Source organism: Phalaenopsis equestris, unplaced genomic scaffold, assembly GCF_001263595.1.
Source record: "Phalaenopsis equestris unplaced genomic scaffold, ASM126359v1 Scaffold000086, whole genome shotgun sequence".
Classification (NCBI taxonomy): Eukaryota; Viridiplantae; Streptophyta; class Magnoliopsida; order Asparagales; family Orchidaceae; genus Phalaenopsis; species Phalaenopsis equestris.
In genome coordinates, this window is record NW_018164528.1 from 196864 (window position 1) to 252629 (window position 55766).

The 55766-nt window shown below is 34.0% G+C and overlaps 1 protein-coding gene across 3 annotated transcripts; it reads right to left on the reverse strand.

Moving 5' to 3' along the window:
- Nucleotides 1–19630: 19630 nt before the first annotated feature.
- Nucleotides 19631–50388, reverse strand: LOC110019901. 3 transcript variants are annotated; one of them, XM_020717769.1, is made up of 10 exons: nt 50182–50388; nt 49907–50098; nt 49088–49358; nt 47547–47697; nt 44868–45090; nt 38867–38958; nt 38642–38777; nt 24464–24795; nt 23666–23917; nt 19631–19827 (listed from the first exon to the last, which is right to left on the reverse strand). In XM_020717769.1, exons 1-9 carry the CDS (start codon nt 50229–50231, stop codon nt 23667–23669), a joined length of 1698 nt encoding a protein of 565 aa, XP_020573428.1. In that variant the 5' UTR covers nt 50232–50388; the 3' UTR covers nt 19631–19827; nt 23666. The 3 variants fall into 3 exon arrangements, with proteins under 3 accessions (XP_020573428.1, XP_020573427.1, XP_020573426.1); XM_020717768.1 differs by lacking the exon at nt 19631–19827 and adding an exon at nt 23213–23566; XM_020717767.1 differs by lacking the exon at nt 19631–19827 and adding an exon at nt 23213–23575.
- Nucleotides 50389–55766: the final 5378 nt, after the last annotated feature.

The window sequence follows — 55766 nt, forward strand, 5'->3', positions numbered from 1 at the left end:
TATATATATATATCCTTATTTAGTTTGGACCCGTAAGCCAAACGGAAGTTCTCCCATTAGAGAAGAATCCACCAAATCACGAACCAGTGGTGTGCAAGGGTTCGCAGAATTAGGGTTCGCCATGCCGAAGAACAAGGGAAAGGGAGGTAAAAATCGGAAGTCCTCATCGGCCTCTGCGATCACCAGGATGATAAGGCTGATGTCATCCTCAAGTACATGTCTGATGAGGCTCGACTCCTTATAGCCTATTGTAAACTACCAGAGAGCACACGTCTTAACGAGGGCATCGCCTGCGGCCTCGATGAGGAGGAAGATGGTGCCAGGGATGACTACATCGAGTTCGAGGACGAGGACATCGATAAAATCTAGGCATCTGGAACTCGCTGTTTGAAAATTTCTTCTGCCTTTCGTTTAACGTTTTCTGTCCTGCTCTTGCTTTTTATTTGAGTGTCTTTTACCATTGTTACTATTATCTTATGAGCTGAAGATGAGATATTGTTATTATAGTTATTCCAAATGATGGACCGGTATGTCTGTAGAAGCTTGATGGAATAATGTGATTTGGATGCGGGATATATCTGCTACTTGTGCTGGATTGAATTGGTGATTATGCATCTTGTCTTGATGCTTTTATGTCTGCAAGTTGATGGAATTATGCAATTTGGATATATATTGTGTGGGTGTTTATGCAGCCTCTGTTAAGGATGTTTTTCTTAGTGATTAGAATATGTTTATGAACCTTGCCCTTAACTGCGTTAACACACTGGCTGTTTTTGTGTCCTTTTTTTAGTTAGCAGGATATACAAGCATGCCACTACTTAAAATAATTAACAGCAAATACATACTATTTACCCTCATATAACTATAAACTTTATAAAATCTCAAACTTATCAGTTGATTTAACTGCCACTCTATCTTCCGTTTTATTTTCATGGTTTCCAAGCTAAATGCTTAATTAAATTAAGTAACTTGTTGATTTTTTATGATTAATTTGCTCTTTTGTTCTGGTGAGAAAGTGCTTGCTTTTCTTATAATCCCGTTAATATCATGAACTTTGTACTTTGTTTATGGTTTACTTTCTTTAATCATTTATACTAAAGCTTTCCCATCATTGATTAAATTCATGCAAAGTTTCAAAATTCATTTGAGCTGCTGAATATGATTGCATGGACCTACCTCTTTTTTTATCCAACATTGGACCTCTTTTTTTATCCAACATTGCCTTTGCACATCAGTTTCCATTAACTTGTATCATTTCTGCTTGCTGCTTCCCCCCATTTTTCATGAATAATGGATGGAAGAAGGAAGAGAGAGAGATAGAGAGAAAGAGTGGCTTTGGCTGCAGTGGAGCTCTCGCATTCACCTTTAATCTTGGTTTAGTAGAAGCGGTCTGGCTCCTTCATTCAGTTTTTAACTTATATTCTCTTTTAAGTTTTTACTTCCCTTAACGAAACATAAGATACAGAGGAGATATCTGAGAGAACAAGGATGGCATGACTGATAATTTTGATGTATTAAGAGGTTTTAGATGGTATAGTTGTAAACAGTTTATTTTAGCATTAGATATATAAATTAAGATGAATGTTGTGTTATGTAGATGAGAAGCTTTATAGTTCTTCCTAATGATTCCAACAACCCCACTGTTAGCATTTTTTTTTTGTTGTAGTCTTCAATGCTTTATTAATCCCTGCTTGATGTTCATTTTACAATTTTTTATTATTTTGTGTGCATTCTCTACTTAAAAGGTCTAACTAGCCCCTGCAATTTGTTTCTTGTATATCATGAACTAGACCTTTACCTCTAATTTATTTGTTGTTTTGACAAATCCTGGAGTTAGTCTACAAAGTGTTGGAGAGGAAGGGCTATAGGATTCAAGGGTATATATATGTTGTATGCTGGTTAAGAGGTTGACTATTAATATTAATACATCTAGAGTTTAAAGTTAAAGTTTCATTTTGTTGCTTGAAATTAGAAATTATGTTTTCTGAATATAATGAAATTTGCTAAATTTGTTATTTGATTGAATTGAATGTAGTTAGAAAATAACCTTGATTCTTCAACTTTCATAAAACCTTTGCAATCTCGTCAAACATAACGATTTCAATCTTAGGCAATAAGAATGATCGACGCGAAATTGTTCTTTCAAAATATATTTTCTATCTATTAGAAATGAAATAAGAACTTCAAGTACATATGGTTATATTTTGATAATTACTCTACAGGTCTTAAAAATATTGATTGCTCTTTAATTGATGAGCTTTTGTCATACACTTGGATAGGTTTCGCTGAATAAAAGCCACTGTTTTACTATCAGAATCCAGAACCAGGTTAGAAGTCCATAACTTTGCAGTATGGTTATGGTGTGTAGTTTGGTCATTAATGTGAATGCTAATCCTGTGTTAAGCTTGTTATATATCCGTGCAACTCATTTGATGCAGTAGTCGAGAGCTTTGTGTCTAACTATAATATCTTAACTTCAAGGCGTTGCATGAGCTAAAGAAAAAAGTGTTTTATATTTGTGCTTTCTTCTTGCTTTCAAATCAGTTATAAGTTCATTCGAAGTAACTGTTCGTCGATCATACTGCAGGAGATCATTATGCTCGGTCACTTACATACCGTCTTTTTATAGTTTCTATTGACCATAATTTTTAATGTTGTTGATTCGCATATAGACATGTCTCTGCTTTTTGTATATGATTGTGTTAGTCCATGTATTTTGTTTTATGGACTGGTTGTTTCCTACTGAACAACTCTGGTTGCTTGAATGAGTAGCACAGTGGTTTAAAATAAAATGAATAATCAGAAGGTGCTTGGCAAAATATTCATTCTGCTCGTACAAAAAAAAAAAAAAAAAAAATAAAAATTTTAAAAATCTCTGGTCATCATCGACTTCATCTTTGTTAGGGTGGCCCCTAATATTTTGAGTAATATGGCTTTATGGATCTGAATTTTTACATAGCATTGCATCTGATCATCCACTTTCCACTAATTATTTTGGAGAATTCTTGCAATGTTAGACTGTCATATGATCTGCTTTTATTTATTCTTTTGTATGCTTTAATGAACTTAAAATATATTTTTAATTTTTTTCTATTAATAGTTATGCTCTCATATTCTCTGATTTTATCAATCTCTATCTATCATTTCGCTTAACTTGGCTACATAAATTTTATATTATTTATGTTGTCTAGTATCCATGTGAGGTTTTTTGTATGCTGTAAATCGTGATTTCATGTGTTGTGTTTTCATTCATATTCTTATTTTGTTATCTTTCAATTTCTCTTACCTACCTTTGATGTAATTCTATTATTTTAGCAGCTTTTCAATTACCCACTTCAATTTGATTATCTTTCAGTTTCTCTAACCTGGACATCAATTCTGACACAAATCTTTTTCTCATAATGCATCACGATTGTTATGTTTTTTAGATTGTTTTCAACAAATTCATGAATGCTGAACATTTCCTTAATCCCTCTAATTTTTTTTGGATGATTCTCTTTGGAAAAAAATTGCCTTGGCAGATTATCTACAAGTAAATCATTATAGTTATGTAAAATTTTAAGCTTATAATCTTATAATTTTATTATTTGCTTATGTTTTGTCTATGATGCATGTGAAAGTTTTGATATTTTTTTTTATATTATTAAATTATTAGTACAATTTTTATAGTTATCATGTGACATTTTGGAACAGTTGAGAATTCATTGCCAAATTCTATTAATCAAACTATTCAACATATCTTTCAATTCTCCAACTCATAATGTTGGTTAGATCTGAAGTTTTGCACTTGTAATCCTTGCTCATAGTTTATTGTATCTCATTTTAAGTGAAAATGATTATTGCAGTTTATCTTTATAAATTTTCTAATACTTTACTTGTACTATCTAATTACTTATATTATATTATGACTTTGATATTATGTATTAGATATTATGTCATAATGTAAGTATTAGATAATATAATTGAATTTATCATTGTAGTTCTATTGTTTCTTTTAATATATTGTTGCATGTTAAGAAAACTCGTGGTGGTAGAGCAATAGATTAACATCTCAACATTGTGCAATATCTCGAACACAATAAAAGAGGAATAATATGAGAAGAAATCATGATTTTTTTCGTGAAAAAATTATAGAAAGAGAAAAAATTACGGGACCTAGTCCAATCAAAGTAATTTATTATAAATTTGTGAGTCCAATTATAAACCCTTATACCATAACCAAGAAAGAGTTACAAGATTTCTTCAAGTATAATGTTTGTTCGTAGAACGACCGAGAGCAGTTACTATTGACAGTTATCAGCGGAGATGCAAGGTACGTCGTTGGAGGGATATTTAGAACACTGCGTTACTCCGTAGGGTGATTCGTTACTCTGCAATGTTCTTTGTTATTCCACACAGTATTTCATTACTCAGCAATGCACTTTGTTACTCTGCAAATTGCTTTGTTACTCCCTAACATATGTCGTTATCCTGCACGGTGCTTTATTATTCCGCAATGTGCTTCGTTGTAATGCACATCTGTACTCTGCAAGCTCCACAAAATGCGACAAGTAAAGGATAGCTAACAATGATTAATGGTAGCCAGTGAGCAGTGGTCAGCAACTTTGTCGTGTTTTCAGTCCAGAACAACTCTAGAAATTAGCTCCCTCTCCAACTTCAAGTTCAAGTGTAGGTCAAGCTTCCGCTTCATGAACGGTGTAGGGCTTTGTAAATAATGCATGAATTCTGACCATTCCATCGGATGACTCAAGTGATTCCATTAATCAATGTTTGTGTGCTTTAATAACATCATAAATGAGTGATTTTGAGCTAATTAGTTTCTTCTCATCGAGACGGTCTATTTGATTATAAGTTTGTTTAATTTGAAGTACGTTTGGTCTTCCAATTAAATGATTTAACGACTTGCTCTGGGCTTGAATTAACACGGATTTGATCACTTTTAGTGTAATATGTATTCAACTCGTTTGTTCCCTAAATTTCACACTTTTGAGGAAGTCAATGGGAATTAAGAAAGAAGATTTATCTATGGCTCGACTCTTCTGCAATCTGGTATACTATTTTTGGTGAGCTAGGGGCAACAAGAAGCATTGAAGACCGTATGACACGCCTACTATCGTGAAATTGAATGTGCTTGAGACTTTTACTGACTCTTCCTTTTACACTGTTTCAAAGCATTGGGGTGTTAACCAGTCTTTTGGGTTTTCGCATTCTTCGTGGTTGAAAATGAACGTAGATGGTGCCTTAAACCATTCAGATCAGGATGGTATTGGTATTGTTTTGTAAGATGAGTTGGGAGAGCTCATTACTGCTATGATGAAAGCTCTTCACCATTCGAACAGCACTGAAGTGGAGATGATGGTTGTGTTAGCTCTTTCTAAACTAATTGAAGATTGGATGATCGAATGTCTGGGGATTATTATAGAAAGTGATAATTCAAATTTCATGGATTTTCTCAAAAAAGAGCATGGAAAAATGGTGTTAGGAATGTGAGATTCTTAACAATCCAAACATTAGTTTTTTGTCCAGATTTAAGCAAGTTATTTTCCAACATACCTTCAGAAGTAATAATAAAATTGCTTATACTAGCGCCAGAATGGTCATGTATAGGGATTTTGTTTTGAAAGTTGTAAAAGTTGATGATCCTCTTTTTGTTTTGTTGCAAGAGAATAAGTGTCATTTTGTTTAGTGTCTTTGGGATGTGGCTTTGTTGTTTTGTTTCTTTGTACTTTCTTTTTTATATTAATGCAATTGCATATTTCACATATTCAAGTCATCATGCTGATCAGTTTGATTGTAAGTTTGCAGAAATTTGAGTTTTGGTTGAGTTTGAATTGAAACATTTCTAACCCAAAAATTATCTCGAGATTTGTGTCAAACCCCTCGGAATTAATGCCAAATGCCTCGAGATGCATGCTAAATAATAAATTTATTGATGACACATAAGTTGCTCTCTAAATTTTAGGTGATTATGATAGCATCATCTAAAAATGTGTGTGTGCGTGTTTATATTTATTATTTTTTTTGACGGAGGCGGCGGTAGGTGGCAGCTGAGACAATGACCAATGGTTGCAACATAGTTTAGTGCCCAGCTTGGCAGGTCGGCAATGGTGGATCCAATTGGGCCAGGCCGGACTGGTTGCACAATGATTGAGCAGGTTGAGTGTGGTCCATCAGGCCAAAACAATTCAAGCCGACCCATAGCTGCTCGAATCTCAGGTCGCGATCGACAACACAAAATTGTGACAGGATGACAATCCAGATAGTGTTGCTTTGCTCAGACGGATCACAATCAATGGTACACAAAATCGTGCAGATCATGTGCGAGAGCCACCTGATCGCGTGAAATCAGGCCGCTTCGTGGGTTGCTGCGAAACACACAAATTTGGATGACTTTTTAAAATTTTTTTTGTCATTTTGAGCATTTAAATAAGCTGGATAAAAAGAGAACAAACTTACTTCCTCCATCAAGTATCTGGAGTTTCTTGGCCTATCTTTGTGCCCCTTTTGCATTGGAGTAGCACTATCTCTGAAGATCCATTGGTTAGTTGTTGTGCCCCTTTTATGTTGGAGTGGCATAATCCACAGGGTTTCCTTGGCCAGTTATTGTGCCCATTTGTTGTTGCGCAATCCCTGGGGTTACTTTTTGCACTATCGTTGCGCCGTTTGGCTGATATTCTTCTTGCTTCCAGATGCTGATGTCTAAAGATGATGGCTGTGTAAGCTCTTCCTACACTCATTGAAGTTTGGATGACCGAATGTCCGGGGATTATTATAGAAAGTGATAATTCGAATATCATGGATTATCTCCGAAGAGCATGGAAATATGGTGTTAGGAACATGAGATTCCTAATAATCCAAACATTAGTTTTTTGTCCATATTTAAGCAGGTTATTTTTCAACATACCTTCAAAAGTAATAATAAAATTGCATATACTTGCGCCAAAATGGCCATAGATAGGGATTTTGTTTTGAAAGTTTTAAAAGTTGATGACCTTTTTTTTGCAAGAGAATAAGCGTCATTTTGTTTAGTGTCCTTGGGACATAGTTTAGTTATTTTGTTCCTTTGTAATTTCTTTTTGATATTAATGCTTTCACATATTCAAGTCGTCATACCGATCAGTTTGATTGTAAGTTTGCAGAAATTTGAGTTCAGGTTGATTTTGAATTTGGATCGAAACATTTCTAACCCAAAAATTATCTCGATGTGTGTGTGTGTGAGGGGGAGGGGGTGGAGGGTGGGTGGGTGTGTGTTTGTGCGTGTGTGGCCGGTGGCAGCTGAGATGATGACCAATGGTTGCAGCATAGTTTAGTGCCAGCTCAGTGGCTCGACAATCGTGGGTTGAACTGGGCCAGGCCAGAATGATTGCACAATGGTTGAGCGAGCTGAGTGTGGCACATCAGGCCAAAACAAGTCACGTTCATTAATGGCTAACCGGATCTCAGGTCGCGATCGACAACACAGAGTTGTGACGAGCTGGCAATCCAGATTGTATTGCTTTGCTCAGGCGGATTGAAATTCGTGGAACGCAAAATCGTGCAAATCTTGCGCGATAGCCGCCTGATTGTATGAAATCAGGTTGCTCCGTAGATTGTCGCGAAAAAACACGAATTTGGGTGACTTTTTAGAAAATTTTTGGTCATTTTGAGCATTTAAATAGGCCAGATAAAAAGAGAAAAACTTGCTTCCTCTGTCAAGAGTCTGGAGTCTCTTTGCCTACTGTCGTGCTCCTTTTGCATTGGAGTAGCACTATCTTTGATAATTCATTAATTAGTTGTTATGCTCCTTTTATGCTATAGTAGTGCAATCCACAGAGTTCTGCTGGTCAGTTATTGTGTCCCTTTTGCGTTGGAGTTGCACAATCTCTGGAGTTAATTTTTGCACTACCGTTGCGCTCTTTGGAATACATTCTTCTTGCTTCAAGATGTCGGTGTCTGGGGAATTCCCACTCCTATGCACCCTAAAAAAATAAAATAAAATAAATAAAAATTCAATGTATCAGAATCATGAGAAGGCGATACCGACCCTTACGAAGGATGACATGATATTTTTTCAGAAGAAATTTCTTTTTTCAAATGCTGAAATTACCAACTCCAACTGATTGAGCCTACTCTCCTCCAAGAATTGTTGTAATTTATGAGGCAACTTTGTTGGCCAACCTATAATTTTCATTGGCAACTGAGTTGATGGACATTCTGGAAGCTGTTGGAGAGCATTTCACATCTTTCTTATTAACAATAATAATTGTCATTGACCCGATCACCTTTGTTTGAAAATTCAACTGTAAGTTAATGCTGGAGATCTTACTTCGACTGAGCGGGTTTGTCAGTGATACACGTGGTCATGTATATCCTTCAGGAGTAAGGTGGTGGATCTTCACACAAATGAGTGTCTTAAGACATTAGTTTGTAAGATTTTTCTTTGTGCATAATAAATGAGGGTCACTCAAGAATGGTGGAAACCACATCAACTATCTATCTCTCTCCATATTGTCGAAGATGAAGTATTGCAGATGCTTTGATTTCAGAGCTCAAAGATCTGCAATTCGAGTTACAATATATCAATATCCTTATGAGCAAGAAATTTCAGTTTAAGACTGGCGCCTATATCCATCATGGGCAACCTTTTGCGGCGATGTTAAAGAAAGTTGAGAAGAAGCGTCTCAAATCGGTTCCTGTGGCACCTCTGATGCGACCTTTATCAGATAATGACTGATCCTCAAAAATAGAGTAAGAGGAGTGAAGGCGTGAAGGACCTTCTGACCAGTCATTAAAAAATTCATATTCTTGAGAGTGTGTTGACTTATTTGTGCACCAGATTCTAGCGGGCTGGGGAATATGTAACATTTTTTTTCTTACATTAGTCAAATTTGATTGTTTCATATTTCTTCTATCCATTTAACATATAATTATTTGTTTCAAATGTCTAAAAAGATGGAACTTGAAGTAGAGTTCAGTCTTTCTTTGAGAGTGTGGGACTCCGAATTTGTCAAATCAAGTTCCTCCAAAGCGAGTGCAAACATTAATATGATTCTAAAGTTGGGATTGACTGTGCTCCAACTAAGATGCAACTAAAGTTGTGAGTTTCTTAGTTTTAGAGCTTGAATTAATTCACAAATTAATCACAATATTTTTTGGAGGCATTACTAATATAGAGAAGGCACTAAAAGAAAATCATATTCATTGAATAAAGCTAGAAGTACATTGACGCCGTTAGGAATATAAAAGGAGCAAATAAAGTTGGGAAGACAACAATGCAAGATTCAAAATGATAGCTAAGAAAGGGAAACAGACAAAGCTAGAAAGACAACAACGACAAATGCAAAGTGAAAGCTACCTGACTAGATGACCACTAATAGTATTTGTGATGGTTCTCTACATTTTGGGGTTGAGGTGCACAGGGGCGGCCTTTGGTGGTATGTAGTCCTGAGATGGGCCACATCGCATGTGTTTGGGTGAAAGTCTATATTTTGTTAAAGTTTCTCCTCATTGTCACTAGGATTGAAGGCTTGTACTCTAAGGTTTGGGACCCCAATATCGACTGGAATGATGGCCTTTGTACCAAAGCATGGATTATAAGGCACATTGGTGTTCATTATGTGGCATGGTAAGCTCAAAGGATATTGTGGAGTTCTTCAACCCATTGCCTCCAAGCTTCTCAAGGCTATTCTTCAACGATTTCAATATGGTTCGATTAGTTACATCAGTTTGCCCATTTTTCTGTGCATGAACTACAACTATGTGTACCAATTAGATGTGAAGAGCCTCCTAGAAAACTAGGTTTCATTATCAGTGATAATCTTTGTGGAGAGGCCAAAGTGACAAATGATATTCTTCCATAGAAATTGTTTAGCATTAACTTTAGTGATCTTGACTAGTGGATCGAATTCCACCAACTTGGTGAAGTATTCGACAACCAAGATGATGAACTTTTGTTGTTCTGTGGCTTTTAGAAATGGTCTCTTGATGTCTAACATCCATTGGGCAAAAGGCCAAGGGCTCAAGGCAGACGTATGTTCTACTGGAGGCGCATAAGTGAGGTTAGAGTTCACCTGATAGTTTTTATATTTTTGTGTGAATTCCAACACATACTGCTTGATCGTTGTTCAGTAAAACGATTGCCTCATTATCTTGAGAGAAAGAGTTTCACCTTCCAAGTGCTCCTCACATATCCCGGAAAGCACCTCATGTAAAACAGAGTCAGCTTCCGATGGTGGGAAGCATTTAAGGCATGTCCTTTTGTATAGTTCACCCCCAATGATAATGAAGTTTGCAACTTGTTATCAGAGGCGAACGATGCTAATAACATCATCTAGTAACATCCCATTCTGAAGGAAAGAAATGATGGGATCCATCTAAGAAGGTTATTTTTATTCATTGATAGATTACATCACCCAAGGACTTTGGATGTTCGGAAAATATATCTTTGATTCAGCTCTTTTTAAAGAGAACTCTAGTCATCGAAGTTGCAAGCTTAGAGAGGGCATCATGAGTATTCTGCTCTTGAAGTATAGAAATGATATGATATTTTTCAATACTAGAGAGAAGCTTCTTCACCAAGTCAAGATACCATGTTAGCTACGAGTTATGGGCATCAAACTCTCTCTCTCTCTACTTGGCATGCGACAAGTTCGGAGTCAGCATGAATGAAAAAAAAATACACTTCACAATTGATGGCGAGCCTCAGCCTGACGACAAGGGCTTCATACTCAGCAACATTTTTTGTGGTTGAAAATTTTAAGCGAAGTCCATACTACAAAGTTTTTTTTTTGTCGGGGAGATAGAAGTCTTACAACACCAACCCTAGAGCTTTTGAAAGCCCCATTACCATACAAATTTCATTGAGGTGAAGAGGGAAAAGAGATCGCTCGTCGGGTAAGATAGCTCGAGAGTTGTGTAGATGCATGTGGTGTAGGCCTGAAATGATCGATGTAACCTTTGCACTGGAAAGACCAAGGCTAGTGCAGCATTGTCCGCTAACGAGTAACATTTTTGTTGTGTCAAAGAGAATCTTCTTAATATAGTAGATGGGTCATTGAATCATCATTTTTCCCTACTAGGACAAAACTTATTGTTTGAGGAGAAATAATGAGGGGTGTGTGTTTGTGTGTGTGTGTTAAAGGAATGATCGAAAGCTATTAGTCGAGCCCCGGTCATCCCTAATGCGTCTAACCACTCAAGTACCACACCCTACACACAGGGGGATTCGAACCCTAGACCAGAGAGGAATTCGAATCTCCCAGACCATATGGGACTTACATCGCTGAAACAGATGCTCTACCAACTGATTTGGGAATGCGGCGCATGTGTGTGTGTGTGTGTGTGTGTGTGTGTGTGTGCATTAAATGAATGGTCGAAGGCTATTAGTCGAGCCCTAGTCATCCCTAATGCACCTAACCACTCGAGTACTTGGTCGAAGGCTATTAGTTGAGCCCTGATCATCCCTAATGCGCCTAACCACTTGAGTACCACAACCTACACACTAGGGGATTCGAACCCCAGACCAGAGGGGACTTACATCGCTGAAACGGATGCTCTACCAACTGAGCTGGGAATGTGGCGCATATATATATATATATATATATATATCTCCTTGGACAAGATTTAAAAGAAGGGTCAACGCGGCCAAGGCTTGTGTTTCTAAAAAACTGCTCAACATTCATCCATCCACTGAAAGCCAATGTTTCGAGCGTCTCTCAGTATCTTACAAAAATGGTAGGTATTATCACCTAGGTAGTTTCATCATACACCTTTACTAAAATAAGTAAATTCACATTGCTAATATTTTTGGCATGACAAAATACATTTTAAAAACTTCATTTTTTGTGTAAAAATCTTTGAAAAATAAGCATGTGAATAAGATTAACTATGAAAGCTGTAAGCATGAAAAGCTTGAATAAAACTTATTCTTGACATATAAAGATCAACACATAATAATAAACAAAATCCTAGAGGTCAATCTTTTGAAAGAGAAATCAAATGAAAAACACTTATGATAGAAAACCAAATGCAAACTTTTAAATTAGGAAAACCCTAATTTTCACATTTAACCTACAAACTAGGAGAATCATACTTTAACTTATAAGAATAATAATTTCCCTCATGATTGATAAATTTAAAGTCAAAACAAATCATGAATTAAATATCAAACTCCAAAACAAATTAAAATTCACGAACATAAATAATGTCAACCACCACCTAGGCACTTCTTAACTATGAACCCTAGGTTAACCAATGTAGAAACAACATCAAAGATCACACACACTCTAGAAAGGTCCAATTTAGAAGCCTCGGTTAGTTTACTATGTACTCATATCTAGTGCTAAGGATTATGACATATAAAACAAAGTCTTATCCCCTCAAATAAAGCTTATTCTTGACATATAAAGATCAACACATAATAATAAACAAAATCCTAGAGGTCAATCTTTTGAAAGAGAAATCAAATGAAAAACACTTATGATAGAAAACCAAATGCAAACTTTTAAATTAGGAAAACCCTAATTTTCACATTTAACCTACAAACTAGGAGAATCATACTTTAACTTATAAGAATAATAATTTCCCTCATGATTGATAAATTTAAAGTCAAAACAAATCATGAATTAAATATCAAACTCCAAAACAAATTAAAATTCACGAACATAAATAATGCCAACCACCACCTAGGCAGTTCTTAACTATGAACCCTAGGTTAACCAATGTAGAAACAACATCAAGGATCACACACACTCTAGAAAGGTCCAGTTTAGAAGCCTCGGTTAGTTTACTATATACTCATATCTAGTGCTAAGGACTATGACATATAAAACAAACAGTCTTATCTCCTCAAATTATATAGGTGCCCTAGGATAAAGTAACTCACGATTAATGACAAAAGCACCTCAAACCACCTAATAGGAAGTATATATATATTCTAGATCGTTATGCTAACAATGGAGACCTCTGATTATCTGATTGGTTAATAGTTTAAAGATACTAATGCATCCAACGATGGAAAGCCAGGAGCATTTTGGTCGGGGGCATTATTCTCAAATTTTAGGTTAATCCACCCATTTATCCTCCTTGATAGTTTAGGTTTATTCTAGGGTTAAGGCTTCACCTCCATCTAGAAATCCCTCCATCTTCTCATAGTTTAGGTTCAAATCCAAATAACAAAACCAAATTTCCAATACAAACCTCAAATCTAGACCTCCAATTTCAAAACTCAAATTCAAATCTTCAATCTCAAACCTCAAGTACAAACATTGTGAAACCCTGAACCTTTCAAAGCCCCTTCAAACCAATTTCAAACACCATTTTCAAAATCCCAAACTATTTAAAACTATCTCAAAAGTTTAAAACATTCAATACAATCAAAATCTTTTTCAAGAGTAAAACAAAATTTTAAAACTCTTTAAAAATCTCAAACATAAACCTCAAATCTTTTAAAACTTTAAAACTCCAAGCACTTTTCAACATTCAAAAATTATTTTGAAAATTTAAAATATTTCAAAGCCTTTTAAAACTATAAAATACTTTAAAACTTCAAAGCTTAAAATTTTAAAACTTCAAAACTAAAACCTAAAACATTTAAAACGAATTTCAACAAATTTCAACCAAATTTAACAGAACTTAACAATCTTTATCAATCTTAACACACTCTAACAAACTTTAACTAATTTTATCCAACTTCAACCAAACTTAACTAGCTTTAATAAACTTTAAGCAAGTTCAATAACCTTTAAGGCAAATCAAACAACTACAATATAAACTTTAAGCACCTCGAGCCAACCTTAAATAATTTTGAAATAAATTCAAACAACCTTAAAAAAAAAGTAAAAAAAAAAAAAACATCAAGCATGGATTTCAAATAGCCTAAAAAACTTTGAACATAAAATGAACAAACTTAAACACCCTCAATTCAAATCAAGTGTCTTCAAATAAATTTCAAAACACTTAAATGCACTTTAAACAAACAACTTCATAACTTAAAACAAACCCAAATCAATGAAAAACAAATCAATGTAAAACCAAACTCAACTAACTCAAGTCTTTAGCTCATGTGAATCAATCCAAATCAAATTCACAGTGTCCAATCCCCGGGGTGTGCTTCCTTCCCAGGGTTAGCTAACCCTTCTCTTGGGTCTTTTCATGATGCACCTTCATTGGACTGTAAGTCTTAATCCTTTAATTACACTCAAATCTTTTCAAACGTTGAGTTTATTAATATGAATCCCAAACATTAATCTCATTGATACTCATCGAATAATCACACATGAGATAAGCCAACACTTTAATCGAGAGTATTCTCAGAAGCCACAAAACCTGAGATGTAATTGACTATGAGGGTTTCTCCTCATAGGGATACCGAATACCAGAATAAAATAAACCCTATCTTATACCCATAACGTAGAAGAACAATCTTCGGTTCCATAGACCCAAAAATTATGGAAATTTTCATCATTCAAGTGATTAGATCTATTCAAAGGTTATTTCTATCTTTCAGGATTGTATTTTTTTCTTAGCATGACATGTTTGATCATTTAAATAAAAATTCTTCGAGATTAATGGTGAATACACAATAAATAACCCCACCAAGCTTGATGCATATTATTTATTTTATTTCATATCCCATGTTTATGAAAAGTTTTAAATGATTTCATAACTTGGTTTGATATGTATTAATTCTGTTAATTTGAGGTTTAATGTTAAGGTTGAATGTGTATTTAAGGATTAGTTTAAAGTAGTTGAAATTTTTTGCGCTGATTTACTTTAGCTGTTGACTTTATGTGAGAATTAAAATTGATTCTAGCTTGAATTTAAGATTATTTAAGTGTTGATATTAGGTAGCTTGAATTTAAGATTATTTAAGTGTTGACATTAGGTAAGACTTAGGATTTGGTTTTAAACTGAATTTTAATGTTTTATTTGATAATTTTAAGTTTAAGTTTGAATATTTTAGGATTTTTGATTTAACGAGTTTTAGATTTTGTTTGACTTTTCTTTGTAGTAAATTTGAGTATGTGAATTTAAGTTTGATTAGTTTGAATCTAATTATTTAAATTTGAATAGAATTTGGGTTGAGTTTAAGTTGGATTTGATTTCAAATTTTATAATGTTTATATTTTTTATGGCTTAACTCAATCATGGTTCAAAGTGAACATCAAATCAATTATGATCTTTATAAACCAAAGAGTGAACTGGAAGAAGGGTCCAAGATGCCTAAAATCATAGTGAAGTCTTTAGGCTCAATGAGTCACCTAAAATCATGTTTAAAACCCTATAAGGAACTCAACTTTAGTTTCAATAAATTGGTTAAGGGATTAAAAGCAAATATATTTCAAACCAAAGTAAAGATTTTGTTTAGGTTTTGATTCAGAGTCCTAACCATCCACTAATCCTCTAGGGTAACCTCTAAAAAAATTCTTAAGGATAGATCATAGGCCCTAAAGGCGTGAAAGAGGAGTGAAGATTAATCTCACCAAAGGTGAGGCCAACAAATAGTCTCCCAATAGGTGTGTACTAAACAAGTACACCGTATATATTAGTGTTGACCGAACTGGACATCAAGATTCAAAAATGTTCAAGTAAAGATAATTGAAACAAACTATTATAATTTGAAAGAGCGATTGAAATTATTAAATTTGAATTTGAATTTAAAGGTTAAGGATTTAAGTTCGCTGAGATTTTAAGAGTTTGAACTTTGATTTGAGGATTAAGTATTTAAATTAGAAATTCTGAGGATTAAAATTTTTTATTTTGTTTGAGATTTTATGTAATCTAGGTTTTGGCTCTAAATTAAGAATGTGAATTTAATTTGTTGACTTTAAGATTAAAATTTTATGAATTTCAGAGTTTCCATAAATGGAAACTTAATAAAATTTACACTGGGGAATTTTAGGTGAGGTGCATGAAGAAGATTTGATTTGAATATATGAAAATTTAGAATGTAGAATTTGGACTTCATAATTTAGAGAAGATTATAATAATTTTTAGACAAAAACCAACTAATACTCAAATAGTAGGAGTGGAGATTAGGGATTCTAATAGAAGTATCACCCTAAATCTACACGGTGTCAAACAAAAAGTGATCTAAGAGAAAATTAGTTCACTCTAAGTCTGAAGGTCTAGAGAAAACAGTCGTAAAAGGGTATTATGTTTCTTCTAAATAAAGATCTCGTTACACCACCAAAAACCATATACTAGGACATTGATCTTGTCTTAAAATGTAAACATAAAAGGATATTATGTTTCTTCTAAATAAAAAACTCATTACACCAAAAAACCACCCACCAGGATATTGAACTTGTCTTGAAATGTAAACAAAATGACTTAGTTAGGGTAGAAAGCACACGATAGACTCATATCAAACCTCAGAGCCAGTCAAAAGATCAGTTCAAGAATATGAAGCACGTGATAGACTCACACCAATCCTGAGAGCTAATCAAGTTAGATCAAGAATAAGAAGCACACGATGGATTCACACTTATCTTGAGAGTTAAGCTATGAAGGGCTTTGTGCTATATTTGGAATAAATTGATATCCTTCCGAAGAATTGATTTACCCTAAATACATAAGGCAAAAGCACATGATAGACTCAGCTCCAACCTTAAGAGATAAACAAGTGACTAGCTAAGATAGAAAACACGTGATGGACTCACACCTAACCTGAGATCTAGTCGATGTTAGATAAAGAATACAAAGTAAATGATGAATTCACACCTATCCTGAGGGTGAACCAGGCTAGATCAAGAATAGGAAGCACATGATGGACTCACAATTATTTTAAGAGCTAGCCTAGGAAAGGATATATGATAGTTTTGGGATAAAGTTATATCCTTTGAAAGACTTAATTTAACATGAATGTACTAAATTAGAAAGCACACCATGGACTCACATTTAGTCTTGGTGATAGATAGGGTGACTAGAAAAGGATATAAAGCAGACAATAGACCCACATCTAACTTGAGAGGTAGTTAGGTGTTTAATCGGGAATATGAAGCACATGATGGACTCATACCTATTTTGAGAGCAGACCGAGGAGAGGATGCTAAAATTTCTAGAACATATACCCCATCTCAAGCTTTAATTTATGGGAAAGACCCAAATATATTAAGATAGAAAACACTCGATGGACTCACATCTATATTAAGAGGTAAATAGGCTAGTCAAATGGGGATACAAAGAGCATGATAAACTTACATCGATCCCAAAGTGTCGACCTAGAAAAAGAGCACCATGAAAAAAATTGCTCCTTTTTTCCCAAGATGAATTTAGGTGGAGAGTTGAATACATTAGGATAGAAACATGATGGACTCACATTCAACTCAAGAGGTATACAGATTGACTAGAACAAGAGATGTTACCTATTGGGAATCTTACAACAAAACTTGAGAGCTAGTTAAGAAAAAGATGTCATAAAGGGACTCACACTTGAACTAAATTTGATTTGATTTGGCAATCACATGTGATAAGGTGCACTCCTAGGGGATAAGACATGCTATACCCCTACGAGAAGACAATCTTAGTCAAAGAAGGACTAAACTAGAAGGTAACTCAAAAGTTTAATCTACTTAAATTTACAAGCTCTAAGGAATTTTAATTTGAATTAGATTTGAATGTGTGTTTTGGTTTTGCATTCAAATTTGCAAATTACAATTTTATTTAAATTTAGAATTTCAATTTGTATTTAATCATTTATGATGTTTCATCAAGTTCTGTTTCTCTTAGAATTTTAAATGCATTTCCAAATAAGTATAATGCACTAAGTCATTCATCTTAAATAAGAATATGACATCAAAGCAGCTCGTAAAGATTTATAAGAAAAAATTGGCACATGAACATAAGAAACATCTTAATAATTCTATTCCCTTACAAGAAAGAGACGATGAACACTTTTCATTAATGGCTTTCAAAGTATATACATCTCAATTTATAGCAAAAATACTATAATATATGGCGTATCATTCTACAGGAAAATACTACAATATTTATATCACACTGTCTCAAAACTCTGTATTATATGATACATTAATACGATGCTATTCCTTAATTTACTGGCGAAACTCAATAAATGATCGTGAAAATCATCCAATCTTCGATATAGATGTAGGTTATTTTTAGCGTATCAAAGCACCAACGGTTGTAATCTATATAGCTCTGAATTTGGTCTTAAGTTATGCAACACCTTATGATCATCCATCTTCCAAAAAGTGATGCATATCCTTTGATATGGAACTGCTAGAATATATCGCTTTGAAACAACTACATTTCCATGTAAAAGCATCACTGATCCTACAGGTAATGGAACCTCAATTGGCCCCACAAACTCTCCAGGACCCACAATCTTAAGTTCAATTCCAAACAAGATGTTACAGTTGTTGATGAAGAATACAGTGTAGAAAGTCCTGAGAAAGCCATGGTGATCAATGTGTTGTGGGATGCAATCTCATTCTTATATATATTAACGATATAAATATTGGGAACACAATTATATGACGAGCCATGCCAGTCATTCTTTTTAGAAGAGGAGGAATAAGATCTCTATCATTAAGTTGAATAGTATCAAGTGGTTTAACTTCTTTAACGAGTATAAAATTATAACAACGTCCAAACTATGTAGTAATTTATCATTTTCCATTCATCCACTTTTTGGACCAGATTGTGTTCATTTTTAGAAATACCCGGCTTTATCCTTATCTATCATGTCAAAGGCACACTGAATTATCTTCTTTGGCTCAATATCTGAAAAGACATTAGTATGCAATTCTCCCTCAATCTTTTTGTTAAATTTTATCATGTTTGGGATTTTGATTTATATTTTATGAAAGATTTTGAAAACATATATATTTTTTATTAGTTTGTTGCAATGATTAGAAAGATAAATCATAAGAATGGAATAGATCCTAAATTCTGCGAAGAAAAGAGATTGAAAGATCTAAACTCGTTTAATTTAAATTTATGGAGATTTATCAATTTTTTAATTTAAAAATAAACTCAGTTACAAACAAGTGTAGCATAAGCATTATAGAATAAAATTTTATTTCTAAAATATTTTATTTAAACACTAAGATGTGTGGTATTTCTTCTAATAATATCCATTGATTGGGAGTAAACAACATCGTTCTTTAGTCCACTAATTAGTAAGATTCTCTGTAATATGCCTTCTCAATTACAAAGGAAACTTCCCAGGTTGATTCAAACTTGCCACCCATTTTGTGATGGGCTAAAATCAACCTTCGAAGAAGTACCAAGTCACCTATTTAGAAAGTTCTAAGGTGAACCAATTTATCATGAGCTTGAGCCATTTTAATTTGGTATAACTCAAGATTTTGTTGAGCCAACATACATTTTCCTTAGAAACATTCAAGTTCATCAAGCCAGAGTTTTGCATTCTCTTATGTTGTAATTTTGATGTTGACTTCTATCTTTAGTGAGGGGAGTTGTACTTCAAGGGAAGCGTCGTCTTAGATCCATACACTAAGATATATAGTGTAAACTGAGTTGGAATTGTGTATGTTCGTCTGTAAGCCCACAAAACTTCCAAAAATTGTTCATGTCATTCTTTCATATCATCCAAAATCTTCGATATTTGGACTAGTTTTTAGTTGAAGTCTTCAACCAAGCCATTTATTTTTGGATAGTAGCCTTAGTGTGGGAGAAATTTGGTGCTTCACCTGCTAAACTGATGTGCTACAACTACTATTAATGATCAACAATTTTAATGATGCCTTGGAACTATGGCTAGAGGCTACAACATAATAGAGATTCAATAGTGTCTTCTTAGCTGAGGAACTGATAGAAAATAGTAGTATTATCATCAATAGAGTGCGATCCATGCTGCAAGTCCTGAAAACATTGATAACTCACTATTGTAAATATAAGGCAATAAGGAGGACTGCATTTTTTTATGAATTTATGCAATGTAAAAATCTTGAATTTTAAGGAACGCGCATAATCTACATTTATTTGCTACCAGAAGGCCAATGCCTTTACTGGTATCCGAGTGGCAATGAGAGGAATACGACAATATTTTATGAACTTTCAACTCGATGATTTATTCCACAATATTTATATTTGTTGATCTAATTAAAATATTTATTGTTCCATAGACCTCCATTAACTTTAAGAATATCGGCCTTAAATTCGAATAAATAGAGCCAAGCATCACGACGATCTTGTGCAGGATGCAGGGAAACTAGTTGTCAACTAGTTCACTACTAGTATGGTTATCTTATCTTTGGTTTCAGTAGGCCTGTCAAAAATCTCATCATTAGGAAGCACCACAATTCACAAATTTTTCTTTGAGTTCAACAATGCAAAAAAATAGAATAATAAAAATGATTAGAAACAAAAAAATATTATTTCTTTCTTTTCTTAAATCCCATGCTATTCAAAAGTTTAACCCTATGTTGTTTAAATTATAGAACAATGCTTGGCAATATGACATTGTAACCCATAGAAGTATATTTTGAGAGTATACAAGTTCTTGCAATTATAAATATTGCACAGGATCTCTAAGGCTTTATTTTGATGTTGGTTAAATTAGAATTTTATTTTTAAAGCTAGATAAAGCTTATGTTTATTTTGAATTTGATTCAAATTCTAATAGGTTCAACATGAACATAACTTTCAAAAACAATTTCATACATAAATCAAACGCAAATATAACAAATTTAAACGAGTCCAACACGATCGAACATGAACAAGCTTCCAGCTCATTCAAACTCAGCTCATTTAAATGTCTAGCGCAGACCAGGACGTTGAAGGGAAAAATGTTATTGGGTCAAAACTTGTAGCTTTTGACGTAGCAGGTCGAAGTCCTTGCAATATAGAACATCCTCTAAGTGTTAGGTCGGCCACTTGATGGTATGTTACAAGATCAACAAAAATTGATACCAACTAATATAGCCCCTCTATGATGAGCAAAGGAAAAGAAAGCCAATAACACTGATCAATCTTCACTAATTGATGAAAAATCATAAATTGAGAGTTAAAATAATTGAAGAAGCAAACACACAATCCATGGACAAGATACACCAAAAACCAATCTTGATAATGTCCTACAGTTATTTTATTCACATGACCATGATAAAATAATTAAAAAAAATCAAAACCCAATCCCAGATGGCAACATCGACCATATATAAGAAAATTTAAATAAAGAAGAAAGAACATAAAAAAATTATAAGTCCACACAAAATGATGAATTACTCAAAGTGTATCTACATTTAGTCAAGATGCGTCATTTTTTACCTTTGACTTGCTTCGCCACCTTTGAATTAACTGCAACCTCTTTTCAAATGAGGGATAGCTTTGATGTTCAAAATTGTATGATGTCTATCATGCTCTAATTCTTATAATTTGCTCATCATCGACTGCGTAATGCACAATATCATGTATCCACATATGTTTGCTAGCATAAGTTTGTCATCCAATATCCATCATCACTTTATAATTGTCATCCCGTAACACCATTGTCGCCTGACATCTATTTCCATTTAATGTCCTTTATCTCCCTATGACTAATTGCTTGTCATTCATCATAATTTAATGCCTCCCATTCCTCGATGCATATTATCGCTTAACCTCCATAGCTTCATTAAGTTCATCCTCCCTCAACCCTTGTGGTCAATTAACATTCATTATCATAGGAAGCTTATGGTTCGATGATTTTCATCATCATTGAACATCCACATTATCCCATAAATCTCATTATCATTTAAAATTCACAAATGCTAAACACTCGTCATCCCTTTACATAGAGGGCTTTTTAACTTTAATTGTGTGTGATGTTTGCCTTCTAATGGAAATCATCATTCAATTCTCCAAGTTGCTCGATGCCTATCATTCCTTAATGACTCACTACTTGATGTTTACTATTACCTAATGATTTTGAGCTTAGTTTTAATAGTCACATTATGTTCAGCCCACGATGCAATCATCCCTCAAAGATCATCTTTACTTGGCATCTACAATTGCTTGACGCTTCATTCCTTAACTCTGTCATCATATTCATACTTGTCTGGCATCCTTCATTCCTTCACAACTGTCATTGCTAAACATTCATTATCACCTGACTAATTGTTTTGAAACAATCATGATTGTTTTCCATTCATTATCATTAGATGCCCGTCACCCTCAATGTTCATTATTGCCAAAATTCCACCACCCACTTCCACTCGTGGTCACTCAACATTTATTATTACCCAAAATTCACTAACACTTGAAATCCATAGTTTCTTAATATCAACCATATTCCAAATTTTGTAGCAACTTCAAATTCATCATTGTCCAATGCTGTCCATCCTTCAATACTTATATTGCTCAATGCCCAAGTCACCCATTGATTCCTGATTGTTCAGCCTCCCCTCCTTTCACAAGAACTATCATCCCAACCACATCCATGTCAAATCACAAACTCTAGGTCACTCGCTAACTCTCAATTGTCTAATCTTCTCAGCTTTCAAGAGAAAAACTACACTGACTACCTTCATTAACTGTTGATCTACGATCATCCCATCTCTTCTTTTTTAGGAGAAATATCATTCCAATTATTGTACGAAACCATCAGCATGAATACATCTAATTTCTCTTCGCTATAACTATTAGGAGATGATCAAGTTTGTAATCTTAAGTGGCCTCTATGACCTTCTCACAGAACGCTGTTGCCTCCTTCAGGTCACAAGTATCTCCACCACCGCCAGAAGATTGATCAAACTACCCCCAATAGCCTCCATGACCTTCATGTGCCACAACATTTGATTCTTCATGGCCCTACCATTGCTTTTAAGAAGGGGACTAACATAATTAGCTGCATTTACCTCATCAATCTCATTTTTGTTGCTAAAAACAAGGAACACTAGCAATACTTCAATTTTTCTTGAATTTTATCAATGCCATATTCATGTCTGTAGAAAAGTGGCCAGTTATAAATCATGTCAAATACTAGTAAAAGTTGTGTTAATTAAACAGAAGTCATCAGGGCTTTTCTTTTCCTAGACATGAAGATTTATTTTTTCTATTCGCTCTACTTATCTAATTATGTGAGCTAACATTCATAGCCAAGGCAATACGATTCTCTCAGACACTACAAAAGAAATAGTGAGCGGAGAAAATACATAAATGGATGAGAATGAAGTTGACAAAATATAAATTCATCAAAAAAAGAAATATCAAATAGACTATTAATTCTTAGTTGCAAGAACAGTGAATAACTTTTGTAAGCGATTAATTCATAAATATCCATCTTTCTGCTTGTTCACTGTTTACCTTTACATCTCCAAGGAACTGATAAACAACATATCCAAAATTGAACATGTCGCTACTACAAAAGAATACATAACTGTTCCCTAAATAGAGTCAGGCCTTCCTATTCTTCCAACAGGGAAAACACATAATTATAGGCTGCCGTGTTAGATTGGGATGATTTAAACGGACATATACTTCTTAATCAAAAGATTAAGTACAATAACTTGCAATGATTACATCTTGAACTAGCTGTAGCAAGGTGCAACACGGTTCCATTAACATTCTTCACATAACTCTATAATTTCATTTTCAACTAAAACTTTAGGAAAGAAGATAACTGCAATAGCTACAAACAAATGATATATAATCACATTACAACAAGTAAAAAAATAATAATAATAATAATTAAAAATATATATATGGACAAGAGGTATACCTCATACAGGAATGCTTTGTTTGAATTTGATCTTTAACGATTGTAAGCTTCTTTGTAGAGGAAATTTCTCATCATACAGCCCCATTTTATCCAAATAGAACAACACCTTTTTCAATGTCATAAGATAATCCTCACTGTCATAACCAAACTCTGTCTCTTGAATACTCAAGATTCTTTTCAACTTAGCTAAAATATCACGGTCCTCCCTCTCTAATCTAGTTTGTATTGAGACCAGGCAGTCCAGGGCTTCACCTGTCAAAAAGTACAAAGAAATACAATCATCAACACTTAGTTTATAGGAATGAATAGGTATAAGCTAAACTCACAACCATCATCAATATATTGTCCGCTTTAGCTAATAAGTCTCATGATTTTGTCCCCCTTGTCCAATTTATTAAGGTTTATTCATCCAAGAAGTGCTCTAGCCTTTGTAATCTTAAATTTAGAGTTTCCGATGAAACTATAATCTTTAAAGTAATCTCAATGATTAACAGTTTTGCTTCTCCGTAAATGAGTGGTTTTACAATTAGCTTCTTTCTTATTTAGGTAAATAAACAACTCTTTTATGAATGCCATGCATGATCTATGTAATACTACATAAATTCCAAACCAGCTAATAATTAGTTACTTTTCAAACGGATAAAACGTAGAAATGACTGACTTTTAGTTAAAGCTTGATCATATTCATGAACTATAGTAAAGAAAATCAAAGTGAAAATAACTCATGTCAGAGGCCTAAGGAATAAGTTCAATTCAAAACAGTGAGATGTTTATGAGAGCGTTAAGTACAGAACATACCTACAGGAAGAGATTCTTTGCCGAATAATTTCTCACGAATTTGAACCACTTCAAGAGCAAGGTTCTCAGCTTCTTCATCTTCTTTTAGGTGGTACAAGGTAACCGCAAGGTGTAACATTGGAACAGTGATGGATTGACCACCAGGTTCCACAGTCCTAGACATATAATGCAAGCATGTTCTCAGCAAACGTTCTGCCTCACTATAGTTTTTAGAACGGGAATACGAGGCAGCAAGACTTAGAAGGTGACCCACTGAATTAGGATGCTCAATCCCTTTGTACTTTTCATTGATCAAAAGGCATTCCTTGAGTACTTCTCTGCCTTCATGCTCCCTAAGTATGAAAATTTGATAAATAAGATAGTGAGAAATGTCTCAAATAACCAATTCACAATTAATGCAGCAAACATAGCCAGATGGTAGGGTGCTTTGTCTCCAATCATAAGGCTTTGAGTCTTAAGGCCTAATACATATAGATGTGCCTGAGTTAAAAAACAAAAGTTACAATTAATGCAATTGAGGTCTTAAATATTATCATTTCTCTACTCACAAATGCACCAAATATTTAAAATAAAAATATCCAATAATAATTATAATTATAATATATCCTATTTATTAAGGATTTACTATTCCGTTTCTTTCACCTACATATAGGCATGTTGTAACTCTTCGATGTTTTCTTTATGGTATGAAAGCTTCGATCCAACATCCCCTCTTCCTCACCCATTCTCATTGTCTTTATTGTTCACCATACACCACCTACTCCATATATCCCGCTAGTACTCTCACATCTAAATCGGTTAAGGTGGCCCTATTCATCTCCCTCATTCTTTCTGGCAAACAACCAACACACAACCATCCTTCTCCCATTAAAAAATCTTGCCAACACTGTACTGGAATATCTCCTAACGAACTAACCTCATAAACCAATTCTCTCTGAGTCTTGAGCTCCAGGCTCTCCCCACATCCCTTCCTTGCCAGGTATCACTCACAAAAGACAAATTCTATCAACTCTCATAACCTTTCTCTATCTCTAAACATCAACCAAAAGCCAATTCTCATTCATTGCCTCTTGCTCACTCTAGAAAAGTTAACCATTATTTGAAAGAAGGCTTTTTGTATATATTCTAGATTGAATACAATGGCCATCAATATATGGGTAGATAGAGAAAACATAAGGGGAAAACATCCTCAATTGTTACGATATATTATAACCATAAATCACACAGTGACACATACACATACACATATATACATATATACATATATACATACATAGAGATATATAAAAAAATATACATATACAGATATAGAAATATATAAGCACACACATATATATAAACAAATCAATATAGATGTGCATGTGTGTGTGTGTGTGTGTGTGTCTATATCTATAATATATATATATCTTGCTTGCAAAAAACCATACTTCGGGGTTTTTCCCGTGACAAGACCTACCTTCGAGGCTTTTTTCCTTTTTTCTTGTTTTCTGTAGATCATACCCTATAGCTTTTTCTGGAGAATGTTTGTTTCCCTGCCAACTCCAATGTAATTTTACCTGTAGAAGTCTTCCGCCTACCTAAAAAAACACAGTAGGAACTGCAGTCAAAGAACCCTGCAGTTAACTAAAAGTCAGTTTTTCCTGCAGTTTGTCTACTTCTCTGTAAACTTTTCTGTATTATTTCCTGTAGGAGTCTTCTGCCTATCTACAGACGTTGCAGGAACTGCAATTAAAGAGGATTGTAGTCAAAAACAAGTCAACTTTTCCTGCAGGTTATCTGCTTCCTTGCAAACTCCCCTGCACCATTACCTATAGGAGTCTTCTGTCTACCTACAGACACTGCAGAAACTGCAGTGAAAAAACAACCGCAGTTGTCTACTTACGCGCAAACTCCCCTGCAGTATTACCTATAGGAGTCTTCTGCCGACCTATAGACACTTGCAGGAACGGCAGTTGTCTACTTACCTTCAAACTCCGCTGCAGTATTATTTGTAGAAGCCTTTCACCGACCTACAGTCACTGCAGGAACTGCAGTCAAAGACAACCGCAGTGTTTACTTCCCTAGAAACTCCCAAAGGCACCTTCTTTCCTGGCTTCGTCTGCCTACGCTAACAGAGCCCCTACCGACTCGTCGAGAGCGGCGACATAGAGTATAAGGGGTTTTCCTGGGACAGGAGCATCCAAAACTGACAGATTGAGCAAGTAACATTTGATGTCGTCGAAAGCATCCTGACATGCTCTGTCCCAATGAAAACCGGCATCCTTCTTGACTAAAGAGGAGAAAGAACAATAACGCCCGGAGAGGTTTGAAATAAACCTCTTTATGAACGCAAGCTTTTCCTTTAAGGAGTTCAGTTGCGTTAAGCTTCTAGGAGGCTCCATCTCTATGATGAATTTGATTTTACTAGGGTTAATCTCTATACCTCTGTGCCGGACTATGAAGTCAAAAAATTTCCCGGAAGAGAAGCCAAAAGCGCACTTCAACGGGTTCATCCTCAAATCAAAGTCCAAAGGCGTTCAAAGACGGTGGTTAGATCTGTAAGATAATCTTCTTTTGATCGACTCTTAACCACCAAACCATCTATATAACACTCAACCTCGTGATATAACAAGTCATCAAAGATATGAGTCATGGCACGCTGGTAGGTTGCCCAAGCATTTTTAAGACCGAAGGGCATGAATTTATAACGAAGATGCCAATGGGCGTGCAGAACGCCGTATGCTGTTCTTTCTTTAGGGCCATTTGAATCTGGTTGCATCCAGATAAGCCATCCATGAAGGAGAACATCGCATGTGTAGAAGCGACGTTCATCATCAACTCCGGGATTGCTAGGGGGAAGTCGTCCTTTGGGCAAGCCTTAATCTGGTCCCGAAAATCAATGCAAACTCATATCTGTCCATTCTTCTTTCGAACAGGTACGATGTTTGCAAGCCAAGTAGGGTAAGAAACTTCCCAAATGAAGCCAACCTCGATGAGCTTTTTTGGTTTCTTCGATAACCTTTAGCTCAATCTCGGGCAACAACCTCCGAGGTGTTTGCTTCACAGGAGTGACACTCGGATCAATATAGAGATTGTGGACTACAACCTCTAGGGCTAAACCGGGCATTTCAGAATAACTCCAAGCAAGACAGTCCCGAAACTCCCTGAGAATCTTTATAACTTTAGCAGCCATGGAGGCAGATAGAAGCTTACTAATGTAAGTGGGACTAGGGTCATTAGCTGTGCCTAAGTTGACTTCTACCAACTCGTCAACGGTCGAAGAGACGCCATCCTCCAGCTCGGGAGGGGCCTCTCAGCTCGGGAGGGGCCTCTTTGAGAGGGGCCTCTTTGACCTCAACTTCCTCATCATGGGAGGTAGCGCCCTAGCTATCATGAGATGAGGAGATCATTTTGCACGAGGCACCGGATCTGTCTCTTGACATATCCTAAACCGGATTCGTCTCATGGGAGTCTATTCTGCCACATAGACTTACATATTTTGGCTTGAAGGACAGGCTACCTCAGGAAACAACCCACCCATCATCTAACAACTTAAAAATGAGAGGCGAACAATAATATGAAAGAGGTATATCCTCTACTTTTTCATTGTTATCATATGAAGGCATTACATCAGAGCTGGTTACATGGAATCAAATTTGTAAAATAAAATACCCTTCTCCTTAGACCCGGGTCTAGGAGGCACATAAAAGGTCTTGAGATCTTCGACTGTGGAAGCACGTGCAACCGTCAAAACTTTGCAATGGCCTTGTGGCACAAGGTTAATAGTCAACACCTCATCTGTTAGCATCAACATGGTCAGACGAGGGACCATCATCATTGATGGCGACCAGAGAATCTCTTCATCAGAACTGTCTAGATTGTCAACTTGCGAACCTCCGGGCTTGTCCACCTGGAGGGCTTTCTCTACCTCAGAATCTGTGTCAGAGTCAACACATATCACGACTTTGGAGGTCGACAAAGTAGGGAGCCTTCTAGTCGGTCCCGTTACAAGTGGAGTGCGTAACCTTTCCTCCTGCTTCGCTATCTGCTTGCCTTTGATTAGGCAAGGGCTAGAAAGAGGAGGGGTACACGAACGTCCCATGGTACTAGGAGTTAATGACGCCTTACTATGAGGAACATAATATTCGGCGTCTTCATATATACCGACTTCATTTATGGAGAAGAAAACTCTTCTCCTCCGCGCATATATTTGATGCACTGATGGAGGGTCAAAGATACCATCCCATGCTCGTGAATTCAGGGTTGTCCCAACAAACCTCTAAAGGACGTCTTCCCATCGATGATGTAGAATTTGGCTTCACTCTTAAATTCTCCAAATTGGAGGGGAAAGGTTATGGACCATAGGGTCTTCTGCCCTTTCTCATTAAAGTCATTTAGCATGATCCTGTTGGAGGACAATCGTCGCATGCCCAATGAGAGCAACTCGAGAGTGCGCACGTGAATGATGTTGACGGAAGCACCGAGATCAACAAATATATGGTTTAGAGTTGTGGCGTATACTATAATCGTTATGTATAAAGGGTGATTATGGTCTGCAGTGCCCAACAATAAATCATCTTCGGAAAAGGTGACGGTAACTATGTCTTGTGAAAAATCTGCCTCCATCTTCTCTTCGGTGTAGTAGGCTTGGAATACTTCGGGCTCTAAAAAAGCTCTCACTAAAGCCTCCCTTATTTTGGAGGACAAAAGGAGGGAATTATAGATGCTCAAATATGTTGGCAACCTTTTTAGGTGTGCTAGTACGTTGTAATCCACCTTGTTGGTAGGATTTCTAGCCTCCTTGCTTTAGGCAGGGCCTTCATGAGGATCATCTAGCTCTTGGGTGATGATCTCTTTATCTCGTTTAAGCAAAGTGGGATTAACTACCTTCGAGGGAAGGAGCTTTGCCGCTTCATAGGCAAACTTTCTGGATATCCTCATTAGAGGACCCGACGAGCTCACTCTCAACAGGACACTCCAGGGGAACAAGCTCTATGGAAGAGGCCTGAGAAAAGGGTGTATCAACTACATCTTTCGATGAATCGCTCAAGTTGTCACGGATGCAGTAAGTGTCATCAAAGGAAGACAACAATGGATATTGCTCATCTTCTTCACTAAAAGTATCTGTGTCGGGACTGTGAGAGCTAACCGTATTTGTCGGAGCGTTCAGCCTACCTACAGACACTGCAATAACCGCAATCAATAACAACCGCAGTAGGGATGAAAACTTCAAGTTATACCTCGCAGGATTTTCATCGCCCATTCTTTGATGCTTTCAAATCCAAGTTAAACATGATTTTCAACTATGCTTCAACTTGAGTTGGAGTGTTAGAATTTATATTAGAAAATAATTTATTCCTATAAGAAGTTATGATGATTAAATTTATTTCATAAACAACAACAACAAAAGCCTTAATCCCACAACATGGGGTCGGCTACATGAATTCTTTTCCTCCATTGCGTCTTATTTAGTGCATATTTTCATTTAGTTCTAATAAATTTAGATCATTTTTATACAATAAGCCCAAGTCTTTCTAGGTCTACCTTTACCTTTCTTAACATAAGTCGAATCTAAAACATCTACTCTTCAAATCGGATCATCAGATGGTCGACGTTTAATGTGACCAAACCATCTAAGATGACTTTCTCTAACTTTGTCTGGAGCTACACCAACCACCAACCCTATCACGGATATATTCATTCGCATTTTGTCTCTAAGAGTAAAGTCAGTCAACCACCTAATCATCCTCATCTCGGCAACACTTAATATTATGCTTCTCTTTTAAAGACCAACATTCAGCACCATAGAGCATTGCAGGTCACACCACCATCTTATACACCACCATCTTATATATAAAATATTCCTTTCAATCTAAGTTGTACTTTTCTATCACATAAAAGACCCAAAGCATTCTTCTACTTCAACCATCCCCATCTATATCACCACAGCTTTGAACAACAGACCCGAGATATCTAAATCGTTCACACTTTTTAATAATTTGATCACCCAAAGTTACACTTCTGTCACTAGAGCTACTACTACTAAAATTATATTCCATGTATTCAGTTATAGTTCTGCTCAAATGAAGGCCTTTAGACTCTAATGTAGACCTCCATAAATCAGGTTTTTCCTGAGTTTTTCCTCTCATCTTATCCACAAGAAGGATATCATAAACAAAAAGCATACACCAAGGTACATCCTCCTGTAAATGTCCAGTAAGACCATCCATAACTAAAGCAAAAAGATATGGGCTTAAAGCTGATCCCTGCTGTAATCCAATAAAAATAGGAAAATATTTGGTCAATCCTCCAGTTCAAACACAAGTAACAACTCTAGTATATATATCTTTAATGACTTGAATATAAGTCATATCAACAACTTTCTTCTCAAAAACTCTCCAAAGGATATCTCTTGGAACATTATTGTAAGCTTTTTTTAAATCAATAAAAATCAAATGTAGATCTTTCTACTTATCTCTGAACTTCTCCATCAAACCTCTCAATAAATGTATAGCTTCCATTGTAGACCTGCCCGGCATAAATCCAAACGATTACGAGAAATCTTTGTAATATGTCTTAACCTATGCTCAATTACCCTCTCCCTTAATTTTAAAGTATGGCACATCAACCTAATTCCTCTAAAATTTGCACACTCTTGTGCATCCCCTTTATTCTTAAAAATGGGGACCAAAATACTCTTCCTCCACTTCTCAGACATCTTTTTAGTTTTTAAAATAATATTAAAGAGTTTAGTAAGCCAAGAAACTCCCAAATCTCCTAAATATTTCCACACTTTAATTAGGATATCATCCGGTCCAAAGGACTTTCCACTCCTGGTTTTCTTTAAAGCCTCCTCAAATATAACTATATTTCCTTTCCTATTTTAGGCTTTCACATTTTATGTTGTTTCCTTTATCTCCAAATAGTTAATATAAATTGATTAATTGGAGATATTAGGTGATATATCTTTCCTTTCATATTTTTTTTCGTTTATTATTTTTCCTATCCTAGGATTCATGTAAGAGTTATTATATCCTCTTTCATATCAATGAAATTATTTTGCTTTATTACACATTATTTTGAATTTCAACACCAAATAATATTCTTTCTTGATGAAACTCTAAAAAATATTGTTGCTCATGTGACTTGAGGAAAAAAAAAAAAAGTTAAAGAGCACCTAACCATAGATCCACTCTCCTCCTCTTTTTAATTATTTATATGCTTCTTTTTAAAAAACATTTTACCTTAAATGCCAACTTATTAGAGATTTAGGTGACAAGGAATTTTGATTTACATAAACATTGAAGCATAATCATCTACATAGATGTGCGACAAGTAGATTTGAGGTAAACTACCACCACATGTGATAGTTATCTATGCACAAGAATGACTAAGAAATCTCCATAGCCTAGATGCGACCGATTCTTAAAAAGAGATTGAATATCATCATCCTAGGAATCGATTGTCCCAAAGGGAGCTTTTATTTTTCCATTCTTGATGTAACAAATGATTGACCGATGATTATTTTGCATCACACTAACATAAAGCTAATATGCTAAAATTTTGGATAAACAGTTTTCGAATTGTGTGGGGCAGTTGCAGTTATTTGAAAAAATAGTTGTGAAACTGCTCTTCAAAAAGCTAAGGTGGCTATTGCAAAAAAATATTTTTTTTGAAAAATTTAAACCGCGGCTTTCTAGCCAAAACCACAGACAGACGGTAGCCAAGTTTGGTGGCAAAATGCAGTTTTGCAAAACAAAAAAAAAAAAACTGTGGTACAGTGTCACACAGCCATGGCACCACACATTTGCCCCAAACGCACCCTGTCGTTATACTTCATAAATTTCATTAGTGACCATGGCATACAAAAAAGAGAATTAAACATAAAACTTAATTCTAAATTACCAAAGATGATTAAAATGGCCATAATAATACAATATGGAGCAAGAAAAAAAACTAAAGATTAGGATAAAAAGGAACTCTTCTGGGCAATAATGGACCCCTTAAGTGGAATATTGTGTGACTTGGACTACTGACTTGGAATGCCCGCTTATGTTAAGGACAAACACACTGTTGACAAGAATTCAATTTGAATCTCTAAAAGAATGAAAAAAAAAATCCAGATAAAAGCTTAACAACATTGGATGATGGAAACTCAAGTAACCCCACCAAACCATTTAACAACTTCGCAATCTGCACTACAAGTAAAAAATGCATCCAAATCTACATAGGATAAGAGTAAATTAATGAAGGTAAGCCTACCTGAATTTTTACTAGCTGTTCGTTCAGCAAAAGCTAAAGCTCAACCCTAAAAGCTCCACAAAATATCTCATATGAGCCTTCCCAAGTCCCAAAAAGCTCTATAGCGCAAGCAACCCAGGAAAATCTAATTTTTGTGATATAGTCAATCAAACTACTTTTGCATGCACTTATTTAAAAAATTCACCAACAATTATACAGACCTCCAAAAGCTGTGACATTGGCTGAATCATCTATATTTAAAAGAGTTCTAAATTCAAAAAAAAAAAAGCTAAAAAATTTTTTTAAAAAAAACTTTAAAATTTGGAAAATTTTAAATTTACCAAATTGAAACTAGATTTCAAAAAGTGCATGTTATAGAAAATTTTGAAAATTAAAAAAAATATAATGATCACTTCGCCACATTAAGTTGTACATGCCATAAAATTTCCCATTCCAGAATTTGAAATGTTTGATTATGGTGATTGCATCATTTGAGGTTAAATTTTTTGTATTGAAAATTCCAAAAATCGTATTTTTATAGAAAAATTTTGAAATTTGGTGAGTAGTTTTCTCTTACAAACATCTACTCTAATTCAAATGCCCAAATAAAAATTTCACTACAGCAAACTTTAGAAATTTAGAAGTACAAAAGATCCTACATCTATTTCACCTATATAGTGAAAATATATAATTCAATAATGTATGCAAATTTTCATTTTTCTAAGTCACTCAAGGACTTGAAAATCACACACATCTATAACTGTACAATTAAAAGATGTTTAAATCCCCGATATCTTTTGCGTGAAAGTTAAATGAAACAAAAACACCTCCTAAATGAGAATAAACTATAACCTAAAAATGATCCCCAAGATACTCCCAATCCAAACAAACACGACAAAACGGGAATAATCTACAACCCAAAAATGATGCTCGAGAAACTCTCAGTCCACCGTTAAATACCTATGATGACAAAAGCAATATTAAATGCATCTTAAGAATGGCAATAAATAATCCATTCAAGAAAAGATTAAACTAAAATTCCTCTGAAAGAAAGTTAAGCTATAGCTCCTTTTGGTTATGATTAGTTATGACAATAAATAATCCTTTCTTTCAGAGAAATTTTAGTTTAATCTTGTCTTGAAAGGACTATTTATTGTCATTCATATATCAGTCAATAAAAAAAAAATTAGGGTTTTGCCCGATGGCGAAACCCTCGTTTGATTCCTTCGGCTGTGCTCGACGACGACGACGACGAAGACGAAGCTCTGCGTTCATCGTCTGCGCCAAACGACGAAGGGCTTCAGCGTTGTTTTGAGCTGTGGTTTCGTGCTGCGGTTTCATTTCTGCGCCTCTCTGCTCGCCCAACAAACTCCTGCTCGCAGAAAGGCTTGCTACTCACTCCATGTCCGCCAAACGACATTGTTTTGAGCCGCGGTTTCGTGCTGCGGTTTCATTTCTGCGCCTCTGCTAGCCCGATAAACTCAGAAGGGCTCGCTGCTCGCTTCCTGCCCGCCAGACTCCTGTCTTGTGAGGGAGCTGCCTCGACGCTCCATTCCTATGCTAATGCTCTTGCCGGCGACTTTCCTGCCCGTGCCCCTCCTTCAGGTTCAGTGCCTAGTTTTGCTATCAGTAAGTCCTGCAATTTTCCAGAATCTTTCCATGAGACGCTTGAAGGTGGAAGTGATCACACTTTTATTAAAAAACTTGAAAAAGAGATAAGAAGCCTGCACTTATTCTCACAGAGGTTGAAACCGGCACTCTCGCGTCCTCTTAGCGTTTTTCTCTAGTGGGAAAATTTCTTTATGACCACCCAAAACTGGAGATTATTATGAAAGAGTTTGATGTTATGAAACTATTGGACAGTTGGAACATTGTTCTACTTGACGGTAGACATATACTTATTCAATTATCTCATGATGTCGATTACACTAGCATTTTCTCTCGGAAAGCTATCAAGATTGACAATCATTTTATGAAAATTCTGAAGTAGACTGTCAGTTTTGATCCAAAAGCGAAGTCCCCTATCATTCTTGTTTGGATAAAGTTTTCGGGATTAAAATTAAATCTGTTCAACATGAAAATCCTCTACTCTTTAGCAAATGCTTACGGTAAGCCTCTCAATGTGGATAGTCCTACGCTTAATGTCACCAGACCTTCTGTGAATTGTGTGTTAGTTGAGAGAGATATCACTCAACCAACTCCGGATCAGATATGGATTGACACTATGCACAACGGGTATTGACAAAAGGTTGAAATTGAACCACATCCTCCTTATTGCTCTCATTGTAGTATGTTTGACCACAGCTCTACTATTTGCTATCATTTGCATCATCATCTAAAGCCGAATATCGCTAAAAAACAGCCACCTACTATCCATGTTGAGAAGATGCAACCCGATCCTCTTCCCAACACCGTAGTTCCTGAAGAAGAACATACTACAGCTACAAATCCAATTGTGCTCATACCACCTACTGTTATTGAAGATGATTCACTTACACGCCAAGACACGCGAGAGTGCTCCTTTGATCCAATAACAGATCAGCTGATACATGTAGTTGCTTCTAATGTCCAAACAATCTGCACATCTCCAGCACACTTTAGACCAAGGTCAGGCGAACAAATCTTCGGAAGAGGAATGACAGGTCTATTCCAGGAGGAAGAAGAAGAATGGAGGTCGACTCCAGCTATACAGTAATTACTACTGACAATGACAATCATCTTATCAACTTATTAGCTTGCTCCTTTCCTAGAACCAGAGGCAGAGACAAAACCAAATTGGGTTGCTCTCTAGCCAGCTGATAGTATGTATTTATGCATTTGTAGGTTTTTTTTCTTTATGTCTCTAATGTACTTTTCAGTATTTTCTAGTTGTAGAACCCCTTGTGATTTTGGTGTGAGCAGGGTATCATGTTTGGGCCCTCCATCATATTATATCTGTATCTTTCTTTCTAGTTAATATATTAGCTTTTTTGGGCTTTCAATATATATATATATATATATTATATATATATACAGTCTCTTGATTAATACACACTGTCAGAGTCAATATTTGTCTTAACAGTCGCCCTCCCAAGCAGAAAGAATGAGACCTCCACAACAAACGAGTCTACATATCCCAGCGGAGTTAAGTCAAAAGTACCTATATGTCACCATGCCAATCAAAGCTTCCAAAGTGAGGTCCGAATTGAAGTCACTAATAATTTGAAGCCAACATACTGTTTAATTTCCTAGGAGTCAAATTATAAATTGTCAGGCTCTTTCCCATCCTAGGAGTCAAATTATAAATTGTCAGGCTCTTTCCCATGGATTAGGCAATTTAGCTCCTCCCAAAAATCAAAGATTACAAAGATCCGCAAAAGTCGCCCTTTAATTCAATCTAGCTTAACAAGTTACCCTACTAATTGACAGGGAATGCAAAAAAGAATCTTAAAACCTATCAGTTTGCCCAAATATGACCCAAAAATCCAAAGCCAAAGAAAGAATATAAAGTAGCCCTTCATAATGAGGTTGAAAAATGTCAATTATAACAAGATAGAACTACACTAGCTACGCCAAAACAAAATAAGTGTCAACACCTAGATGATGGTTGCATTGGCATTAACTTTGAACTAGAAAATATTCCAACTTAACCATTCAGTTGATCCTCAATGCTTGTTCAGATGCTTACTCCTAAAAATTATCTTCAATCCTTGATTTCCCAAAATAAAAATACTAACAAGATGCCTCTTACCAATCCTCAACATATAAAACAACATTAAAAAGCTTAAAATAGCAAAAATACAAAAAGATGGCCAAAAAAACATAAATAAGAAAATATGGTGGGATTTTGTTAGAGTTAACCCAAAAGTCAAATTCAAATAGATCCAAGCTCGGAGAAAACCCAATATTATATCGATTTTTATCAAATAAGACCAACTTAAAATTCAATACATACAAGGATGTGACACTAACACATAACCTCAACTAATGAACATCCTAATATGACAGTACCATTACAGTACGATTATGATAAAAAATCTATGACTAAATGGGTAGCCTAAAAGAAACACATCATCGTATGTACCCTTAATGGTATGTATTTGAGCTTCTAGCTTTGCTTGGTGTATTTTATAGAGCATAAAACCCTATTTCAACTAGAGTTGATAAAAAATTGATCACTTACTCATCATGCACCCTAGTTATATGAGTTCTCCGTAGATAACATAAACCCTATTTCGTAATAAAGGTCCTTTAGTAAGGTAAATATATTAGGATTGATACAAATATAAAGTGAGATTCGTAAGAAAAGCTAAGGGTCAATAAAGTATCGTTGTTGATTTGGATATTTAGTTTTGGAGCAAAAACCACATGCAAAATACAAGAATGAGAAAAATGATGCTCTCTCTCTCTCTCTCTCCAAATCTAACTCCATACGGCCTCCTAAGCTTAAGTTTTTGAGAGGCTATAGGGTGAACTTTCTATTTAAGATGCAACTACAGATAAGGTAAGAACTCGAACCCTTTTCCTCCACATGACATTCCTTTATATAGACAGGGAAATTAAAAGGGTAAACATTAAAATGAAATGGTGTTGACTTAGGTACATAATTACTAAAAGAAATAATGGCAATATTTTGTAGAAGTTGCAAAATAGTACCATCAAAATCATGGACTTCTAGTGCAAAATTGTTATCATTGTAGCTCGACCAACAATACATCATAAAGTCACTCGATTCTTGTGCAAGCTTCTTCTCAAGAACTTTACCGAGTTTTCTCTCAACCTTGATTTCTCTTGACAGGAAAGCACTTGGCTCGAGCTCCTCTTCTCTAAATATAGGATTCTATGAAAACCCCTTTAAAGCTTCCAGTCTATCTCAACTGGCCTTCACATCATTAAGTCCAATGATCTCCCAAACATTGGTTTGGTTAACTACCTTCATTGACTACATAGAAAATGGTCCATGACCAACACAAGAAGAGAAAATCATATGAACTACATCAAGTGAGTCTTCATCCCCCAAAATTAACACGTTTAATAAAAGAGTAAATGACCTATTCGTCAATGCCAAAAACACATTATATTGAAATATTTATAATAGTCGGTACCATCAACCTTAATTAAAAAAATATCCCTCATGAAAAGCTAATTAATCTTGATTATTTGCTTTCTTGAGAGAATTGAATGGGGAAAACAAAGTTTTTTTGTGATAGTAAGATCTTTAGATAGTGCTATTTCCACTATTACATTTGTATCATGAAAATGATGTTTTCCCATCTTGCAATGATGCAAGTTGACCTTCTCAAAGCCCACAGATATATAGGAAAATTCAAAGTCCTGCAAAACAAATTATAGCATGAATAAAATTATTATTATGGATGTAGAGGCTGCTTCATGCATTCCAAGATTTTTTTAATCATCATCAAGTGTGAGAGCTATTTGGGAAAGATAAACTCCTTATAGAGTATAAGAATAGTTTAGTTTATTGCCTTTTTCATCATATTTATTTTAATTTTAGTTTGTTTCAAGGTCATTCACATCACTCTCAAGCATTTAGAATTTGCAATTAACAATTAAGAGTGTAAAAGAATTTAACAAATTGATGGTAAAATAAGAGGATTGATGGACAAAATAAATAAGGAGAATTTTATTCATATAGTACCACAGTGAGTGTGCATTCTGCAAATATAGGATCTTAATGATTAATTGCATAGTCCGTGATCAAGAAATTAAAAAGAGAAACAAACGATCAAACAAATAAAAAAAATAAAAAAAATCATGCATAAATAACTTATCATTGAAATCAACCCTCCTCAAACTCTGCATAGGTAGGAGCACCATTCACTTGATATATAGTAACCTATTTGTTTTACTGCTTATACTTTCTTTTATATCAGTTACCTCAAAAGTACAAGTTCTAATAGAATAATGCTTTAATCTTAATTATAAAAATAAACAAGAATAATTAAGCAAAAAATGTACCTTCCCGCAGTATGAAGCAACTCTGCTAAATCAACTCTCATTTTTTCTAGAAGATCATCATCTAAATTCAAATATTTTGATTCATTGATGATTTGAAGACCTGATTTATAAAGATTTATAGCCTCTTTTATTTCTCCTGTAAAATAAGCTGCAGTTAGAGGAAGCCCTGAATGATGAAAATTGCATATGAAAACATCCACCATCATATGTGAAAATGCATGTTACCTTTAGCACACTTTGCGCGGGCCAATGAAGACAAAGCTATTCCAACCTTTGCATCAGTTTCTCCATATAACTTTTGATATATGCATAAAATTCTAGAATGCAAGCAAGAAAGAATTTGGTAGGCAGTCACTAAAATAGAAACATGAAAAGACGTTTACAAGCATTACCTTCTTATTGAGTAGAGGTATATTTGGCATTACATGTATAATGTATAATGCAAATAAGTCTCTTCGAATGAGAAATGACAATAAACAGAAAAAAAAAAGCATGTGTGAACAATAATTTAATTGATAAATCAATTTGCAACGTCACATTTGTAGTATACTCAACAAGATGCATAGAGCCTTGCAAGTTTGCATTCTCTTAACCCAAGGGATCAAGAGATTTAAAGAACCCAACTAACAGCTAAGGGAATCACCAACTCCATGCAAGTATAAGCACTTCAAGTAGGTAAAGACTTATATAATAAATCAGGTGAAATTGCTTGCAAGGGTTGAAGGTTGATGGCTTAAATGATAAATTAAGCGAAACAAAGACATTAAATTTAATATTTTAGTATCTTCAATGTCAAAATAGCTTTAAAAAAATGTGGAAAAAAGCTTTGAAATGTACAAAACTTCCAAATGGTAATCTTGGTATTAGAAGCTGATATGAGAAAATTTTAGTGCTCCAAATAAAAAGTTATGGTGTATTTAGTAATATTGATTTATTACACATAATTGAAACAATTATATTAGAAAATATAAACATAATTGTTGGTATTATTTCTGGTTAGTTATTTCCTTATTATATCATCTTGTATACTTATTTGTAAGCCCTTTTAGTAGTGAATAACACAAATCTATTTTTCTCAACAAGGGTTAAGAAATCAAATCAAATTGGCCAATTTGACTGGTTTAAATTTTCAACCAATTCCCGAGTCAATTTTGTTTATTTCTTAAACCATTCTGAGCATTGAACTAGAAAGAATAATATAGAATCAGTTATCGAACCATTTGTGGTTTAGTTGAACTACCAAGTTCGTTTCCTAAGAAAATTTAGGCTTAATGCTAGTATTTATTTATGATCTGATGCAAAAAATCATTCTATAATCCGAATGATTAGACAATTGAAAAATCTCAAATTCGATTGGGGATCATTAATTCCAGACAGTTTGCATTCGATTTTCACTCATATCTAATCTCACACTTCAATAATGTATAGGCAATTGCACTCCTATGTAAGCCCATTCTCTTCCGACTTGAGTAATCTCATTGAACTGTGATAGGGCACACAAATGCCCTTCTTGCCAGTGAGGATTATGCTAGCGCTAGTTATTCATCATGAAAAGCTTACACTGTCACCAATGCAATGTAGATTGCAGACACCCTTCCTACCACTATGCACTCAACCAAAACCACTTCTCTCCAATGGAAAATCTCAAATTATCAGTCGCTTGCTATAGCAAGCAAAAGATCACATTGTTACAAGTTGTAAGCATTATTCTTATCGTTAAATACTTATATAAGTATTATATAATGTTTAAAATAACTTTCAATTTATTTATACAATTGTTAAAAAATACTATTTCAATTTATTTTACTTTTATATCACTTTAACTTGATACTAATTATTTTCTCTTACCCAAAATTAACACTTAAACCTAGCTATGCATTTGAATCAAAACTATGCTTTATTTTTAATAAATGTTTTCTCTTAATCTTTGTTAATATTTACATTACAAATGAATAATTTAAGAAATTAAATAATTTTAAGATTCATTATAACGTTTTGATTCACAACCCATTTGCATTCTAGTTGAACATCAAAATTTTGCATCTTTTCATTCAATACCAAGTTCATTTTCAAAACCTTGATGGTAGCAAAGCAAGGCAAATCGAATGCACCTTCCATTCCATATACAATTACTTGTTCTATGTCCACGTCGCACCTATGTTGATTCTCCCTTTTGCAACCCAAACCACATGTGCATCTCCATCCCTCCCATATCTCCTATTTGCATCAAAGGTTTTAAATGAGCCAAACTTGAGCTAACTTCCTATATGTTCATGCTTGACTTGTTAATCATGTTTGTGTTCAACTTGTATTTGTATTTGTTCGTAGTCATTGTGTTTGTATTCAACTAATTCAAATTTGAATCCAAGATGAGTCGATTTTGAATAAATGAAAATAAACAAATAATAAGCTAAACTTAATAAAATCATCATGTCTATCTACTAACCACTTAATGACACACACATACACACACACACATACATATACAATAGCAAGCCAACCAAACATGGCTTTAATTACCCTTAACGTCAATATTAAAACAAGCTCAAAATAATTATCTAAGCAGACTTCTTAGTTAGCCTAATACGAGTTTCGCAAGCAACGAGCTCTTTTGATAGCTCTACTTGCTTCCATTTGTCCACATTGCTCCTAAGTTGTGCCTCCTGCTATCATTCACAGCATGCAAATCACGAACCACTACTTTACCACACAACGCCCTCAATGTTGGCATTGTTTGTTGCACCTCAATTTTTCACTATTCTCCCCAATGATTTGCAATCCCCTAATTTAACTCCTTACATTCTTTTCAATCTATGGGCTATCTATTTCCCTTGTATGAGGCAAATTCCTTCTCCATTATTGGAATCTCTAATAAGTTTAATGATACCATTTATTAGTTCTCATGATAAATTTTCACATATTAATGCATCTCCTCTCACCATAATAATACTACTAAGTTGTCTAAACGACAAGTATCGGTTTTATCAATTCAACTTGAATGTTGAATAGTCTAAAACAAAATATTAACTTTACAGTCATGTTACAAAACATTGCAAATGCGATGTGAGATTTTCCCACTACTTACTTCCGAGAAAGTAATAGGTTCAATATATAGTCCTCGTAATCTAATCTAATTTCTCTACAACAAAAAAATCTATCCATCAAGGATTAGTATGGCATTCAACGAGATACTTCATCACCGACTCTTACTCGTTGTTGCTCTATAGATTCCCTTCCCTACTTATTTCTTAGAAAGTTCTGCCAGTATAACAAATATTTTATCGAGAAATAAAAATTTTTTTTGTACACCACAATAAAATTATTATGACTAATAATATTTAAAATTCATGCAATCTTAATTTCACATATTTTGCACTACAAATGCTATTAATAATTTAGACTTCCCCCGTTTATCTTACAAGATGACGTCATTGAATAAAAGATCAACACATTCTTAAAGTTTCCAAAGTACAAATATTTCATATTAATGTTCAACATCTATTATATCGGTATGTTGCCTTAATAACCTGCTACCCCATTAACTAAATTTTTTCTGCTCTTGGATCATACCTTACTCATCTCAACTCTTTATATATCGAATTGCATTGCCGCTTACACTATTTTTTAATTGTATCTTCTTCTTTCATGCTTTTTGCTTACTAAACAAACTCTTTCAGCTTGTTTTACATGTTGTTCATACTATTTACTCATAAATTTCATTTGAAAAAGTCACCTACTTTGTTATATACTTCTATACCATCTTTATTCTCTTTATTTATTCTCAAGGCCTATATAAAAAAATAATAAAATAACCTTTATGAAAACATGCAAGAGATGTTGAAATTAAAGAACTTCTTAATCAACATACTCAGGATTAAAACCCCCCACCATTCTTGGGGGTGGTAAAAAATTCTCTTTATAGATCAATTGATCACTGTAAAGCCTAGTTGGTCGCCAAAGGGTTTGCTCAAGTTCATAGGTTTGATTATTTTAACATATTACCCCTAGCTACGACCCCAAACTCTATTTGAACTCTTTTGTCTATGGCCATAGATTATGGTTGGATAATTCTATAATGGATTTAAGCAAATGCTTTCCTAAGTACTGACTTCCACCATTAATATAGTGCAATTCCAATGTTATGCTTCTTTGGGGGAGAAACTAGATATTTCTACTTAATAAGATTATTTATAGCCTTAAAATGAATTCACAAGCCTAGTATAACAAACTATGTAAATTCCAAGCTAAGATTGATTTTTGAAATCACACAACATATAATTTTATCTTAATCAAACATATTTTATAGGATTTTTCATATTACCACATAATGTTGACAACAATCATATCTTAATCAAACTAGATACTTTTATTCGATGATATTATTTATAGCCTTGAAAAGAGTTCAAGAGCCAGTTATAATAAATTGTGCAAGTTCCTAGCTAGGATTGATCTTTGAAATCGCACAACAAATTACTTTATCTTAATCAAACATACTTTATAGGATTTGCCATATGACCACTTAATATTGACAACAATCATATAAATTCCAAGATAAAATACTATTTAGAAAGCCGCATTGTCACCAAATTTTTGAGATAACTCAAATACTTTCTTGGAATTTAATTTTGCTTATAGAAAATATGCAACTAAATTTCTTGATGAATTGGGCCTCCTTAGTCATAAGCTTGCTAATATCACTATGGAATGTAAGTCCATATCTAATGATGATGAACCTCTAGATGGTCCATTTCAACATTGAAAGAGGCAATTCATTTGTTGCTTAAGTGATAATTCAACACATGAAAAATCCAAAAAAAAGCATTGGGATGTTTTTTAATGAATCCTCAAGCATTTATAAAGGTTTCCATGGGAAGAAATGTTATACAATAAATCTAAGAATTTGAATATGTAAGCCTTTTTAGATTCAAATTTTCTAAGCTCTATTAAGGTAAACCTAAGAATATTGGATTTTTCTTCGACGAAATCTAGTCACCTAGAAAAACAAAAGAGAGAATATAGAAGCTATACTAAGTGTTGAAATTGAATATAGAGTTATGGTTCATTTTCATGCAAAATGATGTGGAATAGAATGATTTTAAGAAAGTTTGATTTTTTCTATTATTCAACAAATGAATACAAATTATACAATCGTGATGCCATCTACATTACCATTAATCCTATCTTTTATACAAACTAAGTACTTATATTGTAATGTAAACTATAAAGCTCTTTTAATATAATCTCATGTATCAAACTTCGAAAAAGTGGGGATATCTTCACCAAAGCTTGAGGACACCAACCTAATGACACATAAATCTCTTTCCCCCAACTAATTTATGAATTCATATTTTATATTTGTTCTTCTTTAAAGTCACATAAGATTTTAAACTTATTTGATATAATTCTTTTTGAATAATACCTATCATATTAACTATAGATCTACCAATTTTCTCACCTAATCCTTCAATACTTACTTTTTCTAACTGTACTAATCTACTATAGCATCCATATTATGGAGTGGATGGTGCCGATAAATAGTATATAAACATGAGAAGGGAGTAGAATTACAATAGTTCCACATACTAATAAATTAATTTTATCATAAACTTCATAGTTTTTTCTACCCACAAACAATTTATTTACTATAAGTTAATCGCAATATTTTTCATACAAGATATTTGAAGTTGTTATGGGAGATTGCATTATACTAAAAATAAGTGGTTGTTTCTTATTAATTGTTAATAATCTCTTGTGTTGTTTAATCAAACAATAAGAAGACAAACAAAATAACAACTAAAAGATGAAAATTATTCAGTAATATGACCCATAGCGATTATTACATGTCAGTTAATGCAACAATTTTTCAACAAAATTTTACAATTCAAAATTAACATAAACGGATATTGAATATTCTATTGAAGATGCTAATAGAATTCCTTACTAGATATAAAAAACACTAAACATATTTTAATGGTAAAAATAAAAAATTTTCAATTTAATAACTTACTTTTGTCCTCCAATGCTATTACCCTATTACCCTTCATGCCTAAAACAAGAATTTTCCATTTAAGCATTGGATTAGGTGTCAAGCGGCAAATGGTATTGGCTTTATAATACAATATAGATTAAGCGAACAAATAATCTCAAAAATTAATAATAACAATAATAATCAGCATATATAAGTTTTTTTTCAGATTTAGCAAAAAGTAATATGGATTAGTCCAACCTGCTAAAGCAAGACTCTGCTTCTCCAGCCTTCCCTTCACTAATATAAAGATCACCAAGGCCAAATAGAGGAACAACTAGCTCTTCACTTTCCACTCCTCTATTTTTTTCCAATAATTTAATTGCCCGGTCATAAATAGCTATCGCCTTAGAGATCCGTCCAGTTAATCTGAAGACTTTTGCCCTTCCCATAAGTGGAGTTATGAGGAAAGGATTGTCATCCCCTATAAATAAAGACATTTAGCAAAATACTAAAAATATTAAATTCAAGGTGGTAGTGAATGAGCAAGAAGCTATGAAGTCCTTATTGCTTGTCAACATTCACATACGATCAGGGAGGAAAGAAAGAAGTAACAGAAGAATAAGAGAAAATGAGTAAAATAAATAAAGCAAGAAAAAGACTTACAACACTATATATAACAGTACCACATTAACAAAGTTATTTCTAAAAAGAGGAAACTATTATATACGACCCTTCCACATTAACGAGGGGATACAAAGACTGCCAAGTTCAAATTGATCATTTATGGAGATTATTTGTACCAAAATACAAATAAAGAGTTGACAACAAAGTTGTAAATTTTTTTGCTAGTGTAATCTTAGTGATAACTACTTTAGAATTATAAATTCATAATATTGAGAATAAAAAAGATTATTGCCCATGCTCAAATCTCCACATCTGGTACCATGCAAAAAAACGATAAAACTTAATCATTGATGAGTACTTTTATAGTGATTTATGAATATTTATTTAGAAAAAAATAAATGTATAATCCAAGATTGTAATTGAGATCATTTTTTATCAAGTCATATTATGTGAGAGTTCGAGCACACTTTAGCAAGAAAAAGATTATTGATTTGTGATACAGATTAGATTTAATTGGCTATCAATAAAAAGGAATGCTAAGATATTGATTTGAAAATATTATATTGGCCGGCAAGCCAACACATTCAAGATACGAAAAGTACAAAGGCTTATTCCCCTAGGCTCCAAGAAAACTTTTCCATGAATTTTTATTTTTATGATTGCCTAAAACATTTAAAGGACATGATAATTGTAAAAACATTTTCAAAATGACTCATTTTGAAAAGCTATCTAAAACCAATAAAGCCCTTTTTTTTCAAAGAAATAGTTAGATACATGATTTTCCTTCTACGATATATTCTAATAAAATTGTTAGATTTGTTTTGTACTTTATGAAAATGTTATAAAAATTATTTGGAACTAAAACTAAGATTTTCATCTAACATTTTATTCACGGTTATATGGAAAAATATATATAGAAATAGAAATGGAAGTATACTTTCATATACCACAACAATCATCATCATCATCAAATTTGTTATTATTACTATATCAAAATTATCATGTCTCAATTATTATGATGGGTAGCTGCAACATGTTTTAATGCAATATTGTCCCATTAATGACAATAATCTTCTTTATTATACATTCATATTTATTATATTCTCTTGCATATATGTGTGTGTGTGTGTACATATATATGCTTTTAATAGCAAAATAATTTATTAATGATGTCCTTCATAATGCTCTCTACACTCTAATAAGGTATGTCATAACCTTAATCCCCTTGAACTTCTTTAAACAACTTCCCAACTAAGTTGCACTCCACAAATTTCTGACTTCTATTAATTTGCTCTCACACTTTTCTTTGGCTGCAGCACAGCTATTGTTATCACTGCTTCTCCCTCGAGATCTTTGTCTCCATCATTGAGTGCTAAGGAATTTGGCCTCCTCAAAGTATGACAAATCTATTTACTTATGTGATCTATCTTTATTCCCCATCTGCAATACAATTATCTACCCTCGTTACATATACATCTTTGTAAATGATTCCATCAGTACTCTTTGTCAACACTCTTCTTAATACTCATTTTGATGCTTTATATCAAATCATTTATTTAAGGATTTTATTTGTTTCTTTTAATAAACAAATGTTGTTGTCGGCTCCTTATATATGATTTGCACTACTCTCTCTTTCAAAGATTAATCCCAATCTTTTTGTGATCTCACAAAAGTTTGTGCAATAAAATTTTTTATAATGTTATATTTGGTCATAATTATTTTTATACTAATTGAGTTTGTGAAGGAGTATCACTATATCAAAATTACTACATTTTTTTATTATTTATAATAGGAATTTGTAACATTTATTATTGTGATATTGCCCCAGTATTAAGGATATATTCTCTCTCATTATACTTTCCTTAATTGTTCTCTTCTTTTTTATATATAAGCACACATACATTTTGTATTAGCAGGATAATTTCAAAAACATGTAGTCCTTTAAAGTTCACTCAATCTTCTAACAATCATCATCAGCATCATCATTATTCCAACAAATTGAAGTCTGCACAGCATTATAACTATTAAAAATCATGCACCCAACCATTAAACTCGCTGAAGGGTCTAAGGAGGAGATGATATGTAATCTTATCACTTTTAGCACAAACCTATTCTCTAGGTCACAAAGAAAGCAACCTAAACACTTATTTATGTTAATAAACTTAAAAGTTTCAATTGTGCTTGAAGCATGTTGAAATTTGAAATATCAAACAATCTTTCCCCTAAAAAACTAATCAAAATATGGAAAAGAGCTTCATTTCACATTATCAATATGCACGATTATCATCACAAAATATTCTACAAGCTACTTACCAAACTCTTTCTCTAAAATTTTCAGGCATCTTTCATACATAAGTGCAGCATCATCAAACTTCCCATTTGTCAAAGACATGCTTCCCATGTGCATTAATATTGAGTCCAATAGTGGTTGATCATCTTCTACACAAGATGTTATACTTTTCAGCTGTTATTCAGAAAGAAAATATGTCAAAATAACAGACATGCAATAGCATGGAGACTTTGCAAGTGTAATCATATAGATTTTTTTTGCTTGATTTAGTATACGCATTTAAAAGAAAAGTCTAAGGAGTTAGATAATATAACCCTAAAATAGAAATATGAGAAAAATTGATAGGCATAATACCTTTCCATTTGGAATAGTTCAGCTCAATATTCTAAAATGAACTGCATATCAGTTAAGCTAAATAAATAGCACATAAAGAACTAGAAAGCAAAGGTTCTAAGGGTATGATGAAGATTTAAACCGCAAAAAGAAATTATGATGTTATTCCTCAAAAGAAAATTAGAACAGCATAGGCAGAATCTAGTGGAAATATAAGTATTTGGCTTTGTAAGTTGATAATCATGATTTCATTGTAATTTAGGCATATAGTATGGGAGACATACCTTGCATGCAAATGAGGCTTCAGGGAATCATTTCTTAGGTAAAGGTAATCGATTCAAAACACATTCACATCAGAATTTATTTTTGCAGGAAAATAACAGAAGACAAATTAATTTCTATCCTGCAGAATGATGCATTATTTGGACCATAATCAATTCAACGCACATCCACATCAGAATTTATTTTTGCAGGAAAATCCAAGGCTTGTTCTGCAAACAATTACTTGAACCATAATCATAAAGAATCCTAGAAGACAAAAGGGTATGACTTTCATTCCTTGGGATTAAAAGATTTAAAATCTAAAGTGGCGTTAAACGCAGATGCATGCAACTTAACACTACATCTGACACCACTTATGAATAATAAACCACAGTGTGGACTTAAATAACAACAAACGTTGATGAGCTATAATCATCTTCCCACACTTCCATTATTTGCTCAATAGTTCATATGATCGCCTCCCTCAATAATCTTCAATATATAGTTTTTAATCAAGCCTTATTCATGATCTAGTAATTCCACAGCAACATTCTAGATAGTCATTTATGTGCATCTAGTTGTTCTACCCAACTATACACTTTAACTAATAGAAACTCTCTTGCACTACTAACTAACATATTCCAAAATGGAAAGACCGCCAAGCAAAAGCAATTGAGGAAGGTTCTTCTATAAATACGATAAATAGTAATTGACAATTACTTTGGAGAAATAAAATAAGACCATGTTTACTGCCATCTCATTAAATTTACCACAATAATTTAAGACTTGTTAATGTTGCTCCCCTTAACGCTAATTTTGCCAGTTGACTTTGCTTGAGTTCATAACAAAATTTATATTTTAACTTTATAAATCAATACATGGCCCTCAATTAAATTATTTTTAACAATTCGAATGTAAAACATATATCATGAATGCAAGAGTAATATTGTAATCATTATAGCAATATTACCAGATTCAATAAATGCACAACAGTCTTCATGTCACCAATATCCATATATCCCAGAGCTAGAGTGTCTAATATAGCAGCCTGCTCTATGCCTACATGACCATCATCCACCTGTTCTTTCACAGTTTCATAATTTGCTTGAAGAACATGTATGGCATCCTCCTTGTTCCCACTTTTGATCATGCTTTTAACTTGGGTCAATAATTCTTGCAACTGACTCACAAACTCATCCCTATCATGTATTTTCAAATCAGAATTGCAGAACATCTTCAATCTGTTGACAACAAACAAATCTGTTATTCAAGAATCAGAAAGATTTTACAATCAGATTAATTATCAGTCCAGAACTTAATCTAAGTGGAAATGCTGTTTGAGTTGCCAATCCTGAAATTTAATTTTGAAGATTCCCTATAACACCATCAAAGTAGTAAATCTAAATTATATTTGAAACACTTAAGAGAAACTTCACATACTTATTCAAAACCAATTCAATATTTTTGAAGTGGAAGCAAAACATTGCAGATGAAAAGGAATTGTCACTAGGATCAGAAGTTTCAAAGCAGCACTAAATTTTTTACTTCTTTAGAACCCGCCGCTTTAATTGAGCAATCAGATAAACTCCATACGCACATAACATCAAATGAAAGAAGAATGATTAAAAACAGTCTTAATTTCCATTTCATAGATGATAATGCATCATTCTGCAAAATCATGCCCAAACTATTTGTGAAAAAACAAAGCTTAAATTCAAAGGTATCAACTAAAAATCCATTCCGTAAGAAATTCACAAATATGCTATCGATGAAAAGCTAAAAAACTCGCCTCGGTAGACTTTCGACGGCATCAAAACCAGAAGCAACTAGAGGTTTTGTGCGATTCCTGTGATGCAACCTCAGCAACAGTTTTGCAGGAAAACAATACCATGGACTTGGGTAAAGGCTAAAATAGGACAGGCCCCATCCTCGAAGAAGCCGCAAATCTCGAACAGCGCCTTGAGTTCTCCTGAGTTCAAACCTGAGCTTGGCATTTCATCGAACATGTTAGGAGCGCGGTGGCATTCAAGTGGAAGCAGGCTCCGATACAAGTGAAGAGAATACCTTTGACAATAGAATGAAGAGGAATGGAGCCAGCGGAGTGAAGAAACCATAGTTAACTGTTACTGATAAGTTACTCTGTTCTTCTGTGCAGCCACCACATTAAAAGGCATTTCTGTCCCCGCTAGCAGGAACAAAATGCTTTCAGACGGCAGCACGGCGATGCGATTACAACAAACCGAAATTAGGCTGTTAACAATCCGATTTCAAAACTCACAGCCCTAGCTTAATCAATGCCCTTATCCAAATAAGCCGTTTATCTAAAAATGCGGACCGCGGGTGGCCTGCGGGGTTCAACCCTCGCTCCGCATTTAATGTAAAAAACCAACTAATAAGCTGTTCAAACGCAATTTCCAACATTGAGAAGGTATTTTCAAAACGTCGCCGCAGTGAATAAACTGAGCCTTAGAGTTAGATGTGGCTTAAAATCAGCTTGAGAAAATTTTGATTAAAAATTTGGCTAATAACTCGGCTCATTTATTTAAAAATTTGATTAAAAATTTGATTAATTTTTTTGGGTTATGAATATAAAATTTAGAGATTAATTGTTAGATATATATATGTTAATGCCCCTTTAACTTATTTAAAAATTTACTGCATATGCAATTAAAATAGATCAATAAATTAATTTTTTTATGGGTGATACAACTAAGTATTAAAGATTCAGTAAATCGTCATAGAGAAAGCTGATAATTTTACTCTACTAATCATGATTTCAATGATATATATCATAAAATAAAACTATCTTTAAGCTATTTTTATAAATATAAACGATTTGGATATTACAATTATCTAGAAGTAGGTATCCATATAATACTTAATAACAAAAGAATATGATGCTTCGTATAAATCAAAGGTTATAGAGTTAGATCGATTATTGAGTTAGTGAAAGATGAATTTAATCTAATAAACGCTTCAATTTTGATGATATAAATATCATTATTTTTTTTCAAATTGGATTTACCACACTTGCTTAAATGTTAAGTGGTTCAATTAGCAGTTCTTACAACCCATCCATGGTTCCCATAAACTCAATTTTTTAATTGGATCAAAACGGCTTGAGAGCCAATTTACATTCATGATTGTACACTCAAATACGTAGTAACTTAGGCATTACCTATTAACCGGCCAGGAAGCCCACGAATAGATTCTAGTAAGATCCATCCAAGAATCGGCTCAGCAAAGCCAATTAGTCTACCCTGGACCCTTGCTAGCTCGCAGCTCAGGCAGGGAAACTAAGAGCTTGCTTGTTAACTAACATGGGAACCAATGAACCAAGTCTGCAACTCATTTAATTGTAGTTTGATATGTCGTACAGTTACATAATGTGCATATGTACTATGATTAAAGGCACCTCCAAATCTATAAACAAAAAGTCAGAAGTTGAGAAAATTAATAAACATCATTCAACTTTCAGAATGAAGTTTCAAGCCTAAAGATAATTTGTGGAGGAAAAAATAATGCCGGGTGTTTGTTGGTTAAAATTGATTTTTAGTTCATTTTTTAGGATTTTGTTGAAGTTGATTGTATTTGGTTTTGTTTTCGCTTACTTGATTTTGATTTTTGTTAAGTCAAATTTTAAATTGAGGCTTGTTAGGGTTCAGTTTAATTTTTAGCTAAAGTAGGTTAATCTGGATATAAGCCAAGGAAAATGTTAACCAAAAAGTGAGGTCATCTTATGGACTCTCAATATTTATGGTTGATTGTACAAAGTACAACACACATATTGGTGTTAATAGAGACATTGAACTAAAATCGGAATGAGGGTATTGCTATTCATTATTTAAGTTTTTAGCTATGAAAAGTGTTCAGAGGAATGAAGTATTGATTTTTGGTCCCATTTAGGATCACTTTATGTTTATTTTTTTTGTTTTTAGTCTGTTTTATTTTTCATTTTCTCTTTTAAGAAAACATGCTTGATGTTGTTATGATTTATTTATTTTTAAAAACAAAAAAATATAATATATATTTGATTGGGTATTCTTATCTTTTATTTTTTGTTGCATTGAGAACATAATTTGGGCTCTCATTCCTAGAGACCGCCATGACATCCTTGAATGCTGCTTCTATGTATGGACCATTTATAACAAGCAACTTAGTTGTGGCTACTGCACTGAACCCCCGTCTAAAGCTTCCCATTACTTGAAAATGGAAACCTGCAAGTGTCAATAAGCATGCATCACAATGAGATTCAATTCAACTTAAGATCATATGAAATTACAAAAATTGTATTTCAGTGAAAGAAATAAGAGATGAGAAGAAAATAAACTAACCCTTAAATTACCACACTGGAAAAGCACAACTAGTAAAAAAATTTTGGAATCCCCAAACATAACAACAAGAAAATCCCTAGCTAGCTAGCGACATCCATCTTGTGTTGCCATGGTTAAAGCAAAGACAATTATATGATAGCTTGAAGGTGATGGCTACCGGCGTCAGTGAGGGACCACACAGCGGAGTACTTGTGCTTGTTGGATTTGATTTTTGAATGCCTTTGGTCTCAGGATGCCCCAGAAAAGGAGAAAGAATAGATCAAGCGGGACAAAAAGGAAACAGAAGGAGAAGAGCAGTGGTAGCGGAAAAGGGGAAGTCACCGCAAAGGTGCGATTGTCATAGTTCAAGGACTCGAGACACAGAAGATTGCTCTCAAGCCCTACTCCTTCGTGGTCATGCGAGGGAGACAAGGGGGTTAAAAAGTTTGTTTTTGAAACAGGTAAAAATATATTTTTTTTTCTTTGTTGGGTCTATTGAAAACAACAATTTTTTGTTTAAAAATAAAATTAAGAAAAAAAAAAGATAAACAAACATTATTTATCGATTTGTTTTATGTTTTTTTTTTTGTTTTTAAAAACAAAAAACATAAAGCAAAAATTGATCCCAAGTAGCCTCTTAGGTTTTGAGGTTTTGAGCATTTGAAGTTTAGTTTGTGTTTGAGGATTTGGAGTTTTAATTTGTTCTTTTAGAATTTTGATGTTTTAAAGTTTGTGTAATTAAGAAATTTGGATTTCGAAAGCTTGATTATTTGAGATTTAGAAACTTTAAGTTTTATGTTTCTTATGTTTCCCATCAATAGAATCTACTAAAGGCTCGCACTAGGGATTTGAGTTAATATTACTGAAACACATTAGGATGCAAAATATAGGGGTTCACATCCAATATAAGAGGTGAACAAGGTGATTAAATTAGAATAAAAAACACAGGGACCCACATCGTGAATTAATTAAAAAAAGTTAATTAAACATGAACACATTAAGATAAAAATCACAAAGATTAACATCGAATATGAGAGCTAATCAAAAGAAGGTTTATTTGATAAACTTGAACATATTAGTGTAGAAAACATAGAGGCTCACATCCGACCAAAGATGTGAATAATATGATAGGAATAGGATAGAAAACCATATGAATTCAGATCTAACCTGAGAGTTAATCGATATCTTAGAAGTCAAATATAGGCGGTGGGTTTCCAAGGGTTCTCATATGGGTATCCAATGACTAGCATTAGAGAGTAGTGGTTTTGCTCTACTCTAGACTTACATGACTATGGTATTGACCTGGTGAATCAATCTTGATGAAAAGATTTAATGAACCTAGATGGAGAGAAAATTTATTTGTTTTGTCAAGGTTTTAATGGTTAAACCAAGAAAGTTTCCTAAGAGGCTAGTTCCAAAACTCGGTTTACTTTCCTGAACATTGTTTTATCGAATCCAACAATTCAACTAAATAACAAACTTGAGAAAATTCAGGATGGTACCACAAAGGGTACACTTCACCATCAATTAAAGCATGTTGGCCTAAGTTGTTTAATTCACACTAAACATAGACATCACACACCTAACTTTTATGTATTTAATGACTGAGACTAGAGTAACAGATAGATGTTTCAACTGAACAACTAAGCCAAAGCACCAATTTTTTTCGAGGCTGGTTTAGTCAGTAAACTAGTGAACCTAAGAAAGGAAAACACTTGTGTTTTTTATGGACTAAATTGAGGAAGAGGTTGTTAGAGGACATACCATTGCTCAGATTTACTATCCCGAAGCATTACCCTGCTTAACTACCCATTATTTGCTAGGTTAATGAACTTGATTACATTATAACGGTGTCAGTTTCAACACCAACAGACTCAAAAAGACTAAACGTGTGAAATATTGTTCAAGGTTAAACTAAGCTTAAAACCCTAACCGTAAGATATTTAAACATTGATGCTAGAGTGCATATGTATGGTTCCTACACTAGACTTACTGATCTAAGTTGCATACTTGGTCAATCAATATTTCAACAAATTGAGGTATACAAATCCAGGTAACAAATGATTTGTAAACGGCTTTCAATCGAATAACATATTAAAAGAGACGTATTTTATCCAATTCTAGATTTATGAGTCAAAAGTGTCAAGTTTTTTAAATATGATAATTTGATGTAAATAACAAATCTTGTCGACGGTTTTAGGTCAAATCCATACTATAATTAGTACAAAATTCCTAATTCTTCATTTTTAATGGTTGACACTAGGTTAGATGTGTTGGTGCTACACTAAACTTACTCGACAAAGGTTAAAGTGCTTGTCGCGGGCCAGTTTAGTTAACAAAGCTGACGAACCCGAGAAAGAAAAGATATTATTTCCGATAAGCTATACTAAAAAAAAGATATATTAATAGGGACATACCATCACCCAAATTTACTAATCCAAAGAATAGACCTTGAGAATTAGAATTTCATTAAATCAAAGTTAGACGATTTGACCTCATCATGATGGTGACCAAAGAATTGACTTTACTCATACTTACTGACCCAAAGAATTGACTTACACCAACAACATTTCTTGGTATTACAGTTAACTAACTTGGTCACATCATAATGGTGCCACAAAAAGCTTGCTCGAACACTAGTGAACCCTGAATAAAAAGAAAAAAAAGTATGCTTTTGATAAATCAGCCACACTGAGAAAGGGAGTTGTTTCCTTACCTAGACTTAATGACCCAACGAATTGACTTTTGAATCAATCTTGACTGAATCGAGGTCAATTAAACCAAATCTCGTCGTGCTGACTCCAAAAAGAGATTACTCGAACACCAATGGAGCTCCAAAAGATAGATCTATGGAAAAGTCTGAACAATGTCAAACTAGGTATAAAAATCCTATCCTTAAGGATGGTTGCTTTGTGACCCACATTGAAAATGTTATCTAAACATATTAGAGTGGAAATCACAATGACTATTATCCAACTTAAGAGTTGAATAAGCTGATTAGATCATGATGGAAAACACAAAGGCTCGCATTTGACCAAAGGAAAATATGTTGAGATTTTCGTACCTCTTTTATACTATTTTTAATGATATTACAGTTTAAAGAAAGGTATTTTTGATGTTTTGTTGCAGGAATGATGAATTAAGGTCAATGGTGCAAAAAGATGCAAAAAGGAGCGAATTTGGAGCAAAAATGACCAAAATGTGGGGAATTGCACTAGGGCGCCGACGACGCCATAGACGTCGCCGACGGCGAGCTTTTCCCGAGGCTACATGACGAAATCTCCAGAAGGCCGCCGACAGCGTCATCGAGGCCGCCGATGGCGGGATCGACGGGTA

Coding starts and splice junctions, on each gene's coding strand:
- LOC110019901 (XM_020717769.1), bottom strand. CDS start 50,231: ATGGTTTCTTCACTCCGCTGGCTCCATTCCTCTTCATTCTATTGTCAA. Junction 47,698..49,087: donor TTGTGCATTTATTGAATCTG/GTAATATTGCTA, acceptor TCTGAATAACAG/CTGAAAAGTATAACATCTTG. Junction 24,796..38,641: donor TTGCTTCATACTGCGGGAAG/GTACATTTTTTG, acceptor TTTCATACTTAG/GGAGCATGAAGGCAGAGAAG.